At 45.5% G+C, this 72089-nt stretch overlaps 1 protein-coding gene across 2 annotated transcripts; it reads right to left on the reverse strand.

The window, feature by feature from the left end:
- Positions 1-21356: 21356 nt before the first annotated feature.
- ZNF330 (zinc finger protein 330) lies at positions 21357-34207 on the reverse strand. Of its 2 annotated transcripts, none has more exons than XM_045831153.1 (10): positions 34037-34207; positions 32602-32728; positions 30458-30477; positions 30288-30358; positions 28155-28234; positions 25022-25148; positions 24450-24554; positions 24229-24275; positions 23250-23367; positions 21357-22117 (listed from the first exon to the last, which is right to left on the reverse strand). In XM_045831153.1, exons 2-10 carry the CDS (start codon positions 32719-32721, stop codon positions 21846-21848), a joined length of 960 nt encoding a protein of 319 aa, XP_045687109.1. In that variant the 5' UTR covers positions 32722-32728; positions 34037-34207; the 3' UTR covers positions 21357-21845. The 2 variants fall into 2 exon arrangements, with proteins under 2 accessions (XP_045687109.1, XP_045687110.1); XM_045831154.1 differs by having other exon boundaries at positions 34028-34207.
- Between the last annotated feature and the right edge of the window lie 37882 nt (positions 34208-72089).

The raw sequence follows: 72089 nt of genomic DNA on the forward strand, positions 1-72089 counted from the left end.
TGAATGAAGGTTTGGACAAGAGCCTGATTTCCTAGCAACCCTCAGATGACAGGGCCTTGTGCTCCATCGCAGGCTCAGCTCCGGAATCTGACTCTCCAATCTCTTACAAGGATCAGGCCTCTGCGTTTCCCTCTCTCGCTGAGCCAGGGTCTTCTCCTTTCCCCCGCTCCCACGGCTGGGCCAGCGGAGGGGGGACGGTGGTCCAGTCCTCCTGCTCTCTGCCTCTCAGCTCACCCGTCCCCCACTTGATTCTGCTGTCGTGAGAGTGGGAGTGGGAGAAGAGGGGGTGTGGGGTGAGGCTGGCAGAGTTCCGCTGTGGCTGGGAGGCGTCCTTGCACTTCGGGGCCCCGCGGATAGTTAAAATGAAGTCCCTGCTGAGTGGGCAGGTGCTGAGCGGCCTCTTCCCTAAATGAGGCTCCTCTTGGGTCTCTCGGAGATCTGTGTGTGAGGACACCTCCCCCCGTGACCTGCCCCTGGTTTTGAACCACCTCCACGGTTACTCTGGCCCCTGCAGTCACAGCAGCCTCTTCCATTGGAGGTTTCCTCACCCCCACGGAGGTCTGGAGGATGAAATCTCTCCCCTGCAGCCCACAGCTGGACGGAGAAACCCCCTGTAGTGTGCAGTGGGGAGAGATAAGTCCTCAATTAGGGAACAAATTACTAGCTGTTAGAAAGAAGTCTTCGTGACTGTGGGCTGCGTTTCTGCAGAGCCAGCTGCCTGTGCTACCACCTGATTCAGATCAGCGGCCTTCGGAAGTTAGAGCCTCCCTTTGGGAGGGCAATTTGACCGCATCTATAAAAAGTGTACATGCACATACAGTTTGGCCCTCTCCTTTTACACCTGGCATTCATTCTACAGAAACGACCAAGTCTATGCACAAACTTACACACCTGAGACGTTCCCTTTGCATTATTTGCAGTGTGAAAGCTGAAAACCACCTGAATGTCTCCTGTGAGTACGGCAGCTAATTAATTCATGATTGTTCACATCGCAGGTCGTTGTGCAGGAGAAGCATGCATGGCAAGAACCCGCTTTTGCAGGGAAAAAAGATATGGACATGAACCTACACACGCCCACAGAGCCACCAAACTCTATCAGTGGGGGTCTCTGAGGAAGGAGCGTGAGTGGAAGAAGAAGGTACAGGGGAGAATTTAAGGGTCTCTCAGCTCTATGTTAAGATTTAACTTTTTACACTAGTAATGCACTTGTGCGTGCCCTACATGATTTTCAAGGGGGGGGGGAGAAGAAATATAATTGACCTGCAAATCTTTGGTAGCACTTCCCACTTTTAACAAAAATGAACTTACACCCCCCAGTGGGGTGGCCCTTCCAGCCCCTCTACATCCCTGGCCTTCCTCACTCATCTAGTTCGAATCCCTTGCAAGCACTGAGCCAGGCTGGGGTGCCTCCCGGGAAAAACCAGCACCCTCTCTTGGGGCGGGCGCCGGCCTCTGTGCCCAGTCCTTGGTGTCAGCTGCATCAGTGATGCCAGTAGTCTCCCCACAAGGCAGCTGGAGCTCTGCGAGCTCCGTGAATAGCAGCAATGTGAATGCTTAACAGACTTCATCAGGCATGGATGGAGCGCAGGCCGTCAGCACAGCAGTCATCGGACCCCAAAGCGAAGGGTATCTCCGGCAGGGCAGCGGCTGCTCTCTCTAAATGGGTCAGTCAGGTTTGTCCAGACTTGGTACAAACAAACAGTGCCCTCTTCTGCCCAGCAGCGGAACTGCTCCACAAAGCAACAGCCAGGTGGAGTGTCTAGAGCTTCCGTTTGGTCAGGATGCGTCTTGCAAAATGGGCCAAAGAGGCTGAGAAATAAGAGTTAGGAGCCAGAGAGCCATTTGCTGGGAAGCTGCCGCTCTGCCTCCGCCCTGCATTCATGTCCCAACTTTACACGTGTCCTATTTTAACCACAGCAACGATGATAGAAAGATTTCAATAATAGGGTGAGCCCCGTCTATTAAACTGCCAAAGTGCTTCAATTTTACTTTACAGTGATGAAGAGGAAATATTACCCATGGCGTGGCATGCTACGTCAGCTCAACTTTTTCTGAAAAAACAATCTAGCAAAAAGTTAGTTTTTAAAAATCTCTTACAACAAATTAGTCCAGGAATTTTACATCTGGGAAACTTTCTCTCTCTTTTTTTTAATTTTATTTAAATTGTTGTTGCAGTACAATTTTCTATCTTTTACTCCCATCCCAACCCACCCACCCAACCTTCCCCTTCTCCCTCCCATTTCCATCCACCCCTAGTTTTTGTCCATGTGTCCTTATACTCGTTCCCGTAAACCCTTCCCTTTTTCCCCTTTTCCCCTGAAATTCCCTCTCCTCTCCCCTCTGAATTCCATCAGTCTGTTCTTTATTCAGTGTCTTTGGTTATATTTTGCTTGTTTCTTTGTTTTGTTGTTTAGGTTTCTGTGGGAAACTTTCCATTGGAAAAAAAAAAGACCCAAATGAAGTGAAGTAATTTTTATATAAAGATGTTCAGAGCAGTGTCGCATCTCATTGTTTTATAGTGTAAAACTGGGAAAACTCACTCACCAGTGGCAAAGAGCAATCACTCACCAGTGGCAAAGAGCAAAGACACGGTCCCGACACACCGCGGGGCGACACCATGCTTCGCCATAGAGCCGTTCAGACTTGTGCTTTCGGGGACACGCACAGAATGCACGCGCTGCATGTGCGACACAGTGGGGGCACTCAGAACCCTCAAGGGCGTTCCTGCTCTGACTCCAGTGCAAGCGCGTGCAATGGCAAAGGCCACTCGAGTATTCGCTCCGCTGTAGATGCAACTGAGTGTGCGGCGATAAAGGAGGTAGTACAGAGACAGGAAGCAAGACAGACAGACACTGCTGGCCATTGTTTCCTGCTTCAGTCCTTACTGCCGCGTCTTAAAGCAGCATTTTCTGTTTCGGAAGCCAAGGAAATCTGTTTTATCGCGTTGTTTGTTAGTAGAGAGTACTCACTCGTTAACAAATTAGAAAGCAGAGGAGCCTTAGAAAGTCAGGCCAGAGCTCCTTTCTCGTCTGCCAAACACACAGCTTCACACCCTGGGGCTCCTACAGACACAAGCTTAAGAAAACTGGAGGTCCATATGTTGGTATTTATAATTCCTAATCCAAAGCTAAAAATCAAGTTTACCCAGAAGGTTCTGCAATGTGCAAATCAATCCAAAAATGCCAGAGAGTCGCGTGACGCCCCGATAAGGCTGAAATGTGACAGCTTCCTGGAAGCGTCCCGTATTGAAAGTGCCGGCAAATACGGTGAGCTCACGCAGTTCTCATCGCGAAGCTCACAATGCGTTCTCAATCCGGCCCGCAGGGATCTGCAGCGTGGGCTCCAGATGTCTGGCCCTATTGCACGAGGAGTTGATAATCTCACATTCCTGGGCCCCCTGGACCAATTACTCCACAGAAGTCTGGGCAAGGCCTGGGGATCTTCACTGTAACAGTGCAGCTGCCCATGTTGCACTTGGCTAAATACTACTGCAGCAGACAGTCGGGCTCCAAAATTAACCTCCTTGAAAAGTCCTAAGTCTCCTTACAGCTGGGATTCCAGACACTACATCAGAGAACACAGCATCCAACAGATTTGTAAGATCCCCAGTTACCAAAACCCTGCTCTGAACCCCCGCTGTCTCTCACACAGACTCTGTTCCGGGCCTCCTCACGGGTCTCGCTGCAGCGACACAGCTGTCAGACGGGCCTTTTTGAAGCCCCAGTCAGATCATGTTACCCCTCTGCTCAGCCTCCTCTCAGTTCCTGACCTTGACCTACAAGGCCCCATAGAACTTCTGTTCCAACCACCTTCCTAATCTCACTGTCTTTCCCTTCTCCTCTCCACTCCAGCCACGGTGGCCCCCTAAGATGTAGGGCCTTGGCACTTCTGATCCCTTGGACTGAAATGCTCTTCCACCAAACCCCCTCCTGCCTACGTTTTCATTTCATTGCCACCTTAAAGAGAGGCTCTCCTTGATTCCCAGACCGCACCATCCTTTCTATCCTCCTCTATTCTCCCTTTTTGCACACACTGTGTGACACGTGGCACACGGGCAGTGGCTTCAGCGGTCTGCGTGGCTGTATTCGGTCTCAGCGGCCGGAGCAGTGTGCAGCGTATCCAAGGTGCTCAGTAAACGCCAGGTGGACGAATACAGGTAGGAAGCTCACACGTGGGGCCCATAGGAAACAAGACACATGCAGAATCCACTGGGGTCTGTTTGGACAGTTCCAGATTATACATGAAGGGGACAGTCTGCCCTGCCTGGTCTGCAACATCCCTACACGTCCAGTTTTTATACTGGGCAGAAAGAAGAAAAAAAATCACTATTTAAATGGAAAACCTTGGCTAGGCCCCATATTGATGCAAAAGTATAAGCTCCTGTATTTCTTTCCACAAATACATTCTCTAGAAAAATGAGGACAGTTTCATATAAAACAATTCAAACTTAATTTTTCAAAGTCAAAAATTTGGAATAAAAATGCTCGTAGCTATTAGGACAGAAAACTATAAATAAAACCAATAATAACACCAATGAGTCAATCATTTCAACTAGTATCTAATAGTAATAGGCTAATTTCACCCTGACTTTTACGTGTTTCATAGAATATGAGAGAAAACAATGTGATGAATGAACTTCATAAACTCACCGGCAATACAAAGCAATATAGAGATGAATGATAAAAACAAAGTATATTCTTGAGTATGTATACTAAAAATCATGACTCAAACTCTAAGATAGTTTATCTCCCATGCTTTTCCCCCAGACACTACAGAGCAATGGAAAGATTGGCTGACTCTTCAGTCAGGGGTGTCAAACTCATTTTTACTGGGGGCTGCATCAGCTTTGAGGTTGCCTTCAAAGGGCCTAATGTAATTTTAGGGCTGTGTAAATGTAACTACTCCTTAACTGGTAAGGAGTTGAAGTTACTTTCGGGCCTTTAAAGGCAACCGCAAGGCTGATGCAGCCCCCTCCCATGCCCCGTGAAAATGAGTTTGACACCCCTGTCTTAAGTCCTTCAGGGTTAGGGAAAAATTGAACCACAGTATCTATATAGAAAACAACAAAATACTTATATTTGAGTTCCATATAGTGAGGAACATGCATCCCACTGATCCCAAAGCAAGTCATTTAGAGCCAAATGTAGAAAAAAGGGTACTAAATTCATCTCCAATCCTTCGTGAGAGGTCCCGGCCTGATCCCTAACTAGCTAATGCTATAAAGATGTAGCTCTGGAGAAGCATTAGGAGCTTGGGTTCAATGAGAAGTTCATGATAATAGGCCATAATGGGTAATAGACCACAAAGTCTATTATCCATGAAGTCAAAGGCTCTGTAAATATCAATAAATGCTGCAATCTTCTATCGCTCCTATTAGCTTTCTCCGCAAAGTCTTAAAACGCAGAGCAATGATCAATAGTGAAATAACTGTGACTAAAACTTTGTACTCTTCTCCTGTAAACTACCGGGCTAAAAAACCAATTTCTCAAGGAGGAAAGCTGCCATAGATTGTAGATTGGAAACACAGAAATTAATGAATCAATAATCTGGGAAAGTGCTTTTAAAACTCTGTGATAAATTGCACAGATTCTATCCACATGGACTGATACACACCAAGGAGCTGGTGAGAGCAAACACATCGGTGAGAATCAGAAAGCGCCCATCGGAGATACAGTGGCGTAAACCCTTTAATGGTCGTGTTACTGAGTCTGTGTTTTTTAACCAGCTGCTCCCTATGAGAGCACATTACCAAGAGCTATCTGAGAAGGCTTGTCTCAAATAAATAAGTTTGGGGCAGTTGCTGCGGGCTTGTTGCATTTTGAAAGGAGGGCTTCTCTGGTAACCATCAAAATCTGGGTTCGTGTCTTCACTATTCTGTTCCCACAATCGTGCCTCTGACCCAAACGTTGCCCTTGTTGCTGCCTCTGTCGCCAGGACCTTCAAAAAGGTTTATTATTTTAGGGAGGGTGTGAAGAAGCAATAACACGCTTACGAGAGCCTTTGTATTCCGTAAGCTCTCTGGCACCCTCTGCATCCCACTGGCACCTACCTCTGGAGCCCGGCTATGGCATTTTTCTCCTAGTTGTCTTTTCAAACAAGGAATTATAAAAGCAATGCCTGTGCTTGTTTAAAACACAGGGAAGAATGAGGAGGAGGAGGAAGGAGGGGAGGAGAAGCAGCAGCTTTCAATTTTCAACAGTCCCCTGAGCGGAGATGAGAGGTGTGTCCTTGTGTGTGTGTGTGTGTGTGTGTCCGTGTGTGTGTTTTACTCGCATGCACACACTTCTCAGGAACCAAGTAGCTAATGAAATTTGACTACCCCATTCGACCTCACTCTTTTCAATTACACAAATGAATTAGTCAAGCTAACACAGGCAGGATAGCTCCAGAACAGCCATGTCAAAGACTAAAGTGAAGGGGAAAGATTTTTTTTGCGGGGATGATGGCCGACCAACTGAGCCACTGGTCAGGGGGTGAGGAAAGATTGTTTTTACGGAGCTCCAAATACGCACCCTGAAATTGCTAGTGGGTAGGAGAGGCTAACGGACACGGGACACCATCTCAGAGCTTGCTCTGAATCGGAACTGTAATCTGAGGCCCCATAACAAGATGAGGAATGGGGTATTTTGACACGAGGGCCTTCCTCAAACTGTGCTCTGCAGGGACATGAGACTGGCGCCTTCCAGCAATCTGGGTGCCGCCCCCCTGTCAATCACCACCACATGTAACTGGTGGCTTTTCTCCATGTGTCCCCACCTTCTCCTCCTCTCAGCTCTCTTCTTTCCCCTCAGTTCCCTGTCTTTGTCCTCTTCCCCCTCTGTCTTACCACGGACCCTGTCACCCAGGCCTCAAACCATTTTTTAGTATTGCATTATTAACTTATTCTGAACTGGCCAGGTCAATCATTTTCAATTTTTTTTAAATCCTCAAATGAGGACATTTATTTTCATTCCTTTTCGAGGGGACCAGACCTGCAACCTAGTACGTGCCCTGACCAGGAATCAAACCTGCGACCTTTCGTTTTACAGGACAACACTCCCACCAGCTGAGCCACGCCCACCAGGGCTTCAGTCCTTTCCTACCCACAGCGCGTGGGGGATGTAGCAGGATTCTGATCAGCACTCGAGGTTCTCTCGAATGGGCACTGGCTTTAGGCGCTAGAGAAGGGCATGTGAGACCCTTCCAGGAACAGGAAAACTCTACGGGCTGACAAGTCCCTCTAAATGCTTCCAGCCAAGGTCTGACGGGCACGTTTCCCAACATCCCCTCCCCACATGTGGGGCATCTCTGCCCTGGAGATTGCTCCCCAAAGTGGTGGCAGTCCACAGGCCAGCGACGCTGGCAACGCTGGCATCGCCTGGGAGGTTGTCCAAAACCCAGGCTCCGGCCTCCACCCCAGACCCACCAAATCAAAGTCTGAGTCTCAACCAGATCCTCGCATTCAGTGCTGAGAAGCCTTGCTCCGTGGTGGTAGGAAAACGGGAGAACACAGCACACCTACAGGTGCAGGTGCCATTCTACTTCCAGGGGAAACCTAAGCAATGGGACAGTAGGATGGTCTTTGGGGTAAAACAGACTTGTTTTTTGTTTCTAACATTTAATAACTGAATCTTCAGCAAATCATTTAACCTTCTGGAACCTCGATCAACTCGGGTGTAAAATGGAAATAATAACACCTACCTTGCAGAGATGATTTGCACATAATTCTTAGCACAGTGCCACACATAGAGTAGGGGGGGAATACATGAATTTTTAAATTTAATTGTTAATGTGATTATTAATGCTATTATTATTATTGTCATCATTTAATTTAACATAGCATCATCTGTTATTAAAACTTATTCAGGTCGAGTTACGTGGACGTGCTTCCCATCTTCCCACAAACAGCTCTCTCCACAAAAGGGGCAATTGCTCAAAAACAGCGATGCTGACCAGGTAGCACACTCATCCAGGTCTGTTTGGGCTCAAATTTTACCGAGCATGAGGGAGGGTTTACTAGTCTGACACACTGATTAAATAGCATTATCTGAGTCATAAACTGCAGAATCAGGGAGCCACTAAAGCATGATAAGATTAAAACTTCCCCAAGGGAAAAAAATGCACCAAAGAAACATCAAAAATCCAGCGACACGGAGGCTGTACCTCCTTAGATAAACTTTTTTTAAATCACCGTGTCAACAGGAATCTTTAATGGAATTTTTAATGATCGAATGTAATCCGAACTGACTAAAATAGATAGAAAAACTCAAGGCAAACATCGAATTAAACACACCAAACATAAGTGGCATACTTTCTAATCCAGTACCCAAAGCAAAATGTCACAAAGGGCCTTTTGTGCGTTGCTAATGGAAAGACAGAGACCCAGGAGCACAGAGCCGCCTCCTGTCCACACTCCGCCCAGCGCGCAGCTGGGTCCTTTCACTGACTCCAGGGGGGAGCCTTGCCGTGGCTGAGCCTGCAGATTGGGAGTAGAGATAAATACAAACATTATTTTTAAGTCATTTCAAGTTCTTCTAGTTTGTACTTTACATTCAACTCCCAGTCCTCAACACGTTTTATGTTTCAAAATACAATTTTAATAAAAGATTGCTCCTATTACTTTCAGACAACATATGTCCTTTTGTAGCGGCTGTTTCAGAAATTGAGAGATAACTGTGAGTCTTTTCCTAAGTCTGTTCCCTTCCATTATGTTTGCATTAGTTAAATTAGGTATTTAAATGTTCAAAACTCATTTCCAATTAGTGTCACCAAAACCACGCATCAGCTTTCCCAGTAGTTATACTAAAATTATTGACATTATTTACCTCTTCATTAACATTTCAGCAGTAGTAAATTTCATTCATTTGGCTAATCCAAATAGAATTCTGATTTACAAAGATTTATGTGAAATCTTTGTAAACCTGCATGTATATTAATAAAATAATCATTTGAGGCTTAGCATAGATTCTGGTGGGAATTCACTCGGAAATTCCTTGTTCGTATATGTAACCCAGAAGAATGATTCGTTCAGGGACAGGACCTCCCGGCCAGCAGGGCATCTAGACGATGTGAAAAGCAGTGGTCAGGAGGAGACCCAGTCATGAGGAGAACTCCAAGATCGAGTGCATTTATGAAGTGGAGTATCATCGATTTTGAGGCATCGAACACCCTTTATTTCGTTTCCTCTTTGGCTGTGCCTTTGTTTGGTTTGTTTTCAAGCCAATTTTCAGTCTAAAGACTGGGGGTATGTCCTCAGGCAGCTAAGCAGATTTCAAGGGAAATGATGAAACAGAACAGGCCGTGGAAAGAACTTCCGTTCACCCATCCACTCACTCATTCACTCACTATACATTGGGGGCAAAATGTCACTGTTTTGCTGCTGAAATGGTGAAGTAAAATACGTTTGCATTAGCAAGGGGAAGAAGATAGTAATCAGTGATTACTAAAAACCACGGTTTCTGGGGTTTTATGAACGACGGCTGGTTTAGAAGACGTGAGGCACCCGTCACGGCTGTTCAAGTCCAGGGAAGCAGGAAGAGCAGCAAACGGGAGGTTAGAACGTGGGGCTCCAGGGACAGAGTTCCAAGGGAAGGGAAGGGAGGGGCAACCCAGAAAGGAGGGGTCGGAAAGTCCTTCCTGGAGAAAGAAGGATGTCCAAGTTGAAATCTGCAGGGTGTGGACACACCGTCATCGCCACCAGTGATCGAAACAATACAAAGTGAAATAATAATAACACGCAACTTGTGTACATGTCACATGTTACTAGTTACTGGCCTCCCGTGTTGCGGAGGGTGAGAGCCCAGAGAGCAGCCGGAGCGAGGCCTGGTGGGAATGCAAGGACTGCTGTGACCCCTCTCAGTGCAGTGGGCCGTATGCACCGAAAAGTACAAACCTGCAGATGCCTTTAGACCTACGGATTATGGGACCAGGAGAAACCTTCTAGATTTTAAATATGTATAGTCTCACCCTCCTCTCAACACCTTGTTAAAGACGCAACCAGCTTTCCCACGAAGCCCCACCCGTCCCTCCAGTTGCACTCCTTCCGCTCCGTATTCCCCACCACACATTCGCCTTCTAACTTCCCCGTTATGGGTTACGTGTGTTATTCTACTGTCTGTCTCCCCGACACGGGAAGCGCTTTCTGTTTATGTAAGCACTGGGGCATCCTCAGCATCCAGGACAGTGCCTAGGGCTCTACTTGTTCTCAGAAGACAACTTTCAATAAGTAAATTAGCAAATAAAGCTGCATACTTGTTTCAATACGCAACAGTAACTCAGGAATCTGGTTCCCTTGCCAACTAAGTACAAGAAAGCCTAAAATAATCGTAAGACCTTAAAATGCTTCTGTAGGAGTACTTGGAGTTTTACTATCAAATAAATATTCTAAATGTTATATGGTGCCTATTAGTGCCCTTTCTAAGTACTGTTCTTTTTCTAAGATCTTGATGGTTTAAAAAAATGGCTTTTAATTTTGTAAGTAAGATTCAGCTTTCTCACCTGTAAGATGAGTCAATTGCACTAGATTATCATAATGACCTCTTTCGAAGGGTTGCAACTCCACACTTAGGATTTCCACGTGTTTGCACCAAATGTCAAAGTCAGAAATGTTGCCAGTCTTAGCTCTTTACAGAATGTCTTGACTGGCCTGTGTTTCTATAAACTGCCTTTAATTCGTAGTCTCATCTTCTCTGGATTCTTCTACAAAATATAAAAACCTAGTTTATAGTATAAATACAGAAAAGCAAGAAAGAAAGAGTTAACAGGCTTTTCTCCATCTGAGAAAACCTATGAATTTTGGAATTACTGAAAATTCTAAGGTGATGAAAGCAGAATCTATTGTTAACAACCATCCGTAAAACAAACTGTTTAGAAAAGTTCCATGTGCCAACACTTCTGTGCAGTCAGTTTGAGAGCGGAGGGAGCCCTCTTTTTTCTCCTTCAGCCTCTTCTCTCATGGAAAGTGCTTCCTCTGCTGCCTAACACGGTGATGCCCACAGAGTCCCAAGGTCAGCAGTGCACCTGATGTCTTCCTATTAGTCTGAAGATATTGCCTGTTCTCAGGTTTGACGGCTCCACACAGCCTGGTGAAAATTGTGAAGAGATCCTACATTCCCCAGGTCAACAGCTGTAGCACCTTTGATAATCATTTTAAATCCATTAAAGTAAAGCAAAAAAACTAATCTGTAAAAATCAGCACCCTTTGAATTAATGACAAGAAACTACGATTTCATGCGACCATACATGCATAAAATAACATCATGTTGAAAAAAGGAGTAAGTGCTACATATATTTCAACATTCATCTTCCTGTCACTCAATCTGACTAGATAAATGACACTTTTTCATGCCTTCAAAATCTGAGGAAATATTCCATCTTAAAGCACATGCATTTCAGAGCAACTGCTTGATCAATGAACAATTAAATCTGCCGCCTAGGTTGCAATGATCTTCACATTAATTTGCCTGGAGTAAGAACAAAGCTCCACACAAGACTGATCAAGTGGCTGTGAGTCCCCGATGCTACATGGCTGCAGGATACAAATGCAAGCGCGTTGCAGCTGCATGCGAGTTTCTAATGAGCAGGTGCCGTGGTGGCCACGGCAGAACATAACGACGCCGCCCGCAGGTTAGGGAAGTGCCCAGCACACTGCCCGCGGGACCCAGCGCGGTAAGGACACTCTTGCTGGATCAAATGAAGCCTCCTGTAGCTGTCAATGAACGAGCTTTGGATGAGTGTCTTTTAGACACGGGCTTTTTTTTTTTCCATCAGAATTCTCAGATGTCCCTGCGTTTCCATCAGAAATGATTTTTTTCTCTCGCTGAGGCATGCCAGACTAAACTTCCAGAGACCTCATTAAGAGCTGGAGTTAAATGAACCACCGAGTCCCCTCCTTCTCCGTTAAGTTTCTTGAATTCCTCCTTCCGGAGGCCACTGGAGTACAAGATGATAATGGCATACAATAAGCACCAAGGAAAAGAGAAGTTTAAGGAAGTCTCCACATGCAAACGAGCATGCACTTCCATCATTTACTCAAGAAGAAAGTTTCTAAACAAGAGAGCATGTCGAAGCTCCAGGCATCGTTGTCGATGTTACACAAGTAGCTGTTACCTTCTTTTTTTCTTTCTTTTTTTTTGGTGGGGGGGGCGAGTAGTTCCAAAGCCCCTTTCTGCTATCTGGTTGGCATCCCATTCACTGTTTCTACAGTGTACCCTGTTCACCCATAAAAAATCAAACAAATGGGAAAATTTCCTCCGAACGTTTCTGAAACTCTCCTGTTGGAGCTGGCACAAATGGATTAGGGAGCATTAGACCCAGGAGCTACATCTAGTGCGTTTTATTTGCGAAGGCTCAAGTGAGAAGGCAGAAAGTCTCCATCCAACACTCCACACTCCTCAGAGTAACAGACAAGTGGTTATCAAAAGTCAGGGGACCATGTGGGCAGGAGGAACTCAGTGGGACTGCCGGGGAAGGCACAGCCTTCGTAATTTAAATACGAAAACGTTACCCAGGTACGTTGGTCAGGGTTGGCTGTGTCATGCTGTGCTAACGTAAAACACCCAAGTATCAAAGGCCTAACCCAGCAGAAGTGCTTCTCACTCCCCAGTCCGTCCTGGGGGTGTGGTCTAGGCCTGGTGGTCAACCTCCATCTCTTCACCGGAGGAAGTTATCACGAGGACATCAAGGCCCTTTGACCTGAGAGTTAGACCCAGAGGACTGGAGGCTCCACGCCCCTCCTCTGTCCTTGGAAGGCACCCACTGCCCGCCACTCCCAGGCTGGGAGCTCCGTCCAAGAACGCAGCCCCGGGACGCGCCTGGACGGTGCCCGTGATTGAACAAAAAGCCCTCCAGACCCCATTAAGATTCCGGCCCAGGTGTGCAGATGTACTCATCTTGAGATATTCATCTTGTAGGTGTCCCCCTTGCTTGTGTAGCCGCCACCTACCCCCCCGGAGGACTCTGCCTCCTTCCTGATTCCCCTCGCCCTCCACGCCCAGGGGCCAGTGGGCCCGGCAACACTCAGCGCACCACCACCACGATCGCAAAGCAGGGAGGAGCGCCGCGCAGGGTGGTCTCACGTGGGGAGGGAGTCCTTAGACCGAAGCAGCACGTGGCACCTCCCTGCTCACATTTGAATTGGCTCAAGTCAGTCATCGCACCGAACCCCAAGGGCCATGGAAGTACAAGTGCTCTGCTGCCCTGATGCCCCAGCTCCGTGTGCCCGGGAAGACGAGAACCGGACACACAGGTGAGCCACCCCAGTGTGTTCTTCGTCCTGGAAAACGGCCCCACATTTCCTTCCAGGTGTCAAGCGACCTATGTCCCAGCCCGTTTGCTCTGTCCCAATCTGTTCTTTACCAACACGTTTGTGTGGAATCAGGGGATATTAATTGTCGTGGAAATATGAATGGAGCAGACAGGTAAATGAAGAATGGTGAAATGAATATTTAAATAAAAGACATGATTAGTTTATACTTAATATCAAGGAAGATAAGAAAAGGGAAATTAAAATATTTATTTTGAATGAATTTCGATAGGTAAAATTATCTTCATTTGTAAAAGTGAACTAAGAAGTGATTGAGTTGAAAGGGTATATGAAAATTAAAATGTAAAACAGTGTTATGCTTCTATTCCTAAGTCCAAAATTGTGATGTTGATAAAAGTCTGTAACTCAATTTTGGACATTTATTAAGGAAATAAATGCCTTATGCAACAATAAGTTCACCTGTAAGAAAAAATCTAAAATATATAATTTTAGAACTAGCTGGATGCACAAAAATGTTTAGAGCATAATTAACAATAAAAACCAAAATCTTTACATTGTCCTATGTCTCATCCTGTACCCTACAATTGATTGCTTTTATTAGTCAGCGAGCGGTCTTAGGAGACTTAAAAGTTGCATTATATCATCAGCAGATTTAACAGACGACCCTACACTGTGAAAAGCAAGGACACATTTTCATATAGTATGATGAGTAAAACTTGGTAGGAGTTTCCAGCACTTATGTTTTGGTATTTTTGACCTTCTGTTTCTACATATTTATACGAACGTTTATTGTACATAAGAAGAAGAGACGAAATATCCTATGTCTCATGTATGACACCTCGTGTATGACATTGAACCCCACATAAGCGTACGGGTGCTGCTGTGGGTGGCATGCCTTCCTCACACTCTGCCACAGTCACTTCAGTGTTTTGTGTTTTCCCATATCTGTTAAAAACAATCCTCTTTCTAGTTATCCTTAACTGTAGCGCCTCTGTAACACAGTTTGCTAATATAGCAGCAAGCTCTGTGGGTGGTAGGATGTCCATTTCCAGATTTAGCTGATGGTTGAAATATGACCGAAGGTCACAGTTGTCTTACACTCTAGTACTAGGAGACATCAACAGGCTGAGCAGCCAGGGATTCTCTGAAAGCCAGCCACAAAAACGCCCTTCTAGAACAGACAGTGAGTAAATGACAAATGCCAGGGGGGAAATATATCTGACTTTATCATGAGCACCTTCGTATTTGAGATGCAGCCTTATGCAAACACATTTATTTAACTACACAGGATTATATTTTTACTTCTTAGTGGCTGTCTTAGCAGCTAATACAGTCTTCCTGATGGTGAGTTTCCAGTTGGAATGGGCTTTCTGCCAAAGCAGAAGCTGATGCGCTCAGTTGTCTGATCTAAAATTAGAACATCCTTCTCTTTCATTCCAACAAAAATGTAAGGTGGCATCCTCTGATGCCTTCCTTCTGCAAGTTAACCCTTGAGTCAGAGAAGATCATTTAGAACAAGGACTGGGCTCTCCTTTCTCTTCTATGTAAATTCATGCGATGCATTTTAATACAGTTTATTTCTCCCCTGTATTGTTCTCGACTGTGATCTTTTGGTCTCTGTTTGCGCCCCTCTTCTCCCACTGACAGACTACTTTCGTGAGAGAAATGCGCAGATTGGCCATTTCAGGCTGTTGTGCATAAAAGAGTTGTTCATGGGATTCAGCCTAGGTCACTGGGATTCTGCATTGAATTAAAGCAATATTCCCAGCTGATAATAAAGTATAGCTGTGACCTTTTCTGCACATTTACTTCATTAAATAAGGGGTAGCTCCGAGAGGGCTACCACCTGGTACTCTTTTCTCATTTGAGCAAGTACCATCATTTGGCAACAAATTATGTTTTCTTGTCCCAATAAGAGCATAAATTTTTTTAATCCATGGATCCCTATTAGGTTACTTATGTATGAGCCCCAGAATCTGATCATAGTGGCTATGTCAGCTGATCTTCCGATGAATATTAACTACAGCCATGCAAAAGAGCCTCAAGAAATAGTTTTTGAATCAGACGCAATGTCCCCTTTGAGAGTTTTTACTTTTTTAAAGGCTCTGAGTGAAGAAGCTAAATCCAACAGCCCCTACTATTACTTCCGAAACACTTCAGGAAGATTAAGATTTTAATGAGCAATAATTTTGGAATACTAACTTGGAGGAGTAGACACTTAGGATGTTCAAAAATGAAATAAAAAAGGCTCCTCTCGTATCCCCAAGAGCTTTACATTTCTGGCTCACAAGGACAAGCACATGTAAAATGAAAAAGGTGGATTTCAAAGAAGGAGGACGTTTTGTCAAGATGAAAGATAAAACAGATCAAACTTTTTCTTTAGATTCAAGTTTAAGGCGGGGCTGAGTGGCCTGGGTGGCATTCCAGGCTAAAACTCTTTGAGACAAAAAAAAATTGTTTTTAACTTTTCTTTTTCCCAACAAAAACAAAGTTTCAATAACCCTCCTCCTTTTTCATGATTGGTAGTATTAAGTGCAACATTTCTTTTTAAAAATAGAGATCCCCACAGTAAAGTGAGATAATTTGGTGCAAATATCAAGTATATTACATACTCACGGGCTCAGACACCAGATACTTAAAGGTCAAAACTAGATTGACTATGTGAGCCCTGCTTTCACTGTGTTTGTAAAACCTCTTCTCCTTGGAGGCTAGGAGAAACTTGGTATCTTAGAATCAAGTGAGGGACTTCTGCACTTAATTTGTGTAATAAGGAATATATGCATTTGTAGAGCTATTACACAGGTAATATGTAAATCCCAAACTTTACAATAGTGACGTGTGTGTGTGTGCATGTCCTGCGTATTTACAATTGTGACTATATTGGATGGTAGTCACTTCCTAGCAATTACCAGGTAAAAATTAGTCTTTGCTTTATAGTTACATGAGTTATTTAAAGAGCCTATTGTTATTTTTACTCTGCCTATTTTTAGCTGTGCTTAGCTCATAGGTTTTGCTCAACAGGAGCTAAGCCCTCTTAACAGGTACAACCCATGGACTTGAGGGAGTCCGCAATTGCACTCCCGGGGCCGTGCAAGTTGTCGGGTGTGAAAAAGAGTCACAGAGCAGTTCCTCTCGGTATATTCTCTTACATTAACTCAAGTTTGGAATTCTCAACATACAGTAGCCCAGGGAAGGTGTACTGTAATGAAGTCTTCTCCAATGTTTAGAACGCGCTTGTTTCAAGATTTCATCAAATGGCATAGTCCACATTGGTCTACAAAAAGCTCACAAGTGGTATCGAATAAAGAACTCCGGAGACCAAGTATGAGAGCCATGGCGACGGCCAGAATCCATAGCTCAGCATCTTTTGTTTTCCCTGCAGCCTGGAGGCTGCATCCCAACGAGGACAGAGTTTCAGGAGTCAGTTTTAAATCAGTTTTGCTTCATGGATGCAAACACTGGCAGACGATGTTATGGAAAACTTTTTTTTTCCACCGTTTGAGAAACTCTACTGCTATAAATTTCTGCACCTAACTTATGTGTTAGCCAATAACTGCTTCACCACAAACTCTGGGAGTGTTTAAATTGTGTTTGGGAATAATAACTGTGCTGTGTGAAAACATTTGACCCTAGCCCTGGCTGGCGTAGCTCAGTGGATTGAGCGCAGGCTGTGAACCAAAGCATCGCAGGTTCAATTCCCAGTCAGGGCACATGACTGGGTTGCAGGCCACGGCCCCCAGCAACTGCACATTGATGTTTCCCTCTCTAAAAATAAATAAATAAAATCTTTAAAAAAAAACACACAACAAACATTAGACCCTGCAGTCACAGGGCAAAGGGTGAATGCTCTCAGTTGAGGTTTAGGAGGTAACTAAGTCTGTTAGGACAGTCTCCTGTTGCTGCTGTAACAAGTTACCACAGAGTCAGTGGCTCAAGTGGATGCCAGTCCATTACCTTTCAGCCCTACAGGTTGGAAGTCAGTCGCACACAAGCCTCACTGCACTACGGTTACGATGCTGGTGGTGCTGTGTCCCTCTCCGAAGCCTCCAGCGGAGAACTCGTTCCTTACCCCTTTCTTTTCCTAGAAGCTGCCCGTGTGTCTTGGCTCACGGCCCCCTCCTGCCATGGCCAGAACCAGGAAAGGAGACTTGAGCCCTTCGCACATTGCGTCGCTTGAACTTTTCCTGCTGCCTCCTGCTCCCACCTTTGTGACCCATCAGGCCCATCCAGACAACCCTAAATAATCTTGTTTTCAGATCGGCTAGTGAGCAAACTTCATTCCACCTGCGACTTGAATCCCTCTTTACAATGTAACGTAACATAGTTTCCTGGGGGTGAAGATGTGTGGACATCTTTGGAAAGCCGTTATTCCGCCTACCACACCACCACTACGGTTTTCCATGTTGCCAAAACTCTAGCACTCCGTCCGTGAGTCAGGATCTCATGATTCTGTCTATTTCAGTCTCAGGTACATACGGTTCACTTTATTCTGCATAACGTTCATTTCCTGCATTTGCTGAGAACTACTATGTGTAGTTCTAAAAATAAGAAACAGCATGGTATTCACAGAGCGTGGATGAATGTACTCTACAGACAAGACTTCTGGGGGGCGGGGGCCAAACTAGATACGGCAGGGTCTCCCCCAACGTGGCGAGCCCCCGAGGACCTGCAGAGGAGGTCTGCTCTTCTGCTTGTGTCTTCCCCCCTCCTCTCTTCCCCCCTCCCCCTCCAAGGTCCCCCCTGGAGCCTTCGATGCCCAACATTTTTTAGGGTACAGCAACTAAAGAAATAAAATCTTTCCCAAGAGATCCATCGGATTGTCACAGAGTCAGCCTTAGGACTTTTATTCTCTGGATATGGAGATGCAACTTTAAACATTTTTTTTAAATCAAGGATCACTGGCTGCCATGATTTCTCCCAACAAGGAAAAACGTGACTTACCTGAAACCTGCATTAAATGTGATCTTTAGAACTTGTATCGCCTCAATGTAAAGTTGTTAGTAAGAATTATTCTTATGCTGATGGCAAACCACTGACAAGATTTTTTTAAGGCAAGATGCATGTATATGTTAACAGAGTTAGAAGCAGATACACACAGCACTGCAAATAGGTTTTTGCATCCATGCTAGCAGGACCCTTGTAAATGTGGACAGAAAGTAAACGTGTCGGAAAATCAGCTCCAAAGAACTCGCTTCTATGCAGTACAACATGTCAAGAATGCGACTGCACTTCAGCCAGAATGAAGTAGCAGGACCACCTCCACTCTCTCACCAGACAAAAAAAAGCGGAGGAGAGGGGACAAACTGTATGAAATTAGTTTTCAAGACACAGGCCGTCAGGTAATGAATGGGATGGTTTTATCTCCGAGAGATGAGAAACACACACGATGAGCCTCGGAATTGCCCCAGCGTACTGCCTGACCAGACTGTGTAAGTCGCAGCTGAGGGCAAGGGGACCCCGAGGCAGCCCAGCACATTCCCTGGGCGGAGGAGAAAGAACTAAGAGCCTGGGCAGACTGGCAGCTGATCACCGCAGTGTGGTACAGAGGAGCCAAGCGCAGCTGGCACAGGCTTGCCTTCCCCCAGGGATTCTCAGGAACACTGGCCTTTATATACATTACATCGTCTGAACTCTGACTCATTAGGATTGCTTCAATAGGTCTAACTTATTATTGGTGCTGTGTCTGATCCCACAAAAGACTGCTAAGCATTCACTGTATTACACTTCATCCCTTAAATTGTTCCCATCAGGCAAATGAGTGCCCCAGGGCACGGTGTAAAGCACAGGTGTCTGTGCTGTACGGCCCATTCCCTCTCTCAAACAGACGAATACATCCTGCAGAGGCTTGTAGGCGATGCACAAGGTCACCCTCGCACACACTGTTACAATACTCCAGCAAAACGTTCACTAACCCACGGCCAACAGGAAGAGGAGGAAAAAATATTCCCGTTATTGTCACCTGCTACCTGACTGCTGCTCCCTCTGCTGGTCTCAGCGGGTTACGGGGGCGTGACCCCAGACCCTCATCCCACTGGGATCGAGTCCCCCTACTCTTCACAGGCTGCAGTAGTTTCCCATGTCCGTTTCCGGTCAGGTAAGCAAAGAAGCACCTAGAAAACCCGTGAATCACCTGGACTCCACTCACATGCCTCCTGCCCTGACTGCATCCGGGCAGCGCTCCCGCCGCCTGGTGAGGTCACCTGGCTCTGCCAGGACAGCGACTTCTCCCCTGGCCTGCTGTTGTTTGGGCTCGAAAAGCTGAAACTGCCAGGTTGACAGGCAGCGATGACAACTCAGCGCAGTGCTTACTGGGGACCACGAAGAAGGTGCCGGCTTCGAGGACAGAGCCTTCTATTCACGGAGAGCCGTGTCACAGGTGGGAGGGAAATGTCCCCCAGTTATTTATTTTACCCCTAAGGGGTGCTGCAGTTTCCCGCAGGTTTCGCAACTCTCTGCACATCAGGTCTCCTTGGCTAAAAACTCAGTTGAAGAGTCATTATGATACTTGTGCCCCCAGCCCCCGACTTTCGGCAGTTAGGCCTTGCCACTTGGCCATCAGCAAATGAAACTTTGATTTGTTTTCTCTCTATGGTGAGCGATAACCGCGAGTCACAGCTTCAGTGTTTAGTGGCCTTGTCCCCCGGCTCACCCCCATCAGTTCTTGTCTTTACGGCCTTGCTAAATGGTCCGTCCCTGGGCCTTCCAGTTGAACACAACCCCCCGGTGGGTCTTCCAGCCACAGATAACCTGCCCATGCCAGCACGTCCTCACCATTTTCCTCGCCCTTTCAGTCCTTTCCTCCACCATCTGCCACAGCCCAGCTGGCACCTTAACTCTGCTCACAGTCGGACATAGCTTTTTCCAGGTTTGTAGACGCCATCCGCCATCTCCTGCGATCCTAGCCAGGGAGTCAAGTCCTGTGAACTTAAGTCCTGTGACTCAAGGACCCAACATGGTGCCATCCGAGTTCCCCCAATTTCGTCTCGACCCCCTTTACCGACACCCTCAGCTCCAAGTCTCCAGCGTGCTCCTCCCGCTCCCCGCCAGCACAGGGGGGCCAATCCTTACAGCTCCTTTGGGGCAGCAGGGTTTCTCCCCTCTCCAGGCCCAGCTGGGTTTTGCTGAACCCTAATTCTAGGCCTAGTAGCCCGGGGACAGGGCAAGTGCTGCAGGGGGCCTTGGCGCCTGGGGAAGCGGGTCTCTGCACGGTCATCCAGCCTGGGAGTGGGGGGGGGGTGCTCATCCGTCACAGAGGGGGTGAGCTACGGCTGCAGACTCAGAAAGTCCGGGAGCCAGGGGAGTAAAAAGCCGCAGCGGCATGCACTCAGATGTTGCCACTTCGCTTGTCAGGGTCCCGGGTTTCCCCCAACAGTGCCTTGACCCCTGCACAACAGACCTGCCTTGATTGGCAACTGTCTTTGAAGTCCATCCACTCAGACTATTAAATCCTGCTGCTGGAGGAGATAAAAGCTTTCTCTGCGTGCATCCAGAGGCCCTCTGGCTGTGGCACCCGCTTTCCCGTGGCCCGTCGTTCCCCTCAGCTGCTCATTATGTTTCCATAGAATAAGGACGGTCAGCAGTAACCACCCAACCCTGCCTTCCTCGGAGCTACAATTGTCTCCGTACGTCCCAAACGCCAGCCGGTCCGGTAATGCATTCCCTTCTCCCGCTCCGCCCCGACTCACTGCCAGCGTTCAGTTGTAACAACTGGGTCTTGTGTCGGCAGCTGCCCGCCACCCGCCTCCACCAAGAGGACGGTGTCTGTCCGCGCAACTGTGTGTCTGCCACGATACGAGTCTCTGCTACTTGTTCTGCATATTAGACAAAAAATGAAGCAGACTGTACAAGAATATTAGAATGCTTTCCAAAGTTTAAAAAATCTAAAACAAGAAATTAAATATCAAAAGTATGTACTGTAATACTAGATTTATTCAAAAAGAAATGGAATTTCCTGGGTAAAGCATCTGTGTAACACTATTTCTGACCAAGTGTCTGAAAACTGGCTATGGAGCCACCCTTGTCTAAACATTTCCGCACTAACAGGTACTGTTCAAAAAATACACTGTGAAGAAATAAATCAATCAACTGCTACAGCACACATATCACGAGTATGTAAGATAATGTGAAGATTTAATGAAAATTTAGCACATAACATCTGATATGTATCCTGGGGACATACAAAGAAAAATACAATGATTCATTTTACCCATTATATATTAAAAAGTCAGAATAAATTCATAAGCAGTGTTTTTCATAAAAACAGCAATTTAATTTCATATATATTACCCTCCTATTCCTTTATCCTATCTATGTATCTAATTGGCAAAGCCTACCAGATTACTGAAATCAGTAAAAATCCAATCCATGATGCTTCATTGTTTATATTAATAAATATCTTACCTTTGAAATTCATTTTTCTTACACTATAAGCCTGATTATCATTTCCTATAAAAATGCTACGCCCTGCTCCTTGCCCTAGTAACTGTGACTTCTACACACGGCTACGTGACAGTACTGCTGAACATCCTCACGCAATTCATCACGCACAGGCCTTCCCGCGCATTTGCCCTCAGACAGGGTCACCAGGGGGCAGGCGGCCCTCCTAGCTCTCCTGTTCCTCATAGTGCGCATAGCCACTGGCGTAGGTCCTTCCTAAGTTTAAATTAGTGAACAAATCTGATGACTCAGCATCTGAATCCTTTCCGCCTTCGTCTTCTTCCTCTTCATCATCCTCTGCTTCGTAGTCATCCTCCTCATCGTGGTAGCTGGTGTCACCATACTTATCAGAGGAAAGGTTCTTCCAATAGGCGTCGTACCCGGAAGCTCCGTCTCCCTCCTCACCCCCAGTCTGCCTGCCAAACTTCAGGGAGCGTGCTGCAAAACACAGATGAGAACACGGCACCTTATTCGTCCCCATTCTCTGCCCCCTCGTGTCCCTCCACGACATACAGGCACACGAACCTGATTGGCTGCCTCTTCCTCCCAAGTGAAAAAGTAAGCCACATTCTTTCTAATTTCCTAACTTAGTATTTAATTGGAAAGAAAAAAGACCTTAAAAAACAACCATCCGTTATATCCTACTTGGAGTCTACACACACACCACACGTCACAAACAGTAAAGGGGATGCTGTCATTTATTAAATCTAGAAAAAGTTGGAAAACCAAGAACAGCACTCTCCAAATGCAAGTTAACTAAGGCATGTTAAAAATTAAAATGCACTTCATTTGATCAATTAAAAAGTTGATTTTCAAATCAGAAAAGCTGACTTCACATCACTGTGTTTTTCTCGAGAGCAACTTTGTAACTGAGATGCCCTAGAAGGCAAAGCTTTCGTTTCTTCTTACTGGCAACGCAAAGTTTCGTGCAAAGAAATCAGCAAAATCTTCAGTCTCACCTCCTTGTACAAGTGTATCCTTGATTAAACCATCATTTAGAACTATGGTTCCATTCTGATATGTTTGGTAAAGAGTCAAATTCTCTTTAACAAACCGTTAGTTGCATTACTGTAAACGGGTATGACGCCAGTCTTACTCCTGCACGGAAAGGCTACACGGGGACCAGAAAGCAGTTTCCCGCAGCAGTGACACGGCACAGCTGCTCCACCACGACACACCGAGGAACAGCTTCAGAACGAATTCCAATTCTCGAGTACTCAAGATTACCAGCACTGGAGTATCAAGGATTTATAGCTACTCAATTATTTAACAGGGAAGCCTCAGCAAAAATAGAAAAACTACTTTTTTCAGTCCTAAATTTCAGTATTCACCATGTCATTAGCTGAGGCAAATGTCAACTATCCAAGTGAACGATGGTATATTTCTTAAGTTAAATTGAGAAATTTTACCCATATATTTTCCAAGGCTATAAAATTCCACTTCCTTAAGAGAACACATTCATCTTTTCAAATAGGAAGAGGCAAAACAAAAACAGAAAGAGAAAAAGGAGATAAATCTTTTCTAAGCGTGAAAGCAAAACCCACCCCCGGACTCGGCGGAAGGGCCTTACTTGACATGCTGAGGTCCTTGGTCTCCTGGGTCTCGTGGCCGCACTTCGGGCAGGGCGGCTGCTTGCCCTTCTCCTGCTTGAACACCTTGCTCCTTGTGTGGTCATCACAGAAACAGGCCTCCACAGGGAAAGAAAAATAAACAAAAACAAAGTCATTCTAAAAATACGCAACCAAGGAGATTTAAACACATGACTTGTTAGGGCAGAGATCAGGACTTCTGTTCGGACTGGCCCACTCCTGATCTTCATCTCATGAGGGAAAGGTCTTTCCCAGGACTCTTCAGGCCTACAGCCCGGCCCGAGGCCGAAACTCTCCTCAGGGGATGGCGTGCACACATTTACTCGTTCCCAAACACCCCGGCGCTCACAAAGCCCTGATGACGCTTGGTGAAGAGCCCACCTCCCCAGGTGCACTCTAACTGCGGGCACACGCGGGCAGAGAGGCTACCGTGAGACAACGCTGCGCACTGCAACAGAGGCGCAGAGGAGGGGCACGCAACCCCACGCAGGGTCCGGGAAAGAAAACAGGAGGACCCAGCTGAGACCTGAAGGAGAACGGGGGCGCGGCAAAGACCGAAGAGGAGGCTAAGGCAGAGGCAACGGCGCACACAGAACTGGGGAAGAGTGGGGAGAGGAGGAACAGTGGGTTAGGGGTGCGAGCAAGCACCAGAGAATGTTAATTACTTAAAACACGCCCCCACCACTGTGGTCAGACTGTCCCCCGGAAACCTCAGGTGCACAAACCCCAGCTGAGACCAGAGCGCACCGGGGTCCACGCGGAGGCAAGGCCCGCCGATGGCCTGCGGAAAGTCACTGAGCTTCCTCAATTCCACAATCTCTAGAATAAAAGAACTAAACTAAATGTTTAAGGATCCGTGTAGAATGGGGAATAATATAATAACTAAAAGGAACCCGAGGAACGGCCATGAAGAATGGGGATTGAAAACAAAACCTAACAGTAAAAAACACACGAATGTACCTTACAACGAAGACAAGAATGCTGGCCGAGCCGGTTGCATGAAACGCCTGTGGGGAAAACCACATACAGCCAGGTTCAAACCTGGAATAAAAACACTATTTCCCGCTGATTTGTACTTGCTCTAAGACAAATCCCACAGAATTGATCCTTTTTCCCTGTTTGAACACTGAAGACTGTTAAGAAACTTGGGTATAAAGAACATCTACTATATAAAAACTTACACTTAAATGTTTCCGCCTCTAAAACCTGGCAGCTGGCTTGATGTTCAAATTGATCATCTTCACAGAGAAAGTTTTGGCAAAAGGAACAACTGAATATTCTGCCTCCTGTTAGATTAAAAAACAAAACCCAAAAATGTAAACATGATAAGCTTTAATTTAAAAAACTCATTATCTATGGAACTGCTCGAAAAGGATGGCGAGTTATTTCAGGCTGACACCAGGATGACCCAGGAGTTCTCTGTTCTGGCAAAGGCTACGTGAAAACTGCCGAAATGAGCCACAAGACGGAGGACCCCCACGACCCCCTGCTGCACGTGCGTAACCCGATGCTCAGAGACGCTGGCTCTCCTGTTGCTTCCCCCCCGCCTTGCCTATTTCGGTCAATAATCCTAGCTACCAGCTTGGACCACTACTGCTAGTGGAAATCCCTTTTCCAACCACACTGATAAGCAAAACAGTGCCAGCAGTGAGGGATGACAGTATCCCCAAAAGAGTCTTAAAAAGGGTATCCAGTATGCCTCAAAGTCGGCCTTCCCTCGGAGCAACAGCCACTCCTGTGTGTGCGCACTCACCGTGGTCCCAGACACCTCGTTCGCACTCCACGCACTCGGCGTCAGTAAGAGGGCAGGCGCAGGCGTGCATGCTGAGACATTTCCTGCCGTGGCAGACCCAAGCTTCACAGAAGTCACATATTGCACCCTGCAACCAAGACAAAAAAATTAATCATTGTCACTTGAATGACTGCAACCATTATCTAACGCAACAATTTTCAACAGGTGTGCCACAGAATTTTTTAAATATACAATACCTGACTACTTAGGGGCATGGACCTCTTTTCTCTTAGACTGTCAGCTTAAGAAATGACAACAGCCAACACAACAAAAGACGTCTGTGTGAATGCCGTCCTGAACCATAAATATAGAGGTCACGTAATAGTTGCATCTCATTGGTCACATCACATATTTAGGTTCCATCTGATTGGTTAATTCTTCGTACCAGAAATCCTTATATACAAATATAGGCACCTGATTTTTTAAAAAGTCACTTTGGAGCAAAGAGAGTAGGTAATTACCATTGTCATTTACTTTTTTTTGAAATTCAATACAAAACAGCTATTTTTGGTTTTGGTCAGATCAGCAACAAATACGCCTTTGGTGTGCTGCAGAATTTTACTAGTTAGTTAATGTGTGCCATGAGATGTAAAAGGCTGAAAATCACCATCAAAGTTGTGCACACTGAGCACTGATCAACCTTCAGTGACAGTGGGGAGCTCCACCAAAGACAAACTTTTCCTCTTTAAGCCGGAGTTAAAGGGGTTCTCTGAAAACTACTGCACCAGGGGCTGTCGGTAACACACAGACCTGAGCTAAACATCCAAAGAAAAAGCAGCCGGGGAAGCTGCGCACTGACCCCAACACCAAGCACCGCGGTCAGTCCAGGGGCCCGAGTGCGGCCTCGGACGGAGCTCCGGTTCCGATGCGGCCCGGGGCCCGGGGCTCAAGCGCCCTTGTCCACGGCCATTCCAGCAACTAAACCGAGTGTTTGCAAATACTAGTATTTCCCACTTCAGAAAATTTCTAGAATAACTTAGAGAAAATATTAAGCTTCTGTCAACGTCTTTTTTTCTCCTAAGGCAACTTATGCTTTAAATCAATGATCATGTTTCTTTGTGAAAGAAATTAAAGTAAAATACAGTAACAACTGCAGAACTAAATGATAGAGTAAGACGCTCCAATTCTACACGAAGTAGGATAGTGAGACTACATTGTCCAATGAGCTGAGGTCAACAGACTGCTAAGAGCTAGGACAAATCTTAATGGACTGGACGGTCTTCCCTCTACAGAGCAGGGCCAGGGGCATGAGCTGCGTCACAGAGGAGCTGAGATTTAAATCCAGGTCTTCTGAACCTCAGTTCAGTGGTATACCACTCAAGGCTCTGTGATAGAAATCCTATAGAACAAACAGGAAAAATGTTGTATGACTTGTGAAAATGGATTGTCGGGGTAGCGACCAAACCCTCCAATGTCCCCTGAACTACTCCGGGCCCGACAATGCAGAGACGGCACACCACACCGCACAGTCCGGGGGGCTCAGAGATCAGTTACCAAGGTCAGGGACAGGCACAGAAAAAACATCGCGGGGTGACGCAGGTACCACCCCTGGGCCTGAAGCGACAAGGGGAAGAGAAGGAGTTACCAGAACCCCAAGAGAGAGCCATATGGAGAGGGTTACTCAGCCATATGGAGAGGAACTGTGCCAAGCCACATCCAAACCAGGACAGCCTGGTCGCAGTGAGCTGGGAGAATAAAGACCCAGATGGCACTGTCCTTCCGTCTTCAGGTGTCCCGCCAGGGCCTCTCGTTGGCCGAACCAAAGGGCAGCAACGAGGGGAGAGCGCCATGGTCCAGTCCGGCCCTGAGGGCAAAGCAGGTTGGAGAAGAGGGAAAGGAGAGGGAATCCTCACGGGCAAATCATCTTTCTAGAATTTATAACTAATGACTCCTGATTTTACTTTAATGTTTTCTTCATGTAAGAAAAGATCATAAAGCCTCATACAACTCAGTGAATTAAGGAGTGTTTGATAAATGCAGACATTAGCAAGCTACCAAGAAAGATTATGATGGGTTTTGAATCTGATTGGTTTTTGAAACATAACATTGACAATCCTATATTTAAAATAAAGAGGAATTCACAATATGATTATGAATTCTGGCTCCTTGCATCTGTAAGATAAGCATACATGAAATATATCAAATAAAGATCTGCTTCTTAATGAAAAATTATGTGTTCTTGGAAAGTTACTACAAATAAAATATTCTGGTTGACTAAAACAGTATTATTTTCATTGTGGACTGAAATTTGGACCAGAGCATAAAATCACACAGTACAGTGCAAATGGTTAAAAGAATAACTTTTTAGTAAAAAAATAGCAAAATACATCACACAAAACATGTTTTATTATTTAAAACAATAAATTTCCTTAGAAAATTATACATGTAATGAAGAAATTATATAAAACTATATTAAATATATACTTTTTTGGAAATAGAAAGCTTTAAAAAACTATGAACTGTAGGTTCTCTTGGAACCAAGCTGCTTATTTAACCAAAAGCCTGAACAGGGCTTTCAGCGTGACGTTCGATGAAGTCTGATTAAGACACATTAGAAAGGTACCAACGACAAATGAATTTCTGTTTAAGCCAACATTAAATAAGTTTTCATTCCTTGTATGTTTCCAAATAAGAAAATAAGGAAGCAATCAAAAACAAGTGGCATGTTTCTAGATAATCTAGATAACTACAGACTGATTGAACCAAGGGACAAAGCTATGATTATCTGGTTATAAAACACAGCGGTTACAAAAAACCACCTCTGATCAGAACGACATTTTCTTATCACCAGACACCTACTAGTCTGAGACAGTGACTCTCAACCTTTTCTCCTCATGACACACCTCCACTAACTGCTAAAATTCTGAAGCACACCAAAAAATGTATTTTTAGCGAATCTGGCAAAAAAAAGTATAATTCTGATTTACTCACACCAGATGGCTGTTTTCGTGTTGGCTGTTGACATTTGTTGTTTGCCAATCTAAGGGAAAGGAGGTCAGTGCCGCTGACTAAATACCCAGGCACTGCACATTTTACAAACTCCCGCAGCACCCCAGTTGAAAATCACTGGTCTTGGAGCAGAGGACAAGCTTACCACCATCGCCAGGCCGGTACTGTACACACCAGCATGCTTTATGACACAGTCTGATGACTTCATCATGCACTTGGTCTTCCCTGGGAAAGAAACAAATTGGCACTATGAGCCTTGCAAAGTAGTACGTGCAAGTGTTCATTGATTCTTCTCTTACCAGCCTAAGGTCCTATGGCGATAATTTTAAATGGACAAAAATGAACAGTTTACTGCTTACATAACCAAAAATAGAAAATGGATATAACAAAGATCTCATTATCTGAGTCAAACCTTTTGAGATTAAAAATTTATTAAAAATCTATAAGCACACTAAAGTTATAGGTGTATGTTAATTCCTATCTGTAGTAAAATCAGAAAATTCAGGTTATGCTTTGTAACCTAACCATCATTACAGCAGTTTAAAATCTGGTGAATTTTCAGATGAATTAAAACATATTTTAAAAAGATATGATTTAAAATGAATTTACCATTTCATAATTCACAATAAAAACTGTCTGATTTAAAGTTTTTGCTTATCTCTTCCTACAAAACATCTCAAACCAAACCAAACTGTGATTATGCATCTTACCTGGTTCCCTTTTCAAATGTATTCATATGTAAAAATTTACAAACATAGCCTCCAAGTAAACATTTCTCCAACAAAATTTTCAAACAGTCCCCAAATGGACACAAAAACCAGGAGTAGGGTGATAGAGCTAACATCACAACACAGCCACATAAACTCTGCTGTAGCAGCAGATTACCAACCCGAAACACTGTCAGGAAATTCGCTTATCATATACTACGTAAAGATTAATGATGACATATTAATCACCCACTTCACACTCCACAAAGTGGAACATGAAAGAAACAGAAGGTACTCGGTTTTCCATTGTCCTGACCGCCCGAGGAGCAGAGCCAGACGACAGGAAATGGGAAGGAAGAGACACTGGAAATGAGAGGCGACAGCCACCCAGCGGTCCCGTCTAACACTCAGCACAGAAATCAGCAAGCGGGAAATGCACCCAAATACAGCACGACAAAACTTACGCTCAGTAGCACTGAAATTATGGGGAGGTCCCAGCAAGAATTTAATCTTCCCCATAAACTGTTTTCGTACTGTACATTCATTTCTTTTGTAAAAAGGGATATAAAAATTGGCAGATCAGTGGGCTATCTAAACCAGCATTCTCTTTTTCATTAATTATGTCTTTCATTAACATCTTCTGCGAAAGCTACAACTACACTAGAAATGTTGAGGGATATAGCTCTAAACTTTCTGCACTATTATCATACGTAAACCCATTCAAATGAGCATATCCCAGATGTGTTCCATTTGAACCTATTATCCCAAAACCAGAAGGGGTATTTGCTCAAATAGAAGTTTAGAGAGGGTCACCCTACTTCTCTCCTGCAGGTCTTCAGAAACCATGTAACAGAAACCTCCCCGATGGGAAGGAAGGGGAGAAACATGCTGCATTTCTCAAATGTACACAGTGTGCTAAGAAATACTTGCTAATATCTCATGGGTTCTGAGGAGGACCATTTGACAAACACCAAACTTGTTCTGCGAACTGCCATTTAGTTTTACTCTGAACGATCACTTATTCTTAATGCAAGTTTCCACTTATACTTGGGAACTGAGTATGTATGTGGCTTAGGAACTCCATTCCAGTAACGTGGGAATCCATGTGAGAAAACTCAAGAATCATATGCCGAACGCCAAACAGAAAAATAACTACTCACAAAAACTGGCACCAGGTAAATGTGGGACGAAATTATTCCCCATGGTCTAACATACTGCAGGCAGTATCCACAGGAATCAAAATGTAGAAAAATAAACACTATGGACAAGACTGAGGGTAACAGCATTAGAGAGTCAGGAACCCCCAATATCATTAGTCTGATATCTGACCTTTTACGTTTGAAAAGCATGTTGGTAACCTGTATCTAGCCTGTATCTGAGTCATCTGCCAGCATTATGTCGAAGACAAAACCGAGACTTGATAGTGATTTGGCGGGCCAAATAACATTTTGTTATTTTACTTGTGGTGAGGCATGACATTATTGCAAACAATGATCAGCTTCATATTGATTAACTGCAAACCAATGTCAGATAAAAGCAAAGGCAGGTGCCCTCAAGTAACACATACTTACCACACTGCGCACAGATCGGTAACTTCTGCACAGAATTACAGAAGTAGCAAAATGCTCTATTCTTCTGCCGCCTTGTCATATAAAAAAAAATTTAAATACAGTAAATATCAGACAAAAGATCACAGGATCTATATAATTAGATATAGATAGAAAAATAAATTAAAATTTACCTCTGACACTTATCACATTCCTGTAAAATAAAAATAAGACATTAATTTACTACTGGCTGAAAACTGCAAACTTACTTGCATTATAAAGAATAACATGTTATGATATAAGTGACACCTCCCCAAACCCTCTGACTCCCCCAGCATACAAGAGCATCCATACCACAGAGGTGTGCCTTGGGCACACCACACTAGAGAAAGCAGTGGTATTTTCACAAAAGAAGGTAAATTCAGAGGTAGTTGCTTTTTTAGCGAATCACACAAATGAAGAACAAACATCAGAAACCCTAGTGAATACAATGTAATAAAGCTTACAGAAAATCCAGAATTTTAAACATGTTATTAAACATTCTCAACAATCTGGTCCCTAACCTCTTTTCAATCCACTCATCCTCCTTAGATTCAGGGCACTTTCTGTCAGCCCTTCTCAGAACATGCCTGTTCTCTCTTCTGTGCCTTGCTTATTCTAGCGCTCTGCCCTGAAGAGTCCCTCCCCAGCCTCTACCTGCTGGAAGCTCTGGTGATGACCCCTCCCCTTCTGTGAACTGTACCCACCCACACTCACCTCTGCCCCCTGCATCCTAACTGCACCCCTACTCCAACGCTTACCCAAGTCTGGCTGTCATCATCTGTACTTGCTTCTTGAGTCACTTCTCGTTTTGTCTGCCCCACACCCCTTGTCTCTAGAAATGGCCCTGACACACTGAAGGGAGTCGCCACTGTGCTGTGCTCTGGGGTCCTGCCTCCCCATCACCCACCCCAGCCATAAATGTTAGTCCTGGAAATGGCACCTGCCCAAGTCCAAAGTATCAGAGTTCTTTCCTCTCCGTGGGCAACAGCATGTGATGTGAGACACGCGAGCCACCAGTGCCTATGATGAACCCAAACAAACGGAGTGGGGCAGCCTGAGCAAACAGAACTAACAGGCAAAAGACAAAACTCCCAGGCGGTTCCAGGTTCCAGTTGTCCTGTGTTGCACTATACCCTTGCCCTGCCCAACTGCACACGTCAGTCCACTATTCACCCAATAAACTCTACTTCGACCTGGTTCCTCACGTGGGCTTGGTGTTAACACACAAAGAGTTCTCACGTAATGCACAGAGCAGCTGACCCACGAGCCTGCGGAAACAGGACCGTGTCACTCACCCTTGTACCCCCCACAGGGCCTAAAACAGTACCTGGCACAGAGCAGATGCACAGCAGCTGTGGAATTACAAACACTTCCTATGCCTTTGATGAAACAAAGGAAGAAAAAAGAGGGATGGTGGTGACAGCACAAGCAGAGAGGAGCAGAACCAGGGCAATGTGGGACAACGCAGAAAAACACGGTCAAAGGCAGAAAGGAGGAATGCCGGCCGGCATAAATAATCTCCTGCTTTTCCCAGCCCTGACCACAGAAGCCCAGAAATGATCAGGACTGATCCACTTGGCACAAGAGAAGGAGGTAGTGGAACAGGAAACAAGAGATGTCAAGAACCGTGGAAAGTTTAGGAAAGGGAAACCAAATGAGTTAAAAAGACTCGCGGAGAGAAATGGCAAAAGAGGAAAAGGCTCCAACTGATGGGACAGCCTGGATTAAGGGGAGAGAGGCTGGAAAATTCTCCGCAGAGATCCTAGTATATACTCTTGGTCAAGACCGATTCATCACCAGCAGTAGCCACGGCTGTGGGTAATGTGCTAGGCTTTTTTTTTTTTAAAGATTTTATTTATTTTCACAGAGGGAAGGGAGGGAGGGAGGGGAGAGAGAGAGAGAGAGAGAGAGAGAGAGAGAGAGAGAGAGAGAGAGAGAGAGAGAGAGAGAGAGAGAGAGAATCATCAATGTGCGGTTGCTGGGGGTTATGGCCTGCAACCCAGGAATGTACCCTGGCTGGAAATCGAACCTGGGACACACTGGTTCCCAGCCCGCACTCAATCCACTGAGTTACGCCAGCCAGGGCTTCTAGGCTTTATAAATAAGATAAAATCAAACAAAATGCATCGCCTCTCAGTGTTAATGAAAACAATGGGAAGACCTCGAACACAGATTCCAAATTCCATAAAATACACCCAGCAACACTGTATTCACTAAAATTGTACTCAGGCGTTTTTCAGATAACTGACATCTTGATAGTTTTTCAACTATCAACCGCTGTCATGAAAGCTGTTACCATGGACGCATTGCACGGGTGCTTGGCTAAATCCACGGTGCCTCTCAGCGCCCGGAGCTGCTTCTCCCGCTCCCGGCGGTTCTCGGCCTTCTTCCGCGCACCGGTCTTTTTCTTGGGCATCTTGCCCCTTTCAACACAAGAGAACAGAGGATATAACTGTCAGGCTGCTATTTTAAATGAACTAAGAAACTTAATCTCATTAGAATTTAAAACCCGCTTTCATCACTTAGTTGAAAGAACTACCCCACTTCGTAGAAAGAACTGCACTGAACCTGCCTTTGAAAAAACGTGTCAATAAATAACATATCTTTATTTGGCTTTTCATTGATCTGAAAACTACCAGTTCCCTGAGGACTCCAGCCCTATCCTTCTTGACCCTGTTTGCCTCCCAGGCCTGCCTGGCTCTATTCAGCACTCGATGAAGAGAGAACGCTAACGAATGAGTAGCTAGCTATATGGTTGCTTTTAAATCTGAATCTCAAATTTCTTAATATTCTTCAAAATACACATTTTTTAAGTCTTTTCTAAGAGTGATTCTCAAAACTCAACTGCAGAAATTCCTAAAAATACAGATTAGGACATCTAGGCCTTACCATCTACAAATTCTAAATGTCCAAGGGCAGGCTCAAATTTCACTGGTGACTGTGACATACAACCTCCCTGAAGACATGAACATTCTCATTCAAAAATCAAAGCGCGTCCATGACACATGGGCAGAGTTTCAGGAAAGCACACCTCTAAGAGATTTACACTGCTGATTCAAAAGAGCCTATTACAACACAGCAAAATCATGCACCTGCTTGTACTGGAAACAATACGAAGGTCACTAAGTTTTTTCTACTTTTATGTTAGAAAAAGGTTTCAACTTTTATGTTAGAATATCCAATCAAAAACCAAGTGATGGGAAGTTGCGACTTAAAAATATAGACAAATCAATTCATGTAATTTAGTAACTGGTTCCTTAAGTTATGTCCAAGCCCACTAGGTCACCCTTCCAGTACTTAAAATGACAAAATCTACAAGGTGAAAAGAAACCGTGTACTGTTATGGCCAACAGAGCTCAGAAAATAATCACGGGGTGATAATACGGATGTATTTTCTACAGTCCCAGGGGAGAATCCGCGGAGAAAACTGAGCCTCATTTTTTTTTTCTCTCCAGTTTGGTTTGGACATTTAAAGAGCCAATTCTTTTTCTCAGCTTTATGTGGGTGGGTTCAAGCCCTACTCCAGTAATGCTCCGACTTCAGAACACGGTCCGTGTCACCAAAAGAGGAAACAGGCACGGGGTCACTGCAGTTTTGGAGGGAAAGCCTGCCGTCGGAACACCCAGCGGCCAGGGGAGACGGCGGAGGTGCCACGCGGCTCGGGGAACCCACGGCGTCACCCGCCCGCGGGACACCCTCCCTCGCGCGCGCTCCGGGCCGACCTCGCTCACCCAGGCGGGGAGGGCGGGCGCACTCCGGGGGCACAGGCACAGGGAGTGGCGTGGCGCCGGCCCGCGGCAACTGCAAATCCGGCTCGCGGACCACGATTCGGGGTTAGCAGGCACTGAGACCCCAAGAAGGAAGACACAGTCACTTTGGGACACTAGGAGCCGGACCGGATGTCCTCTGACGTCAGCAGCGTCCTACGACAGCGCGTAGGCAGGAAAGAGCCCGCCCACTTCTGTTGGCTCCGCCCGGGTTCCTCCCATTCCCGCAGCAGAGCACGACTGGCGGGGAGGGGGCGGGGCTCCCCTTCCTTGTGGGAGGGCCCGACAGGAAGTGGGCGGAGCCCCGAGAGGAGGAAAGATGAGAGCGCAGGGCATGAGGGGATGGGAAGGTTCCTTCAATTTTATTTTTTCAGAAAAGGAGAAATCTAAAGGAAGAGAAAAAATCTTCCTTTCTGGTAGATGAACTCGCAAACTTGGTACTGCATCAGTTGACTCAAACAGAAAACTCTGGCCTTAATTCTTTAAGGAACTCTCCACCCCCGATTCCTCCCATCCCGTTTCTCTTGTTTGCTGCACAAGCTGCGTCTTGAGTTGCCCGGGGAAACCCTCCCGTGTCTCACGTTTCCTGCGGGCCTTCTGGAAGTCCGTTCTTTTGTGAACAGCTTCTGCCCCATTCTGGGGATCCAGAGTGGGCTACCCTCCTTTCACTGAACCCTAACGTCCAATCCCGGGCAAAGGCTGCTTAGGCTCTCCGAAGTGTCATTTCCCCAGGCTTCCTCCTGGGCTTAGGGGGTGGGGTCCGCCCCTGGCTCACAGTGTCTCACACAGATAATTATAACTCCGTTCCGTGCAGCCATGCTACCTGTTATCCTTCATTGTTGCTGTTTTTTACCCACAAGGTAGTGATGGAAAGATTTGGATTTTGACTCCAACTTCTGCCATCACCCAGAGTTGCATTAACATCAAAATGGAAGACGCACGCTCTTGGGGTCTGGATTTCTTCTCTGGGAGCCACCACCTCCGTCAGCCCCAGTGCAGGCACCCACTCGCAGGACCACGAAGTCCAACATTCCAACAAGCTGTCCCACCTCCTACCCTACCGACTCCCTCTCTCTGCCTTCCCTCCTAAAGAAGACCTCACATCTCTGGACCCTCAATTTCCTATCAGTCCTCTCTCTGCTTTCTTCCCTTCTTTAGCCCCCAGTTTATAGAACACAGTTTATCACATTCAGTGCAATATGCCTTATTTTCTTTCTGATCAAACTGACTGAAATATTCCCAATTTGACAGCTCACCTTTCTGGTTTTTTCCCCTACACTGGACTTCTGTGGTTAAGGAAAAGTAAATTATGTAATTATGATTTTACTCTAAATCCAAAGTCACTAACCTCCACAAGGCTCTCATAATTGTTCTTCAATCCTCCCACATGTTCCTCGTCAGAACTATCATTTCATTTTCCACATGGCTTTAATGAATCTTTTCTTAAACTACCCACCTTTTCCTCCATTAATTTCAACCAGTATTCTTGCCTCCTATTTCACAGAGATAATATAATACTATCAATAATGGCAGTATAGCTGCCATTCTGTGCTACTGATACTCTAATTACTTTACATGTGCAGTATTAGCTCCTAATTTTACACACGAGGAACTTGGGCAGAGAGACCACGCAACTTGTCCCAAGATTACACAGATGGTTTGGCTTATGGTGTTGTCTGTTGCAGCAATTCTTAACCTGTTTTGTCTCAGGACCCCTTAAAAACTCTTAAAAGTTGAAGGCTCGAACAAGCTTTTGTGTGGGGGGGTTATGTCTATTGAGATTTACCATATAAAAATATTCAAACAAAAGTTTATATTTACTGATTCAGTAAAAATAATTTGCATAAATATATCACATATTGGTATAAATAACATATTTATATGGAAAAAGTAGCCACCTTTTCCCAAACAAAAAACATAGAAGATTGGCATTCTTTAACAGTTTTGCAAATCTCTCTCATGGAAAGCTTTCTAGAAGGCAGGTGAGTCCCTGTGTCTGCCATGCCATTGAGAACTGTTTTGATGTTCTCATTTTCCCAACACAAGGTGGTTAGCCAGAGTAATTGCAAAGAACCCTCTGGGGAAGGACTGGGGAAATTATTACCATGTACCTCTTTTGTGATACTCCAGGGCTTCCTCTGGGGATCTCGCCTTTCCTCTGTTGATTGTTTTCAGATCTAAAATCTGACTCAGACTTAAAAACTGGGCAAAGAATTGTGACTCGTTACTGGAGCACTGCTCTCCGGTTCCTGGCCGTGCACTGCTTGATTTCTCATGATTACGCAAACTGAACAGAGTGTCCTTGTTTGGTGCCCATCCATGTTGCTCCTGGAGATACCGTAGTCTGTTATCCATCTCCCTAATCTTCTGAGGATCAGGCCCTCTCCTTCCTAGTAGCCACTGATTAAAATAACTGCCAACCCTGGCTGGCGTGGCTCAGTTGGTTGAGTGCCGTCCTGCAACTCGAAAGGTTCGATTCCCAGTCAGGGCACATACCTGGGTTGTGGACCCGCTCCGCAGCTGGAGCATGTGTGAGAGGCAACCAGTCGATCTTTCTCTCTCTCTTTTTTCCCTCTCTAAAAATAAACAAGTAAAAGCTTCAAAAAATGAAATAAAGTAACTGTGCCAGGTTGCATTGTAAAGAGAGCCAAGTGATTGACCTGGCGGTCAGGTTGAACCACAAGGAGGAAGAGGCCTCTGCATTGTGTTCAAGGGAGCCCGGAGCACGGGCATTAAACGGGAACACGGACCATGTGCTGACTCAGAGAGTCCAGGAGAGTCTGGGGATTCAAGTATTTCAGGTGTCTCGACCCAGGCCATTGTATCAGAGTTCCTTTCCAGTCGGGCCTTCTGACCTTGGCCCAGCCAACCTAACTGGGCTGCGTCGTCGTTAATCTCCGCTGGAGCTCTGCCACACGTGGGATTAAGTGCCAGGCCTAGCGTTCCTGCCCTCCCACTTCAGGAAATAAAAGCTTCTTTACTTGCTACCAAAGAGGCCTTCTGAATTTTACTCTGATATTTTTAATAGCCATTGACCATTCTCAATTTGTTGCTTTTTACGAAGAATCGATTTTGCTCAGCAACAGTCAATTCCCCTGTTTTTAAGGTTACGATTTCCCTCATATTTCTTAAAATGTCTAATAGGTCGCACCCGCTCTAGTGTACTGGTATCCCCCCCTACTCAAAATTCACGTTACACCACTTCACTTGGACAAAAGACCTACACTAGTACCCATGTTGACTAACCGAGAGAAATCCAAAGAGCATTTTTGCTTTTACAGAAAAAAAGTAAAAATAGCCTTCAGCGTTTGTTTCACAGGGAGCCCTTATATAGAGGCAACGCGCCCTTGCGGTGAGAGCGCCTGCCCACCTCCCTCCCTGGGAGCCCCGCGCAGCATCCGGGCGGGCGTCAGGCCCCACCACTCTGCGCCGCCGCTGTATCCGGGAGCATCTGCGCTGTATCTTGATTTATTTTGTGCATCGTTAGCAGGATGGGTCCTGAGTACCAGAAGGGTCGGAGAGCGCATAAGGGTGTTACACTCAACGTAAAACTGGGCGTGATTAAGTGTTATTTTAGATTTTATGTGTTACTTGGTACGATTTAGTAGGTTATTTTGAGCAAAAAAATTCCTGTAAAATTGCCCTGGCTGGTGTAGCTCAGTGGATTGAGCGTGGGCTGTGAACCAAAGCATCGCAGGTTCGATTCCCAGTCAGGGCACATGCCTGGGTTGCAGGCCACGGCCCCCAGCAACTGCACATTGATGTTTCTCTCTCTCTCTCTCTCTCTTTCTCCCTCCCTTCCCTCTCTATAAATAAATTAATAAAAAAAGTTTTCTGTATAATCTAATGGTAATTGCTTCTTTGTTTTATGCCACTTCAGCTTATGAACGTTTTCATAGGAACGCTCTCCTTTCGGACAGCAGGGGAAACCTGTACTACCTTCCTTGAGAATGCTTCCCAGTTCACGACGAAGAACAGTTTTGCCTGTCGCACTGTTAACCTTGTGCCAAGGTCTGTCTGTCCTACGTCTGTCACCGATAAGGAGGTCTCACTGACTGTCAGCTGGCCAAAGATTCAAGTCAAACATTTCTTACTGGTTTCTCCTTTGTTGACTCACCGCTGACTTCCACTGCCTTCACTGAATCAGAGGACGGTGGGGAGAGCTCCTAGAGAGTTCTTTGGAAACAGCCCCTGCAAAGGGGTGGCAGCAGGACTGGCCAGAGGGAAGAGTCAGCCTGCAGCAGAGCCTCAGTGGAGGCCTCGACTGCGGATCTGGGACGTCCCTTCAGAGTTCAGGGAGTGGGATCAGCCTCTGCAGACCTGGGGCCTCCGTCCCTGGCTGGGGGCTGACACCGGAAGCCAGTAGACGACGGTGGGGGGTGGGGGGGCGACCAGACTCCTGTAGAGGGCTGGCCGCTGCCTCCTGTCCGCTTGCCCAACTCCCAGCAGCCCAGGGAGTGAGTGCCTCCCTGTCGAATCGGGATCTGGGTGGTGCCTCTCAGTGCTCACTGCGAAGAGTGAGGACTAAATGAAGGACTGTCCACACAAAGACAGACCCGGTTTACCATGTATATATAGAACCTCAATGAGAGAATTCTGAAGAAAGTGCAGGAGGAAGACGAGAGTAGAATTCAGCAGAAGGGAGGGGGGTGCCCAAAGCATAGTGTTTAACCGATTTATTTAACATGTGGGTAGAAAATCTAAAATATCTGCACAAAACAAAACCACAGTACACAAATGTGGATACAAAAATTATGAGGAAATAAAATGCTCTCAAAATTCAAAGCTATTCAGATGAAATCCTGACAGGTGTTTTTTAATGGATGGAATTGGATGAATTGACCCTAAAAGTCATGTGGTTGAGTACAGAGCCATGAAGAGTCCAAGAATCCAGGCCATTTTAAACACCTGCAGGAGGAGATCTTTATTTACTGTACAGCTCCAGTTACTAAAACAGTGTTCGTAGAGTGAGATGTTGACAAATAGACAAATGTCACTGAATAGGTGTCCCAGATGCAGACTCATATATATTAAGGGACTTGGTAAATGGTATAGGTTGCATTAGCATCAGTGAGGAGACACGTATTACTCAATAAATAGGGTGAAGACTATTGACTATCCCTGTAGAGGAAAACAAAATTATATCTGTATTTATCAGCATACATAAAAATGAATTCCAGCTGTATGAAGAACATAATGTAAAAAGCAAAATATAAAACTGTTATAAGAAAATATAGGAGCACTGCCTTTATGATATTGAGATATGAATGATTTCTTAAATAAAACAAAAAGCAAATAATTCAAGAAAATAAATAATGCATGTAAGAAAATTAAAACTTCAGCATGAAAAAAGATATCATAAACAGAGTGAAAAGGCAAAATGAAAAGAATGAGTTTGACACCCATGTAAATGATCATTTGTATACAGAATAAATTAAAAACCATCATTCAGTGAGAAAACAACAAACAACCAAAAGAATTACAGGCACAAAGGTATAAACAGGATATTTTACAGAAGAGGAAATCTAAATAGCATTAAAATTATCAGATCGATACCACAATGGAAAACCATTTCACAGTTACTAAATTGGCCAAAATTTAAAAGCCTGGCCATTCAAAAATTGAAGAAAGGTAGAGAAACTAATTCTAAGCAATTCTAGTGGGAACATAAATTGTTAAACTTGTATTACTTTACTTAATATCAAAAATTTTAAACAATCTATCTTTTATTAAGGAAAGGAATAAATTATATGTTATCTATATAACAATTAAAGTTCATTAATTTTATCACTAAATATCAACATAGGTAATCCCAAAACATGGCTGAAAAGAAAAATTTAAATTGAAATATTATGTATGTAAAATTATGAAGCAAAAAAACAATTTTATACATTATTGGGTACTAATAAAAGTACCCAAACATCCATAGTAATGACATTAACTTCAGATTTGTATTATTTTCAGCGAGGGAAAGGAAAGAGATGGAGGATGTGAGACAATAGCTGTACTTTCAGCTGTCAAAACAAAACTAACTTAAAAACATATCTAATGTCTCGTCTATCAGCATGGCTAACATGAAAAAGACTGGCAACATCAAGTGTTGTGCAACTGTGGGGCAACCGGAACTCTCCTTCCGTCTGGGGGAGTGTAATTTGGGACCACCTCTTTGAAAATTATTTAGCATGATGCATTGAAAGCATACCTGTATTTACTAGAACACATGTAAAAGGATGTTTACAGTAACACCCCTTGCAATAGCACCCAAACTAGAAACAACAACGCACGTGTCCCTCAGCACAAGAATGGCTAAGGGAACCATGACTTATTCATAACTCAAAACATTGCACACCAACAGGAACAGACACACTGCATCTTCACACAACAATATGGATGAACCTCACAACGGTATTAAGCGAAAGAAGCCAGCAACACTACAGAAATCAGCAATGAAACAAAAAAAGCACACCGTTATTCTGTCAGGCTCATCCCCTCAATTAAATCCAGAGATCTATTTCTGGCCAGCTGTCTGGAGAAACTCAGAACAGCGCATACAAAATTCTTGATCAAACAGAACAAAAACAAACAGATAAAACGCTTCTTTGCAGTGTGCAACTAAACCGACGGGAAAGCAACAGAAGCTCTAGGAGACCAGGAGGGATGAGGGAAGTACTAGTTCAGACAGTATGCAGGTTCTGGCCCTGGCATCAGGTGGAGTCCATCTGAAAACCCCCAGTGGCCTAGACCTTGGATTCCAGTAAACAACATGTGCACTGTAGACAGGGGCCCTGTGTCCAGGAACGGGAGGGTGTTGGGTTTGAGACTCTTGCATAAAGCTGGGACCCACGAAGGTCAACACCCTTGGAGCAAAATTAAGGTTAAAGACAAATCTTGCCACCCAGAGAAAAATGGTGGGATAATTCCCGCGCCACCTTTGTTTCCTAGTAGAGCGGTAAAAAGTAAATTCAAAACACTACAAGAGAATGCCTACCTACCAGCCCACCTTCAAGCACACGTTTGATTTTAAGGCTTTCTCCACTGTATTCTGCAGTACAATAGGAGAAACCTAAAAGGGCTCCAGAACATTCCTAAAATTGGGCACCCCTGGTCTGCAGGCTTGCTGGGGAGAGGAAGCTGTGCTCACCCACGAGACCAGATGGTAAATCTGGCGCTCCTTCCTCTCTGGCTCTGTGGCTCCAAGGGACCGGCAGTCCTTGCTGCTTGTTTCAGCCCATTCTCCTCCGGGAGCCCCGCCCCCTGCTCCTTGTGAACACTGGCCTCCAACAGTCTGCAGTGGGCCCTCTGGGATCTTCAGTGAGATGTCATGTTTGAGCATCTGGGGCTCCGGGGGGCCCTGATGTGGCACGTCCGTCAGACTGCGTGTTAGAGGTTATACTGCGAAGGCTCAGCTCACCATCGTCAGAGCACCCACTTTTTCCACATTTCCTCTCCTGCCGATTTCTGCCCTTCTCTTTAGGAATGATCGTTACTACAATTCTGAGTGTGAAGCTTCAGGTGGAATGGGTTTTTAAAAGCTGATGAGAATGTTGATAGTAAAGGTTATACAGCAAAGTCCAACAGCCCTGTCTTCCAAACCCGAAAAGTCACCTACAGTTCATTTTGAACACAGAATGTGATTTTTATCCAATACAGCCATCTGGATGACAAGATTCAACAGATGTCAAAAAATATATATAATTAAGTTAAGTTGAAATAAATGAAAAGAGTTAAAGAAGTATGTAGGGATATTCCTGCTTCCCATCTGGCAAGGATGAGAATACGTCTACCAAGACATAATCTGCTTGGGGAGGAAAGGTGGCCGATGTCTCAAAGGAGAAGGGCCAGGAGCCTGTTCCTCAATGGGTTTTTATTGAATTCAGTTTGCACAGAAATACAGATAAAGCTCATCAATCATTGTCAGGCAGTAAGGATCAAACAATAGATAACATACAAAGAACTACGAGGGCTTATTCTGAGTCAGGGTCTGTTAGCTAAAGAGCCATAAGATTTTGGGGAAACAAACTCATTTTGTGCTTGGACCCTTATGAGAAAATTGAGGACATTCTTAGCAAAGCAGGTTTCACAGGATTTTATGCATTCATTCTTAGGCCTGATTGCCCCTGGGGAACCCACCCTTTCCAGCACAGGGTACCCTCCAGCACCCACCTCCAGCATTATTTCAGGCTTAAGTCAGGCAGGGGAAGTAAAGCAGCCAAGAGATTAGAAGACTTCTTGCAGACAGAAAGTGGACTCGGGCCATGTCAAAGCTGAGGGGTGAGGGTCCATCACCCCCTTTTCCTATAGTCCCCCAAGTCCTTCCCTGAGGGCCCCCTCATGACCATGCCTGTCTTAGATCATCCCTTCCTCGAGGAATATTACCCGTCATTGGCTAACCAGTCTTCTGCCCGGGGCCAAGCAGGGTGAAGTAAAAGGAGCAGAGGCGGGGCCCCTGCCAGAAAGATGAGCTTTGTCTCCTTAGTGGCTCACGGTCCCAAGATCTGTTTACTCAGCCTTAGCCATAGTGGGTTACAGCTTCCGAAACCAGGCAGGGCAGTTCCCAACAGGAATAGTCATTACTCCTGTTGTAGTCATGTTATTACTTTTCTACTTGGGAACCAGGAGAAGAATAATGTATAGATAACCTTCAGTGCAGACTCAGTATGATACAAGTTGAAGAACCTTAATAATGGCTGTACTTGGAGGAGTGTAAAATATGTAAAACATGATAAATATTTGATATCGGATAAATAAGTACTGAGTTAAATTATAGTTTGCTTTTTAAAAAGAATAGGATCAAACTGTAACTTCCATAAAGCTTTTTTGAAATAGCAAGCATAGATATAACTACTCTCCAGCTGCTTTCATAATTAGCCATGATGAAGCAAAACACTTTAAATTACAAACATATAAAATAAATGTGACTGTGACTCTGATTTTTTCCTAAAGTCTGCTACTTAAAGATGTTAAGACAACACTTAAAAATTACATCAAAATCAGACATAAAATGTATCAGTTGGGACCCGAATTCAGCTGCATGTGACTGAAAACCCAAGTAACAGTGGATTCAACAAGGTAGCTTATCTTTCTCTCGTGTGATAAGAAGTCTGGGACAAGTATGAGGGCTCAAGGACTTTGTTGACCAAGTTTTGGAGATCCTTTTGGCAAGGTTCTCAGGGATAATAATCACAGAGCAAACTTTTAGGCAGGAAAATTGAGGAAGGGAGAAAAGCAAAAGGCTGCCTCAGTCGAGTCAGCCTTCGTTAGCAGGCTTTCCTGAAAGCCCAACCAGACGACTGGATTCCTATAACGAACCAGAATTATGTCACTTGAGCAGGTCCAGCTGCCACAAAGATGGGCAAACGTAGGTTCTCAGCAAAACGCATTGCAACCCCGATTAAAATTGAAGCCCTATTATGAAGGGAGAAATGGATCATGCATGTCATGTAGAAAACTAGCAGTTTCACCCATGTCTTGATTTTTGATATTTCACAAGACGGGAAGTTCGAACGCTGTGAGGATGTAGTTTGTTTTTTTAAAAGAATAAACAAAGGGGGTCAAAATGAAAAAGAATGTTTTTTTAAAAACATTCCTTTCGTTACAAAACAAGATCTCGCATACAACCTAATTGTGAATGCATCACTGAGCTCACAGGAAGTAAGGAAAATCTCTACCACCACCACTTTCCCTGGGGGGAATAAAATAAAACAAAAGCTGGAACTGTCCCAAGGGTGTGGAAAAGTAAGCTAACAGGTAAGAGGTGCTTGTACGAGGACCGAAACCAGCATCAGTGCTGCGCGTGAGGCTGGCTCCTGCTGCCCGCAGCCAGTGCAAGGAGCTCAGCCAGCGGCTCCGGTTCTAACCTGGGGCCTGAAAGGCAGCCCCCATGGTTCTGGGCCAGGAGTGTCCCCAGGTCAGCGGTGTCCCAGCTTCAACAAGAGGAGAATGTAAATACCCACTGGGGGAAAGAACCGGCAGTGTAGGCTTTCAGGTTATCTACACCATACCATCGGTCAAGCATTAGGTCACAAAGGAAGGAGAACGAATAGACACAGAAGTGGTCTACTACTCAAAAAACAAAAAAGCTGCAAATACGATTGATCACATTAACAGCTTAAAGACGGAAAGGTACATTGTCCCGCCATTAGGTGCCTAAAAACATTTCACTCATCACTCATGACTCTAAACATAACCATACACCTTATGCATTCTTTCACCGTGTCTAATACTTTTCTGTGAATAATTTTGGCTTTCCTAAGAAGATAATTATATCATCAGTGATCAGTTGCCCTTCTCTTTCTACCTTTCCAGTTCCTTATAGCTTTTATTCCTTTTCTTGCTTTGAGGAGTTGGGTCAGGGGTCCAGTGTAATGTTGGATAGAAACCATGAGAGAGGACAACTTTGCCTGGCTTCTGATTTTAATTTACTTTATTTTTTAAAAGATTTTATGCACTTATCTTTAGAAAGAAGGAAAGAGAGGGAAAGAGGGAGAGAAACATCGATGTGGCAAAAGAAACAATCAATTGCCTCTTGCACACCCGCAGCTGGGGGCCCAGCCCACAACTCAGCTGTGGGCCCTGACTAGGAATCAAACCAGTGACCTTTTGGCTCACAGGCCCGCACTCAATCCACTGAGCCACACCTGCCAGGGCTGGCTTCTCATTTTAAAGAAAGTGCTTCTATCATATTGCCATTTAAATAATGTTTGAAATGGTAAGTTTTAATAGATATTTTTTCTGGCAGTAGGGAATGGATTAAGAATGGTCCTCTGTATTACTGAGAGATTTCACTTTAACCATGAATCAGAAATAAAATCATAAACTCTTAAAAATAAATTTTAAAAGAGAAGCAACCCAATAATAACGTGGGTAAAAGATATGAACAGGAAATTCGCAGATAAGAAAACACAAATTGTGAATAAATATATGCAGTTATTTTTAGCCTCGTTAATAATCTGGCAATTTCACACCTCGTCAAATACTGTAAAGAAAACAACTGCACTTATGTTTCAAGGAGCTGTGTGCAAGAATAGTAGCTTAATGGAAAAATACTGCCAGCCAGCTAAAACGTTCAACAGGATAATGGGTTAATAAGTTGTTACATATTCACCTCATGCAATGTTCAGTAGCAGTGAAAATGAACAAATTAGAGCAATGTGCAGAATTGTGAATACATTTCAGAAACAGAACATTTACATATATAACATGTATTGGTTTGCATAGAATAGACATTAAGTATTTTAAATGTTAAGTGTGAATGGTCGCCTGTGTGTCATCTCAGTACTCCCCACACTGGCGGGTGTCGGGAGAGGCTACTGGCCGCGGATCCTCAGCTGCACGCTCCGGTGAGTGTGCCAAGAAGAATGCAAGGCCCTTGCACAGGCCCAGTCCTCTCGGTTGTATTTGCAGTGCACGACCTTGACAATGGAGGTAACATGACTCACTGGACAAAGATAAGCCCTGCTTCCACTTGCTAAAAAGAAAAGAAAGAAAAGAAAAAAGGGGGTCAGTTCCTCAAGCCCGGTGTTCTGTGGCCAGGAGGCAAATCTACCGTGTGCAAAGTATCTGTCTGGCCCTCCGTACTGTTTCTGAGAGATTTGAGAATCAAGGGAAAGTGATAGGACCGTGACACTCCGGCCACTGCTGTGCCATGAGTGCTGAAGTCCTTTGTCCCTGATCCAAGGGTCCTGTGTCTCCTGCCGGCACCCATAAACAGCAACAGGCCATCTCAGCCTGCAAGTCAGGTCAAATCCCAGACACATCACAGACCTCGACAGTAAGCTGGACATCAGACAGATTTCAAAAGACCTTGACCCCGTTGTTTAGTCCCTCACTGGCTGTCTTGACTGGGACTGTTCAATTCCCTCTACAGATTTTGTGTTCCTTTCCTGCAAAAGGAGATGGTCAAAGCAGATAGGCTCTAACACTTCCTAATTCTTTATCTTAAGAGTATGGAAACATCCTGAGATCAAGAGTGAAGGCACTTGTCCAGAAAGAAAATGGAACTCGCAAATAGCATTAAAGCTCTTTTATCATTTCACTTTGTCAAGGTCTGAACGTTGTGTCCCTAAGTGCTTTGGTGGGTGGAGGTCCTTTCTTGTCCCTGCCTTCTGTTTTCCTCACTTTTCCACGTGTGGGCACCGACGCGGTGCAGACAGTGGGATGGGGAAGTGGTCCCGGTGCTCAGTCAGGGCTGCTTTCCCCCGCGTGGCAGGGGCTGACGCCTGGGGTCTGGGTGAGATCCCACCCGTGAGAGGCGTGGGATTTGGAAAGCGGTTGAGAGGCAGAAGCCTTTCTCATTTCCGCTGCAGAGCAAGGCAGGTGTTTGCTCTCGCTGACAGCGGACCCGGAGTTCTGCCAACCACTTCCAGGCACTTCCTGAGAAGAACCCGCTTCGGCTCCATAGGTCGCTGAGATCGTTGGTGGTTTCCTGTGGTTCCTGCAGTTTCCACATTTCCTGAGGTGTGATCCTCCTCCCTTTCTGCTTCCTCATCTCTTGGCTTGTTTTCTTTTTGCTTGTTTGTAAAGCACTTAAAACCTTGTGCTGGAGCCTTTCTGCTCGAAATACCTGCCTGTAGTGGTTTCTCCTGTCCTGAGCCCTGCTTGATGAAAGAAGGGAAATGTTAAGAAAAAGCTGCTCTAAATTGATTTGTCTTCAAATGTTTTTAGTGTCAAAACTTTAGCAGTAAAAACAGAACAAAAGCCTCTATCAGAATCTACATCCGTATGGGTTCGTTTTGTATTGTCACCATAACAAATTAGCACAGACTTGGTGACATAAAACAACAGTTTTGTCTGTCTGTCTGTCTGTCTGTCTGTCTGGTTGGGTTTAACCTCACAGCTTCGGCAGGTGAGAAGCCTGGGTGGGCTTCCGTGGGAGCTCTGCGTAGGGTCTCACAAGGCCCACATTAGGGTGTCAGAGGGGCTGCTTCCCCGGTGGGGGCTGCGAAGAAGAATCCTTTCCCAATCCCGCGCAGCTGGTTGGTTCCCTTCAATTTGTTATGGTTGCCGGACCGAGGTCCTGGCGTCCGCGTTGGCCATCACCCAGGCTGCCCAGGTGCACTCCCTGCTCTCACGTGGCCCCTCCAGCCGGCGGCCTCTGGGACGAGCCTCTCACATCTCCCACCTCTCTGGCTTCTTCGGTTGCATCTCTGTGGCTCCAGCCGGAGAAGGTGCTGCTGCGCCCGCCCAGACAGCCCAGGATTAAACTCCATAGCTCGATTTATCTTTAATTATACCAGCAGAGTCCCTTTGGTCAAGTCTCATAACCCGTCGCAGGTTTCCAGGATTAGGGCGCAGTCACCTCCGGGTGGGCCATTCTGCCTTTCGCACCGTCTAAAAATTGAGTATTTGTTATGTCTTCTTTACATGGCATCTTCGGTTGAAACCTTATGACCTGCCTGGACTACGGCAACCTTTAACTTGGTGTCTGGGGTTTCAGACACTCCTTTACAGGGGGCGGAAGAAGGGAGAGAGGGGAAGCAGCAGCCAGGGCAAGGAGAGCAACGAGGCAACGCAGAACCCACGGTGCTTTTCGAAAGAGAGAACCCCGGCGGGGGTCAGGGACGGACTGGAGCTGGAGAGCGCCGCATCCTGTAAGCTGTCACCCTAGTGGTTCCACTTTTGAAAATTAAGATGCAAGACCCACTTCCTCCTCTCTCCAGCAACTACACATACTAATTCTTTTTAATTGAGTGTCCTCTCTTCCAGCACACACACACACACGACCAAAGCTGGGAAACAGGAATTTCTTAAAATTAGCATTCACCCAAAGCCTGCTCTCACGTGGAAGGGGAATTGGGGATTGCTTCTTAGGACCTAGAAATTAAGAGGTTTCTCTGCGGGACATGGTGACATCAACAATACTCTTGCCGAATTAGCAAGGTACGAGTCTGCTTTACGGTGAGATGAGATATATTCCCTGCTCTTTGGCTGCCAAGAAGAAATATTTCTTATCATAACGGATACCCCCTCACAGACAAACCATATTTGTGCTGTGGTGTGGAACCAAAATATTCATTAGGAGAATGACTGAGACTTTTGTCCTCCCTCTATAAATCCACCTTCTATCTCAATAATAGAAGCTATTTTTTCTCTCTAATTTTGTCTTCCCAGACCCAATTCCCATTCTTATTGTTTCCTTTATTACTTATGAAGCATAGTCTAGAAATGAAAAAATGAAATATGCAAAGATAAACAATAGCTTGAAAAAAAACCTTGTTTTATCATCTCGGGTCCTTTGGTTTACGAGCATGATAGAAAAACACAGAATATGAAGAACATTTCACAAGCAGGTATGTGAATAGCCTGTATCTCTGTACGAGCCACTTAGGGTATGACAGGGGCCACAGAAACTCAAAATGATTTGTTTTTTGTTATTTATTTATTTATTTATTTTTAATCATTGTTCAAATAGAGTTTTCTCCTTTTTACTCCCAATCCATTCCCCCCTCCTACCCCTCCCCACTTCCCTCCCATTACCATTCTCCCCTTAGTTTATGGCCATGTGTCCTTTAAGTTTGTTCCTGTAAACCCTTCCCATTCTCCCCTGAAATTCCCTCTTCTCTCCCCTCCGATCACTGTCAGCCTATCCTCTATTTCAGTGTCTTTGGTTACATTTTGTTTGTTTCTTTGTTTTGTTATTTAGGTTCCTGTTAAAGGTGAGATCATATGGTATTTGTCTTTCACTGACTGGCTTATTTCGCTTAGCATAATGTTTTCCAGTTCCATCCACGCTGTTGCAAAGGGTAGGAGCTCCTTCTTTCTTTCTGCTGCATAGAATTCCATTGTGTAAATGTACCACAGTTTTTTGATCCATTCATTTACTGATGGGCATCTTGGTTGCTTCCAGCATCTAGCTATTGTAAATTGTGCTGCTATGAACATTGGGATGCATAGGTTCTTTTGAATTGGTGTTTTAGTGTTCTTAGAAAGAGTCCCAGCAGTGGAATTGCAGGGTCAAAAGGCAGATCCATTTTTAGTTTTCTGAGGAAGTTCCATACTGCTTTCCATAGTGGTTGTACCAGTCTGCAGTCCCACCAGCAGTGCACTAGGGATCCCTTTTTCCCACAACCTCTCCAACACTTTCAAAATGATTTGTTAATACTCAAGATTTATATTATGAAATAAGTGCAGTGAATTTTGTTCCAGTTATCAATAGAAAAAATAAATGAAACCTAGTCTCCTCTTAATATTCCAATCTGGTGTCAAATGACCTTAAAAAGCTTGTCAATATTTATTTGATGTCAGATCACTTTATTTTAAGAATGTTTATTCCCAGATGGGTTAGCTGTGTTCAGGAGCAGACCTCAAGGCATGCACTTATAGAAATACATCAGATGGCCTTGCCAACATTTTACATTTTAAAATACCCCTGGGTTTTGCTTATATGAGATTCATTATTAAAAATAATAAATAGTCTTAGCTTGCAGTCATGTTGAGATTAGAACATTAATATCTCTGGCCCCGAAAACATGTATTAATATTCTACCAAAGACTGAGGACCAACTCAGCAAGTGTAAAATGTGCAAAGAAGCAAGATCATAACCTTTATGTTTGTATTACAACTTGTGTTTTCTGAGAATATTACTCCATCTCTTTTGGACAAGACATGTGTCAAGGGTGTCACTGTGACCTTGAGAGCTATTTCTGCTCTGCCACGGACAGCCACCTCAGTTTATCTCCATTAAAGTCTCCGTCTACCCGCAGGGGAAAATAGGTCAGTGGCACAGATTCACAGACGACGGAGAAGGAGATGGGTTGGAGAATATGTGTGCTTATTGAGTGTCTGCTGCAGATGCAAAAGTGAATAGACAAATTTTGTCTTTTTGTCTGAAAACCACAGGAAGCCAGTGTGGGTTCTTCTGCCTTCTCCCCTTTGCCAGAGGAGGGCTGGATCAACAGCTCTGTTGCGTGGAGAAAATAGGAATTCCCTGAGGGGCCAGGGTTTGGTCAGCAGTAAAAAAGGGTGAGGCCTGTTAGGGGGTCAGAACACCTGTCAGAACTATTAGACCTCTTTATTTCATTGATAACAAATTAATTTCTACTTTAAACCCCATTCCACTAGACAGGCGGGAAAGTGCACCTGCCATTTCCTGGGGTTTCTCTAGATACAAGCCTTTGACTACTATTCCAGAGCTTTCTGCACTGCCAGGGCATAGATAGGGTAGGGGCAGTCTGGATTCGGGCCTACTGTCCACCGAGATTACTTGGAGAGTCCCTTAATCCTTGTCCACGTGTCTGCTTGTTGCCGGCTCTTGGTGGCGTTCAGCCTGAGCTTTGCAGGTAGAAATCTTTAATGAGGTGCCTGTGACCCCTGCTTCCCAGCATACCGTGCAGCCCGTGCTCTTGGGAGTCACGTGTTTGAGACTTCGTCGGGGACAGGTGTCTCCTACTGGTAAAACCCTCAGCTTGCAAACCCGGTCACAAACATTACACATTACAGGGAATATCCCTTACACTACAGGGAATATTTTCCCCTGTGTTCCTTCATCTAAATCATTCTACCCTCACAAGTTCACTTAACCTTTCTACCGGTGTTACAAACCTTCTAATTTTCCTATCAGCTTAGAATTTGAACAAAGAACGTCAGGTTTGGGTTTTTTTGCAAGTTACTATAGTGCCTTCCATCCTAACCACATCCTCCAACAGGTCCCTGACCTCTAGGCCAGAGGCTGGTAGGTCGGGGTCAGCATGAGCCAGGGAAGGAGAAGGAGAAAGAGAGAGAGGTTGTCAGGGCACTGAAAAAGAGAAGATGCAGGGAGAAGGCCAGATAAATTAATATCTGAAAAGATTATCTAGTCATGCCAAGATCAAGGATTAGCGCTGCTGGCAGATGGAAAATGACCTGGAAGTATTCCAGGGACAGAGTTCTCAGGCCTTTCAGGGGACTTTTACGTAATCCCAGCTCAGATCCACAAGGTCAGGCTGAGGTCACTTAAAGGGGCAGGATCCCCAGGGAAGGGTTAAGTGTTTTTCCTGGTAGACTGTGAAGCAATCTCTTCTCTTTTCATTTTGATACAGGGTTCACGCTGTGGACAGGCATGTGTGTGTGCAAGTGTGTGTGTGTGTGTGTGTGTGTGTGTGTGTAAGCCTACTGCACGCACACATGTGCCTGGAAAGGGAACGTGAACGGGGAAAGGAGTAGAAAAGTGGGTAGTTGTCCTGTATTTTGTATTTTCTTTTTGAGTATGCACGCTTATCTTGCATAATGACAGCCAATACGATTGTGTCCTTCCTATGCGCCAGATACCATTCCAAATGCTTTAGGCATTTTCATTCACGCAGCCTGCACCACCACCCTGTGAGGCAGGCACTGCTGTCAACCTCATCTCCCACAGTGGGGAACTGAGGGGTAGGGCCAAGTAGCTGGCAGAGCTGGGATTTGAACCCAAGCAGTCAGCTCCAGGGGGCATGCTTGTCACTACCCTTCCTGGGAATCTTCTCTGAGCCACCCAGTGTGCAGGCCAGCTCTTCGATGACTTCCTCTCGCACTGGATGTGGTGTGTTGTGTTGTGTGTGTGTGTGTGAGCATCTGTCTGGCTCTGTGTGAGGAGGAGCAGGCACAAATAGGGCCCTGCCCCTGCCCTGAAGGAGCTCACCATTCGACTGTAACAGGTGGCAGAGTACCCGTCATGTTTGCCAACTATATGTAAGAGAGAGTTTTGATTTTTCCATTTGTAATTGTCCTAAAAATTGACAATACCATGGAAAACACCTGGCTTTCAAGAGATAGGAATTTTATGTGGTCCAACCTGAAATATGAAAATAGTGGCTATGAAGATTTAGTTATGTGTGAACATGTTGTGCATTTGTTAAAAGGTAATGTCTAAATAACTAAATACCATATATCAGTATATAAATTTTCCAATGCTCCTTCACCAGCTATAGTATGCTAATAGAAATTAATTCTTCCCAGAAAATTTTCAGCTATCTTTCGATAGTTTGACTCTTTATAATATGGTGCCTCCAATTTTATTTATAGTCATGGCTGCAATTTGTCAGAAACCTCTGTGGGAAGGTGTGAGCCGGCCAGAAGCTCCAGTTAATGTTCTGTAGCAAGGGCCCCCTTGGGAGTGTGTCGCTAACAGTGCACCATGTGTGGGTCTCCCATGGCATGCCCACAGGTGAGCGCGCAGGTTCCATAAAACCACGTGCTGAAGGCACTCAGAATGACGCCTCGTTGCTTGCCGTGGCCGTCGCAGATGTAGCCATTGTCCCTCCGTGGCTGTTCTCATTCACCTAAAAACCAATGTAGAAGGAAATGACCCTCCTCTCCACCGAGCGAGACAGTGAGACCGTAGTGGGCAATGGGATGGCCGGCTCGTGTGGGCCCACCGCCGGGGAGCCGGCCGCACGGCCCCTCCCTGCCAACTCCCTCCTGCTGCGGGCACCTCGAGGTGTCTCCCTGTCCAGCTGGAAGGCTCACCGCAGACAGCTCATCTGTCTTTCCCGCCCCTCCGCCCTGCTCCCCGGGGCCACCTTCGGTCATTCCCCCTTGGGATGCCAGCCAAACTGGCTGCCGCTGCTGCTGCCGCCCTGTGCTAGGTGGAGGCAGAGGAGAGGCAGAAACGATGTATCTGTCACAACTCAGAATCTCTAGAGAGAAAAAAAACAAACGGCTTCAAACCCAAGCTCCCTAAGACAGGGATATTGTCTTCCTTGTCACCATGGCCCGGGACAGCACCTAGGCAGTAGGAGCGCCAGAAATCAGACGTCAAGCCACGAAGGGAGGAACAGAATCCGAATCAGCAGCTCAAGTCCCAGGAGCCGGGTCGGGTGGTGCTCCCCCAGAACACGTGTTCCCAGGGAACGCGCCGCGGCGGGGCTGAGAAGAGGCAGCGTGGGCTGAGCTGGTGAGAGGACGCTGGGGGGCGGAGGTCAAGCAGACACCAGCAGGCGGGCAAGAACGCAAACCAGGTGTGCCGAGCAGCAAACACACGTGTCAACCATTCGTTAGCTCATTTGAGAAACATTTACCGAATGTCTAGTATGTGCCGTGCACTGTTCATTCCTGTTGCTGAAATACAGTAGCAAATAAAACCGACAGAAATCCCTGCCCTTACAGCTGACACTGCATTACATGGGGGAAATAAATAAATCAGATACATGAATTAAACATATGGTTGGTTAGATAATGGCAAGTACTAAGAAGGAAACTAAAATCAGGGAAGAGGGACATAAAACGTCAGAATAGGAGGGACTGTGGAGTTTTAGATCAGGTCGCCAAGGCAGGTGTGATGGAGACAGGTAGCGTTATAAGTAAAAACTGGAAGAGGTGAGAAGTGATTCCTGCAGCTGCCTGGCAGAGTAGCCTTCAGCCAGAGAACGTGGCACGTGCAAAGGCCCTGGGGCAGGCTGACACTTGCCTGGCTGCGTGGGGAGCAGTTCTGGTCCCGTACAAAGCACTCTCAAAGGGTGGAGCAGAGTCCCAAGTTGGGATCTGTCACTGACTCTTCTGTGGCCACCGTCAAAAACCTTTTCAACCCCGTTCTCCATTTTCCCTTACCTCCTGTAAAGACTGGACAAACTATTGCTCATTTTTCCCCCAGCTGGAGCAGCCACATAACCTAGTTCCGGCCAATGAAACACAAGGGGGAAGAAACGGAACCTGGGGAGCTTATGAGGAAGGAGTGAGGCTTTGCTGCCAGCTGCCTCTGCTGCCCGCCTGTGACCCTGAACGTGTGAGCAGAGGCCACTGGGAGCTGCTCAGCCCTCCGACAGCCGGGAGAACCACAGAGACACCAAGCCCAAGTTCTGAGTTCATGAGCCCCCGAATGGCCATCACCACCCACCAACCCGCAGGCCTCTCGCTCTGTGGGAAAAGTCACCTTCTGTTGAAACAAGTGTCAGTCTGCAGTGAGGCACACCCCAGAGCACAGTGGTGCATTCGAAATGGGTGCTGAACTGTTGGAGATACGTATGAATAAGGGGAAAAAGGCAAGTTGGAGGGTCACCGGAGCTGACCAGAGAGCCCAGGCTTCTGCTTCGCTGACTCAGCTGTGCTCTGTGTCCCGGGAGAAAGAGTCGGCACCCACATCTGGGCAGCAGAACCCCCCTTTCTGGCCAGTGGAGCAAACCGAGAGGCGGATTTCATGGTACTGTGCCCCACTAGGAGGAGACTTTTCAGCTGCAGAGAAACTGGTTCTAGTTCATCGGCTTCATCTTCCACCTGGGCGTCATGTGGCCAAGGACTGGGCAGCAGCTAGGGCTCTGTCCTGACAGGTATTGTGCATCTAGAGGTTTCAAGGACAGAGTTACTGCCCGCAGCTACCCACCCAAAACAGAAACGAATCTCCCCAAATGCCATTGAACTGTGCTGGGGGTGGAGGGTGGAGAGCGGGGGGTAGGTTACCAGGGTGAAACTGTCCTTTGCTGAAATGTGAGTGGGTTTCAGCGGCTGTGCCAGGACACAGCCCCGGCCGTGAAAACCCTAGGAACAGGGGAGTCGTTGTAAGAAAACAAATTTAACCTTTAGAAGAATATGGAATATTTATACAATCAAGTGACTTTTCTTTACACAACAAATCGCTATTGAACTCCTTTAAATGTAAATCCCCTTAACAACAGAGAAAGCACTTTGAAATTCTTAGCCTAAACTGGTAAGGGATAATGCCAATCGAAGGTTAATTGGAAATAAAAGACAAAGAAGCTCATAAACTCCAGTATGAAAAGGTAGGGCTGTTGATGGACTTATTCACTCAGGAAATATTGTCTCCCGCCTGGTGCTGAATTGTCCAGATATGGGGCCTGCCCTGCTGGACCGTACGGTCAAATGCGGGAAGGAAACTTTTCACAAATGGGAGATTGTATATATATTACGTGTGTGTGTGTGTGTGTGTGTGTGTGTGTGTGTGTGTATTCCCCTGAAGGAAAGGAACAGCGTTCTAAGAGAAAAATAAAAGAGAATGCTAATTTAGAAGTCAAACAAGGTTTTGGAGAAAGCGGCATCGAACACAGACGGGAAACATGACCAGGAGCTAGCCTAAGGAGTAGCAGGGCCTGCATTCCAGGTGGGAACACTCAACTTGACAGGGACCCTTGGACTGCAAACAGGTAGCTGAGCCTGGGCTACATTAATTAAACTGGACATTAGGAAGCCGTTGGAGAACCTAAACTAGCATCCACATGAATGTGACAGGCCCTGGCCCTTGTCAGTACAAGTTCAAAGCTTTGGCTGTGCCACCAGCCCCTTGACATTGGCCCCCATCCCCTCCCCCTGTCACCCCCAAGGAACCTGCAGCTCCATGAAACTGAAGACAGTGCATGAACAACAAGTGGGCCTCTCCACTGATCACTGATGGTTGATCGTTTGGAGCAGTTGAGAAGTGGCCCTGCTGTTTGCCTTAGAAGTTCCGGAAGCTGTTCCTTGTGGCACGTCTTCCACGTGAACAAAAAAAAATAATCTAAGAGAAATTAATTTCTTTGAATCTGGAACACAAAGATTACTCCTTTAGAAAATGACCACTTTTAATCTTGACATAGCTTGGGACCTCAAACTAGATGGGAAGCCTACAATATACTAGCATTACGAATCCATCTGTAAAGAAAATGGCATGTGGATGTGCTCTCTTGCTCTCTCTCTCTCTCTCTCTCTCACACACACACACACACACACACACACACTCCCAGACACACAGAGGCTGCAGTGTACATTGAGAAAACATTCTGGCTAAGGCTCAGCTCCAATCCTCCCCAAATAAAGAAATCCCATTTTAGACACCCCCATAAAGAAAATTTCTACAACCTTCCTAAGCATTTCTTTTCAATGTTATACATGTTCCAGAATTTTTAATGAAACCTAAAGATTTTTAGTTTACTTGCTTTTAATCAAATGACCGAATTGGTCAGTTCTGTATGTGTTTGGAGACAAAACGCTGCCGTTTAGTTTGAAATCTGTAAAGTTGTCATTTCCCACTTTCTCCAGACATGCAATGATCATATTTGCTACTGTGTTTATCATTGATACTGCACCACAGCACCAGAAGGTTCTTTATGGTAAAGAGAACTTAAACAGAAAAAACAGTAAGCTTTTTGCTTTAAAGGAGTTATCAACGAGCACCTCCTGACCCCCGCAAGGTATCAGTTAGATTTGCTGAGCAGTTTAGATGATAACGTACTAGGGCTCTTTATTTTGTCCGTTAATTTCCCCCCGTGATGTCAGCGAACACAGAACTAGAACTGAGTGTGAGAAGTAACGCGCCCAGGAAAAAGAACGTGAGCGCGCGCATCTAGGCCGCGGAAGGGCTCATAAAGACGCTCCCTAGGGAGGCGTGGTGCGCAGCGCCCTGTGCGTGTGCCGTGGTTCCCGCCCTGACACGAACGAGAGACAGTCACGAGAAAGAAGGGGAATCACGAGAGAGAAGGGGAATCACGAAAGAGAAGGGGAAAGGGGGGAACTCAGGGGTACAGCCCGCACCGGCGCACCCCGTCTGGGACTCCGGCTCGCTGCCAGGCCTGCCTGTCCTTGGAGAAACGCGCGCTGGATGTGGGGTCTCTCAGAACGGAGCCGCGAAGGACCAGGACTGGACTTTTCCATCTGCATCGCAGATGCCCTGGAGGAAATTAGAAACTCACTTTAAAGTGAATTTTGGAATCTTCCTTTTCAAAGGATTGGGCACAACGTTAAGTCCAAGATATTACATCACCCTTTTTGTGATATTCCTGGTTCCAAATGTAACTATAGAGCACTACCGATGATGATATAAAATTAAGCTTTGTATAGCTTGACTTTTTCACCAGTCCTTGACCAGCGGACCTGAGCGTGTTTAGTAGAGAACACTTAAAAGATTTAAAAGCTTTGAGCTCACGCCATCAAATGCTGAGAATGAAAGGCACTGAATGAGCTAGTCTACTTCTTACCAAGATAAAAGACAAGGGCATGTTTATAAATTAGATGCCCGGGTAATACCAAAAAATATAATTCATATCCTGTGTGGTGAGAGTTCTTTTTCATCAGATTTTTGACGGCTTTATGCTTTGCCTCGGAGTGTTTAGATTACAGGTTGTTTCTGAGTAAGCAGAGCAGCCCCCCAGTGACTGGATGGGGAAGCCAGACTCGTTCTGACACTCAGTGTTCCCACGCTCATCTTGGCAGTGGACCAGACCATGGACTGGACTTGAACCTGACTCAGCTAAATGGCGTGCTGAGCGGCCGCAGCCTCAGCTCCTTTGCTTTACCTCCCAGTGGGTTCTGAGTTCAAGCAGGAAACAGAGTTGCGTTGTAACAGGCTCCCTCGAACCTCAGCGTCACAAGTTTGAATTAAGGGAGTGTCCTTTTTATTATTTTTCCATCTAGTGTATCAAAATGGATTTTGACAGCCCTGACAATCTATGCGACCTTCAGCCATTCGAGCAGTGTCTGGTGATTCATGTCACAATTAAAAATCATCCGCAGGGGCCTCAAGGCATGGAGCAGATGTCATCGATATGATAAAGTTCCTCAGAATAACGGAGAAATTACAGGTTCCTTGGTCCAAGAGTGCTCATCGATGTATTGTGTGTTATATGACTTATGTCTGTTACAAACATTTATAATAATGGAATATATTGTTCAACAAGATGAAGCCTGCAAAGGCTCATTAACTCTGAATTTGATGCAGTGTCTCCATTTCTTTTCATCTGCAGAGTCACGATTCTGTTGTTTTGTAATGTTAGCTTAATTACATGAGCAGTGAACCACCCCTAAATCTGGGTGCATGTTTAGTTCGGCGCAGAATACATACTAATGTTGGGATTCTTATTTCTGAGATGCTTTTCTGAACAAATTCATTTTATCTCCTTTAGTTTTCTTCTTGGGATTTCTTGACTACAGCACGATTTAGAAATTGGAGTATCATGGAATTTTAGGTGGTGAGGACCTCTGAGGTCACAGAATTAGAAGAATGGGTTCAATGACTCTTGAGGATGGTAAGAAAAGAACTCTTGTAAAGGCATCAGATTTATAATTAGATTTAGCATGCAACAAAGAAATACACGGCAAATATTGCAACAAAAAGGATAGACCTAAAAGGTGAAATAAGTAAATAAACAATTGGAGACTGAGATTTAATAACGTAGAGAAAGCAGAGTCAAACCTGAGTAGATGACTCAAAGGAAGCTGAGAAGGTTGCAGGGAAGAGGGAGGAATTACTTCAAAACGTATGCATGTTCACTCCAGTCCCACACCAATCTCTTGGCAAACTTTCTGCTTTAAATTTGAACATGAATGTTTTTATTGTGATTCTTGGACATTTTCCTACTTCTCAACATGAGAATATTTTGTTTCTCCTTCCTCCTGAATTACTGGATTCTTTATGCCAAATTATCGCCATTAAAAAATAACCTAAGAAATACTTACTGAGAAATTAATTTTACCTTAGGTTTTTCTATGAGGTGACATATTTTTACATCATTTGTATTTTTCACCTTTATTCTTTGTTGCAAAGACATCTTATACAAAGTTGCAGACTTTTAGATTCATATAGTTACATGGCACTTGAACTATGATGCATCAGGCTACCCACCAGCATTTTTCCAATAATACAGATTTCTAATTTCTCTGGCCATTTTCTTCTGGCAGGCTTCCTTTCCAGACTTATTCTTGTAACAGTTGCTATGCCTTAGCCAAATAATCCATGCCAGCTCTCAGACATTCTCTTTCCTCATTTTCTGTGCCCGAGAGGGAATGCATTGTGACGAGTGGCTGTAGAGCAGGGTTTGTTCGAATCCTAGCATATGTTAGGGTACTCTAAAGGGCTTATGAGAACAGATCGCTGGACCGGCTCATAATTCCTAGGGCGGGGGCCTGATAACCCATCTGCCTTTCCGAGGAGGTGACGCTGCCGCTGCGCCTGTGGAACCCAGACGCTGCGGAGTCGCAGCTGCAGAGCACCGGGAAACGAGGGAGCCACACAGCACAGGGCTGCTGCAAACTTTTTACAGTTGTTGCTGACTGCCACGGATGGACGTAGTCTGGGCATTAAACAGCAGCGACTAGTGGTTGATGGTGTCTGAAACGTCAGGGAACAAATCAGAAGTAAGAATGACGGAGCTGGAACAATTTTCAAAGGCCAAAGACTGGCGAACAGTGAGAGGGTTTCGGTTCCTGAGGCTGCGGTTGCAGCTGCCCTCCCCGAGTCTGCCGCCCTGACGCCCAAATATAAGGCACCCACCTTTTTCCACTCACTTTTCAAAGTCATCCCGGTCTGCTTTGACCTGACCTTTCCAGAATGTCATTCTAGAAGGTCCTGTTCTTTTACTAGCCCTGTTTTTTATCTTTAAATGTCCAAGTTGTACTTCAAAAAGTGGAAAGACTGTTCCAGGGACTAATGTCGTTTTCCCAGTGTGGCGCAGCTTTCCTGTGATCAGATCCTGTGAGTTTTTCCGCCCTTACATTCTTCTTCCCCACTGGAAGCTTACGACTAGGTAAGTGACCAGAAAGGTGAAGTCTGGGTACTCTCCCCTTCCCCGCTCACCTCCAGTGGCCGTGTCCGGATCACTATTCGATGTTACCCTGGCAAACAGAGGGCAGGGAGCCATCTGTCCGGAAACAGAGGCACAAGCACAGGTTGTCTCGAATTAGGCGCTGGGTGCCTGAATCCTCCTCATCTGTGTCCTGGGTCATGTACTCAAGGAAGCAATCTATCTAAGAAGAGATCTAGGGATATGACCAAGGGGTTCCAGCACAGTGTGCAATACTAAAAACTGAAAACAAGCAAAACGTGTATCGAGTGGCTTCCATCCCGGGAGGCTCCTCTGTCACCGGGAAGAGAAGGAGGGAGAAGACACGCCCGCCCTTGGGCCCTGGCTGAGAGGGGACTCAGTGGCGTGGAGAGTCGCACAGAGGACTGTAGCTTGTCCTCTCTGAGGACCCCCCCAAAGAGACCTTGACCTCTCATGTTTCCCTCTCTCCCTACTAACATCTGAAGTCAGCCAGCAGGCTATTGGGTGAAAAACCAATTCACGAAAGTTAGATACCACCCTTTCCCAAATTATCTCCTTATAATCCCCTCAATCTTAACAGATGTGACCAGAAAAACAAATTTTTAAAAAAAAAAAGGTAACGAGAAAGGGCTTGGGCCCTAACGCAGGGGTTGGCAAACTGTGGCCCACTGGGCAAATCTGGTCCACTGTCTTCTTTGGCGCCCCCTGGGAGCTCCAGGCGAGACTCATATACAGATGCGAGTTTTTAGGTTTTTAAAGGTTGGGGGAAAATACGTCAGGAATGTTTTATGGCACATGAAAAGTATGTGAAGTCCACATTTCGGGGTCTATAAACAAGTTTCGCTGGAGCACAGCCACGCTCACCCGAGTACACACTGTCCTGACCTCCTCCGTGTCACGGTGGCAGATGTGCGATGTTCCAGCCGGGACCCGGGACGACCCACAGAGCCTGAGAGATTTCCTTATCTGGGCCTTCGCAGAAGTCTGCCGACCTCTGGTCAGAGGATCTTGGAACAGCCTGTTACACAAAGCGGCACCCACTGTTTCTCTGCGGCTGAACTTCTCCCCTTTGAAAGAAGTGGCTCTGCAGCTCCCAGGGGGGAGCTGTGGTTCGCAGCAGCATTTCCCCGCCGCAGCCGGGGGCCCAGCCCCTCCTTCCTGCCGCACGGCTTATGCCCGACATAGTTTGAGCAACAGCAATTTGGGAAATGTCATTCTGGAGCGCACTGGCCCTCAAGGCAGGGACAGAAACTCAACCGAAAGGAATGAAGAGCCTAATGATGAAATATCTGTGAGTGAGTTTGCAAGGATGGCCCAGGTAAAAAGAGGGCTTGAGTTCTAAATGTCTCTCAAATTTTACCCACAAGAAGATTTGATGGCTCCTCCTTGGGAATATAATAACAGAGGGTGGAGGGGGAGGGGGACAAGTTTGAGGAAAGAAACTTTTCTATTAACAAAATAATCCCACCATCTTTACACGTTGGAAGGAAGGAAGGAAGGAAAGAAGGAAGGAAGGGAGGGAGGGAGGGAGGGAGGAAGGAAAAGAGAGAGAGGGGGGAGAGAGAGAGAAAGAAAAGAAAGAAAAAGAAAGAAAGAAAGAAAGGAAGGAAGGAAGGAAGGAAGGAAGGAAGGAAGAAAGAAAGAAAGAAAGAAAGAAAGAAAGAAAGAAAGAAAGAAAGAAAGAAAGAAAGAAAGAAAGAAAGAAAGAAGTTCTAAACAAGGGGAAATGTCATGGAAAACAAAAAGGCTGTCAGTTCAGCAGAATATTTGGTAAAAATGTTAATGCTAAATACAAAAAGCATGAGCTTTCTGTAGTTGTAATCCTTAAAGCCTTGGGAATTAGTGAATATTATGCAACAACGGCTACCACCAGTTTACTGGGATTTTAGGAGAGGGTCAGGCTGTTCTTTCTGGGGCAAAAACGACAAAACAAAACAAAAAAAACCATGTTCTTTCTTTTGTGGAACAATGGCGCCCTCCAGTGGCTGTCTTGTTTGATGGTACGCTTTATGTTTCCTCAAACACTACTAGAAAATCAAAGAAATAAAGGCACATTTTAAACCTGAACCCGTTTGTTTAGAGACTATGTGTTGAGTGGTGCTGACGTCGTTGGCACTGCTCTGAGAATTAGGAGGGGAGAGCAGAGAGAGCCGCGGGCACAGCTGGAAGCCCCTGAGCTGCAAGACAAATGTTACAAATAAAAGCTCGGACTCTGGACACGGCCCCTTTGGACATTCCTGAGCCTAGGTCTCCTCACAGCACTTTCCCGAGTAACAGTGAGACCATGTGCAAAGGCACTCTCTGTACTCTAGTGCCTATCGCATGTAAGAGGTGGTGCTACGTTACCACACAGTTTCTTAGAGTTTTAAAAACAGCCGATACAGTTGAGACACCTGGGATCCGTACAGGAATGGGCAAGAGCGCAGTTCAGGCCCGCGAAGGGGAGAAGATAGATTGCCTTCTGACAGCTAAAATACGACGTCACGTCCAAGTGGACTGGGAGAAAGAGCCGTGGAGCCACCCGGGTCATCGTGAGTTCACTGAGAGGGACATCACGGGTTGCCACTTCCTTCCCTGTTCTCCGTGTCTGGCAGCAGCCTAGGTTTGCTTGGGGGCTCACTGTCCTGTGCACTGCGACTCACTTCCCTTTCTCAGTGACAGGGTCTGACCCTGGTTGCATGGAGCCACCCAGGTCCGTGGGAACCGCACTCTTCCTCGGGCAGCAGCAGGGTCATGCTAGGAGAGATTTTCCTTGCTATTTGAAATGGAATTATAGAAAGTAACCCCCTCCCCGTTTTGGAGATGTTGTCATATTTGCACGTGTCACCAGAGCCTTCTGCAGCTATCTCGGACTGTCAGAGGAGACACTGATGGTGCCCTGAAGGTGACAGAGCAGAGAGGCTGACGGCAATGACGACCTGAACCTTTGGGGACAGTGTTGCACTGTGGGCTTAGCCGGGCATGGAACAGCTTGCCTCCGGGCTTCTTGTGAGACACTGAGCCCGTGGCTTTTTAAGTGTCTCTTGCTGGGAATTCTGAGACTTGCCACTGACGGCATCCTGACATAGTCCACGGCTGAGGGCATCCTCACACAGTCCATGAGGTGCTGCCTGCCACTCTCTGAGGGTTGGAAATGCCTCCTTTGTTTTGATCCTCTGTAGCATATACTCAGAGCCACACCTCAATATCATGCGCACCACAACTTGTATACTAGTGAAACAACAGGAGGTCAGACAAGAAGTATCTTTGCGAAGGAGAAGACATTGGTAAAATGTCTGATGAAAACAGCATCACCCAGCCTTTATTTTTGTCAGTGGACGGGAACAGGGTCCTTACCTCCTCTCACTATGTGCCCGGCACGGAGGTGCTTACCTCGACCCACCTTGAGGCTTAGGGATAGGACTGATAAGACTCTGTCTGAGACACGGGTTCTCACTGAGTTATGATGGTTCTCCTCTCTTCCTCGTCTCCATCAATACCTACCCTTTCATCCGTCAGATCTTACCGAGAGCTCGCCTCCCAGAAACTCTCCCCAAATCAAATCCATCAGTAAACGTATGTCCCCTCTGCACCCGAGATGATGGTCTGCATTTTGATACAACTGCTTAAGTTCACTACTGGCTGCAGGCACATTCTGCCTTCTCGATGCACGCCGGGATTGCAAAGAGGCCACGCAAGGAGAGGTTGTGGCTTCCACATATTTGTGAGTCTGCATGTTCTCTGGCTCTTCTCAATTCTTCCCTAATCCCCTCAATATTTAGCCACTGGATCTAAACATAGCCATTACCAATAATAAGTGGTGGGAACCGCCTGCGTTAGCAACCCGACCGACATAAGGGTATTGAGCTGCACAGATGGGCTAATGAAGGTCAGAATGACCTTGCTCTTTACTCTGCAGCCTGCAAAGTTGCTTTTTAACTTTATGAAAGCTAGTTCCTCCCCCCGAGTGGGAAGAATTTGGTTACTTGCGTGGGAAGGAAATAAGTTGGGATCTGGCCAAAGAACTAATAGCACCAGAGACCTGCTTTACATCAACTATTAAGGCAGAGCTTCCTTTTAATTCCCTGGACATTCTCGAAATGACTCATGGCAAAGACTTAATGACTGCCTTTTATGTGCCTGGGGTCATTCCAAGTGCCTTGACATGTGTGCGCTCACTTAGCACTCACAGCACACAGATGGGGCGTCTGTGTAATGACGTGCGTGTAATGACGACGGTCTCTGCTCTACTCACAAGGAAACGGAGGCATCGAAAGAGGCAGGGAAACCTGCCCGAGAGCAGACTGCGAGTAAGCGGCAGACCTGAGTCTCAGCCTCGGCCCACCTCTCTCCACAGCCTGCTCTCCTCACTGTACATTACCTCCTGGCGCGTGCTCGTACCTGCCCACCTGCCCTAATTAACCATTGATCTATTCACGGGGCGGGCACACGCAAGGAGTGCCAAGGCAAATGAGACATCATCTCGGCTCTGAGCAACACCACAACCCCGCTGGGAAACACGCAGAAGAATAGGTAGCAGAGACCCAACGTGCTCTGGACTCACCCTGTTCTGTCACCCGCCCCACCCCCTGCCTTCTATCTGTTTGAATAGATTAATGCTCAGCTAAAGTGGTTTTGCTTTGTTTTGTTTTGTTTTGTTTTGTTATCGTGATTGCTTTGCTGTGTATATTAATTCACTAGGACTGCCATCACAGAGACTGGGTGGCTTTGAACAATCAAAGTTTCTTTTCTCACAGTTCTAGGGGCTAGAAGTCCAAGATCAAGGTGTCAGCGAGGTTGGTTGCATCTGAGGCCTCTCTCCTTGGCTTATAGGTGATAATCTTCTCCCTGTGTTTTCACAAGGTATTCCCTCTACACCTACCTGTCTTTTCTCTGGGTCCAAAGTCCCCCTCCTTATAAAGACACAAGTCAGATTGGACTAGGGCCCATCCTAATGACCTCATTTTAACTTACCTACCTCTTCAAAGGCCCTTTTTCCAAATACAGCCACATTCTTAGTTGCTGGGGTTAAGACTCCAATATATAAATGGGGGAGGGGGACCGAACTCAGCCCGTTACACTATTAACTCCCCTCCCATACCAACTCCTCCAAAAAGTGCTTCGGCCTCTTTCCTGACTGTAATCCCCCAGCACGTGCAAGAATTAAAAACCCTTCTCAGCTCAAGGCAGGGAAAGAACATAATCATGGATATTGCAAGCAAAATGTATAATTAAGATGCTGTGCATGATTCCTGGGGACACACAGGAATTGAATTTCTGGTTATTCAAGAACACTGCCTAGGATTGTTTTCATAGGCCAATTTAATATTCTTCTCATTGCAAGATACGACATATGTGTCTGGCATGAAGTGAAGTTTATCCCGATAACAAAAAAGTAGGTTGAACTCTCCCTTTTTATCCCCTAAAGTGGTTAGTATATCTCAAACATCTTCTGGGGCAAGATAAAAATGAAGAGCTGGTGCTGGGAGTGAGGGGAAAGTAAGTAGAAGGGCTGGGAAGGCCTTCTTACATCATTTGTAGCGAGGCCCATGACTCACTTCAGTGACACGGAAGGCCGTGCTTCCTGTGAGTAAAATTGACCTTTGTAATAGTCACGGGGTGTACAGACCGGGAAGACCATCAATAACATTGTAACAACTCTGAGTGGTGCCAGGTGGGTTCTAGACCTACTGGGGGGGGGTCACTTCGTAAGTTACATAAATAATAGTTAATGTCACCTGTTACTGACAAATAAAAAAACTCAAAAAATTACCTTTTTATACAAATAAATAATAACAAATTAAAAAGTGGTTGGCACTTTGCGATTTGCAATGTGTAACATTCAAATAACAAAGTCACGTCACAGGCTGAAACAGCATTCAGATACCTGGTGTTCAAAGGGTAGACAATTCCCCGCCCCACCCCCCACCCCCCAGCACTAATTATGTAGCTGTGTCCCTCTCAAGACTTAGTAACTTGAAAAAGGAATTCATTCTCACGCTTTCACATGACTGGACAAAACTCCACCGCGTGGGCGTCTAACCTGCCCTCCAGGGACACAGGCGGGCGACAGAACTGAGTCCTACCTGAGCTTCACCCCGCCAGGGACCCGCGGGTCCCTGTGGTGCAGCGTGATTCTCTAGTAAAACGTCACCGCGAGAAGCTTCCTTCACTTCCAGTGACTCACAGCCGGGGTCCCCAGAGTGTGGGGGAGGAGTTGGTAGATTGCATAAAAAGCCATGGTCAAAACTGAGTAAATGGCAATTTTATCACTGTCACTAAACGATGTGTTTTCTTTGGGCATAAATGCAAGGGTTGAAAAGATCACAAGGCAGGCTTCCTCATGAATTTTTCCAAGAATTAAATATTTCCCAACAATATCTCTGTTAAATCCATTAGAACAGCTTCTCATTTCTGAATGAAATTTGAAGCTGGTATATTAAAGACCTTTTTTTGTGAAGAATTTTATTTTATCATGACAGCACCTTGCCTCCCTTGGGGAATTTCAAATTATTGGTAAATACAAATATTATCAAGGTTAGGAGCACCATTTTCTCTCTGATAAAATCCAGAAAACTTTGCAAACAGAAGAATTAAAAAAAACTCCCATAATCCTAGAACTGTTCTAATTCAGGGTAAAAAGATTGGATAAGTTTTAAGTTTCCTCCTATTTCTAATATTCTTGTAATTTTCTGATCTTTCCAGATAACCATCAACCTAACTAGGATAGTGTAGTTTTTCAAAGAGTAAAGTGTAAAAAAAAATTACGTAAATCTCTTTTAAGGAAAAACATATCTTGAGCTCCCAATGTTGACTTAAATTACTTTTGTAATAACGTTACTTAAGTAGATTCAAACATAAAACCAAATTTAGGCTTATAATACATATGCAAGTATAAAAGAAAGAAAACCTTTATAAATGAAACAATCAAGCATTGAGTATGCCCCATCCATTCACTCACTCCGGAATTGTTTATTGCTGTGCACTATATCCCAGGCACCAACCCAGCTGTCGGGGCCACAGCAGTAAAGAACAAGGATAAAAATTCCTTCCCTCTCAGAATTTATATTCTAGTAGTGGAGAGAAAGAGACAATTTAAAAAAAAAATACCCACTGCACACCACGTTACGTGGAGGTGCGTTGGGGACAAACGGTGGGAAAGGGAGTGGGCACTGCAGGAGAAGGAGCGTTGTTTGAAGCAGAGGTCTGCCTCGGCGCCAGCCCTGGGCTCACACTGTCTCCTGGAGCGCAGTCACAGGGCCCTCACCCAACACCGAGGAGCCTGGGAAAGCTCGGAGATTGAGTCTCGCCCTGTGACCACAGGTCGAGGAAATGGATTCTGGTGAAAACATAGCCGTCTTGGCATATACTAGTAGTTCCTCCTTGGACTAAGCAGCCTTATTCCTGAAATGCAACAGAACGTTTCTTGCAGGGTAGACCCCGCCTCGCCGAGCTACTGCAGGGCTGAGGGAGAGGCTCAGAGCGCACCCTCTCGGTGGGCAGGGGGATTGCAGAGCGAGGGGAGGGAAGGGTTGACGGATTGAAGGCTGCTAATGGAGGCTCCAGGGCCGCTAATGTGGGAACATCATCCCCTTGGAAATATGACCCTTTTCCCTGTCCTTGCCCCCCCCCCGACACACACAGCTGCCTGGGCCATCCTGTTAAACCCAAGGGTGGGGGGGGGGGTATCACTTCTTTGCCCAGAAGGCCCCAGTGGCACTCCACCTCACCCAGGCCCCAGGTGAAGTCTTTCAGAATGGCCTCTAAGGCTCCCTGTGAACTGACTACCCCCACTGGGCGTCCCTAGATCCCTGTCCTCGCTGCCCCTCGGCATCATCGCTGCGCGCTGCACTTCAGCCACCCCCATCTCCTGGCTGTTCCCCGATGCGCCACACGGGCTCTGAGGCCAGGCCCCTGCCCTGGCTTCGCCTCTGAACGCTGCGCTCCCGGGCGTCCACACGGCTCCCCCTCGCCTCCTCCGAACCTTGTTCATTCCATTGAACTGAACAACGGACCTCCCTTTAAATTATGGACTAAGGTCTTCCTTGCCCTTCTGTTCACTTTGTCCTCACTTTTAGGGCCAACTGTGCCATTTTTCACATTCTTTCTTCCCCATCTATTGGCAGATGTAGACAGTTCAGCAGAATACTCGAAAGCCCCTGGGGATGATGAGCCGCATTGTGGAAGGTCATCGAATGACCAAGTGGAAGGTCGCCTGGCAAGCAGGAACACCCTTATTGGATTTCTCATGACAAGAAATAAACTCTTGTTGTATTGAGCTATTGAGATTTTAGGGGTGGTTTGTTGACAAAACAGCATTATTTATCATAACAAATACAGTCACGTTCTCTGAAGAGCTTTTAGCAGTAATAAAGCAAAGATACTGCCTCCATCTTTCTGAATCCTTGTCCGTGTCTCAATGTGTTCTAATCTTGGGAGTGGGATGAGGGTGCTATTTATGGATTCCTCCAAGCTCCACAGATTCTGTAGTTCTCTTGGCATAAGTAACAGTCACCTTCAGTGGGCCGTAGGGCCCAGGAGGCAGGAGCCAGCAGGGCATTTGGTGGGTTCCATATCTAAGAATATCCCAACTATTGGCTAATGTTCAATGGCAACATTGTGTAGGGAACCTCATATGGTTTTTTCCCAAATGTCACCTTTTATTTTTATTTTTTTTACCATACTGAGCTGTATTGCTGGTAAATATAGAATTTGTTGGGCCTCATTCCTAAGTTCCCCCGGGGGGCGGCCCAGTTTCATAAATGAGGAGGAGACGGCCTAACCTATGCTTTAAGGATAGTTGATTCATAGGATGTGATCATACGCACTTACTGCCCTTTTTCCTAAAGGATGAAATTAAAATTCTGTGAGTGAGGTAGTGGGCATTCCCTGAATTTAGCAAGCAATTATTCTTTTACAACCATAAGGTTTTGGAGGTTGGCGTAAAGAAAGTTAAAGGTTTCAATCAGCGTAAGGAATATTTCACCTGCAGATGTAATTCCTCTCCAGGGAAGCAGGGTCAAAGCTCTATTATTCAGACCCACGACGTGAGGCAAATTAAACGATGCCCATAACTTAGCCAACAGGACCAGCCCTGCGTTTGATTCATTAAACATTTACCCTGAGCAATGTGAGGCAGTGAATCCCGTTCTTAGTTAGATCACATCTCCTCCTCCTGAGTCCTATAAAGGTGTGTGTATCCAGTGGGTCTCTCCCTCTTGTTGTACCAGGAAAAGGGACCGATGAAAAACTGGTTATGTCCCAAAGAGGGTAAGACACTGGACGTGGCTGGACCCCGGGCACATACTGGTGCAGCGGTGGTTGGTGTTACAGCTGTCCTGATGCAGTGATACCCCAAGACAGCCCCCGAGTCCTCAGAATCTCCGCAGGGAGTAACATTTGGGAACCCGGACCCTAGCAGAACCTGGGCATTGGCCCTCCCCGAAGACACCGGCATCCAGGTAGGCCCTGGCCCGCGAGAGACGTCTGTCTTGGTGAATAAGTGGGCCAGCCAGTTGATATGCTTCCTGTTTTTGTTTTTCTTTTTCGTCTGAGATTTCCATTTTCTTTCTGTGATATCTGGTTTTAAAGATTATTTAATTTAGTGCAGCCATGACCGATAGAGCAAGAGTCGAAATAGTCTATAAATCATCGGCTGGCCCACCGAAGCTGTGCCGTGATAAATGATGAACTGCAGTATTCACAAGAATACACAGGCGGTGTGTGCTTGTCCTCTCTCTCTCTCTCTCTCTCTCTCTCTCAACCTCTCTCCCCTGTTCACTGGAAACCATGCATGTATATTTAGGCCTTTGAGTTCCTTTTTAAAAAATTGTCAATAGTTTTCTTTATATTTCTTTCTGACCTGCCTCACATTAAGCTAGGGCTCATCATATTCTGCATTTTGCATACATTAAGTTTCATCTTATCCATATTCAATGAAAAAATTTCTATTTCAAATTATATTTATTTCTTTAAAGGTCAGTGTTTATCTTCTTTCTGTTGCCTTAATAATATTTAACAAACTATTTAAACTCTACACAGTTGTATTTGCCATTGAAATTTTTATCACACACCTTATGTGGGTAAAGTTCAGAAAATTATTTAGCTAATTATGAACACTGACCAGGGTGGGAATTGCTTTTACCAGTTATTTTTCCGGAGTGAGTACAAACAAACTCAATGAATAGCTGTTGTTCTTTATTGTCTTTTTTAATCCTCACTCCCCCCCACCAACCCACCTAAATCATTTATGGTTCTCAATCTGGCCACTCATCAGTCCTGTTGGAGTCGCTTTTAAATTGACCACTGTCAGAGCCCCACCCCACGTCACCGAATTCAAATGTGTGCGGGCATCATGCAAAAACAAAAAGACAAAATAAAAATAAAACCTTCCTAGGTGATTCTGATACATAGCCAGGGTCTTGGTTTATTCCAGAGTTTGAGGTCGGGACCTAAATGACGGGATTTGACTGTCTTCTCCCCCACAGCTGCCATCACAGATAAACCTGAGGATGTGGCCTCAGAATTAACGGCAAAGTGACTCAAAACTTTAAAACTGCCCAAAGTTTCCACTTTCACTAAGTACAACCAAATACCTATATCTGAATTTGCGTTTTTAAAAAGCTCCAAAATGACCCCTGGAGCCAGCGAAAAAGATAGATACATGAACTCCTACACGTATAGGTACATGCATGTGTGATGATACATTTGTTTTCTCTCTAGTAGTGCGTTCATGCCAACTATTTGCTATCACACAAGACTAGTTCCCACTATAGGTCCTTACCTGTTTAGGGCCCCCGTTCATGCCTGGTAAGTAGCTGTCATAGCAGAAGAGCAGTGAGTCACAGCAGTGGCGGTTAACAGTTAGTGCTTGCAGTAAGGACGTCACTGTGCTGTGCACTCGGCCCAGGGGGAGGTTAGCCTCTCTGCTTTGTAGGTCTCCTTCTTACACCCATTTTACATGCCTCCCAGAAATGTCTTACTGCGTTCTGTTTTAATGCTCGCCTTTGAGTTGTGTAAAAGGTCGGTGTGGAAATGCCCGTTTGAACATGATTGTGTTTTTGGCAAAAATACAATTAGAGACATGGATTACGGTGCTACAGTAATAACCCGATCAATGTGAATGTATTGAAATCAGTTATAAGAAAAAATATATCTCTGAAGGCAGATACATTTTCTTCATTCTTTTATTAAACAAACAAAACCTACTTAATCCAACACGTTGTCTTTTATGTCCTATTAGGAAATATTGACTAAATCCAGTACTCAACGGCAGTAATTGATACACTCTTGGGCTGGTCATATTTTTAATACTTTTTAGTTGATTTAGTTTTCTTTTTTATTTTTAATTGGCCTTATTTTCACTATATTTGATTTTGTAAGTCTACACCAATTGACCTCCTGGAACAAGCACAATACAGATGTGAGGTAAATGCCTTCAGTGACCAGGACTGCATGTCAGTCCAGACCTCGGAGAGATTTCCACACTTACCGTTCAGGCCAAAGCGTGTGTTGCTTTGTCCTATGGGTATGAATATTCTAGTATCAAATGTTAATGCTTAGATGAAGTAGCATCTGTTGTTCCTGGAGTTGCCTGATTAATGAGCTTGCCTGTCCCTTCTTCCTTCCTCGTTTCTTTCCTTCCATACTTATGTACTGAGAATCTACTATCTGCCGGCTTTTCTAAGCCTTAGGAATAGGGGTTGGGTCCTTGCCTTCATGACACTTATTTCTAGGATTTAGGAAGGAACCAATTAGCCCTGTAGAAAATACTATCCGAAGTAAGTAGGTATTTCTTCTACACATTTCCTCTGATACACACACACACACACACACACACACACACCCCTCCTATCCCTATCTCTTTTCACTGGAGCAGGAGTCGGCTCTGGCCTCCGCTCTCTGGCATCCAGGCACATCCGTGCTCCCGACAGCACGGACGAGCATCACAGTCGAGAAGAGAAGAGAGCTCATCAGCCGCCACATCAGATACGGAAGCACCTCCTGCGTAGAATTCCTGCTCAACCCCAAGCAACTGGACCGGGATCCTCAGAAGCACAGAATCACTGAGAACCAGCCTCCAGCGCAATTGTATGGAGCATGGCAACTGCCAGTTGTGGAATACTTCAACAAAACACCGTCTTCAGCAGTGCGGCACGGCTGCTGGCAAGAGGATTGGAAAAGCCGGTCCGATAGGTGCTGTGATGATCAGAATGACACTTTGGAATATCTTCCGAGCAAACTGCATGCCAAATGACAGGTCGCAGAGTCTTTTATTTGACTAGTCAAATAGTGGTTGTAGTTCCTAATGACAGGATTACCCCCACATACATCCAATACAGTGAGGATTTTTGGTTTCCTTCCTGTGCATTTCATTCTTCCCCCAAGTGGGAAGGAAGATAATAATTAAAGAGGGATGTTTTTCTAAGAAGGGTGATCGGAGGGAAAAGGCATTGATGAGTCAAGGAAGAAACATTAGCAGTGTGAACAGTGAGGACAGGAGCCTTCTAGACTCTGGGGATAGCGTGTGCAGAGCCCCGAGGAGGCTGAGTCCAGAGCTGACCACATGTGAGGACATAACAGAAAACCGGAGCGGCTGAGGCAAGGAGAGGAGGGTGCCAGC

This window comes from Phyllostomus hastatus, unplaced genomic scaffold, assembly GCF_019186645.2.
Source record: "Phyllostomus hastatus isolate PE091 unplaced genomic scaffold, TTU_PhHast_1.1 phas_contig_159, whole genome shotgun sequence".
NCBI classification, from domain to species: Eukaryota; Metazoa; Chordata; class Mammalia; order Chiroptera; family Phyllostomidae; genus Phyllostomus; species Phyllostomus hastatus.

Coding starts and splice junctions, on each gene's coding strand:
- ZNF330 (XM_045831153.1), bottom strand. CDS start 32,721: ATGCCCAAGAAAAAGACCGGTGCGCGGAAGAAGGCCGAGAACCGCCGG. Junction 30,478..32,601: donor ACCCGTGCAATGCGTCCATG/GTAACAGCTTTC, acceptor TTTATTTTACAG/GAATGTGATAAGTGTCAGAG. Junction 23,368..24,228: donor ATTCTTGTCTTCGTTGTAAG/GTACATTCGTGT, acceptor TTCCCTGTGGAG/GCCTGTTTCTGTGATGACCA.